The 70710-nt window shown below is 48.4% G+C and overlaps 1 protein-coding gene across 3 annotated transcripts; it reads left to right on the forward strand.

Moving 5' to 3' along the window:
• The first annotated feature begins 6758 nt into the window (after positions 1–6758).
• PLEKHD1 (pleckstrin homology and coiled-coil domain containing D1) lies at positions 6759–53535 on the forward strand. 3 transcript variants are annotated; one of them, XM_054447971.2, is made up of 13 exons: positions 6759–7155; positions 21962–22055; positions 22424–22513; positions 22718–22794; positions 23585–23676; positions 24675–24727; positions 44241–44335; positions 46204–46297; positions 47919–48097; positions 48672–48804; positions 49174–49318; positions 49768–49917; positions 50233–53535. In XM_054447971.2, exons 1-13 carry the CDS (start codon positions 7007–7009, stop codon positions 50400–50402), a joined length of 1521 nt encoding a protein of 506 aa, XP_054303946.1. In that variant the 5' UTR covers positions 6759–7006; the 3' UTR covers positions 50403–53535. The 3 variants fall into 3 exon arrangements, with proteins under 3 accessions (XP_054303946.1, XP_054303947.1, XP_063507807.1); XM_054447972.2 differs by lacking the exons at positions 44241–44335; positions 46204–46297 and having other exon boundaries at positions 6960–7155; positions 50233–53517; XM_063651737.1 differs by lacking the exons at positions 49174–49318; positions 49768–49917; positions 50233–53535 and adding an exon at positions 48917–49151 and having other exon boundaries at positions 6960–7155.
• Positions 53536–70710: the final 17175 nt, after the last annotated feature.

Here is a 70710-nt window from a genome sequence, read left to right on the forward strand (position 1 = left end):
CTAGGACTCTATATGGGGGTTCCTGCCCCACATTTCCCTTCTGCACTGCCCTAGCAGAAGTTCTCCATGAGGACCCTGCCCCTGCAGCAAACTTCTGCCTGGGCATCCAGGTGTTTCCATACATCCTCTGAAATGTAGGCAGAGGTTCCCAAACCTCAATTCTTGACTTCTCTGCACTGGCAGGCTAAATACCACATAGAAGTTGCCAATGCCTGAGGCTTGTGCCCTCTGAAGCCATGGCCCAAGCTCTACGTTGTCCCCTTTCAGCCCTGGCTGGAGTGGCTGGGATGCAGGGCACCAAGTCCCTAGGCTGCACACAGCATGGAGACCCTGGGCCCTGCCCATTAAACCACTTTTTCCTCCTAGGCCTCTGGGCCTGTGATGGGAGGGGCTGCTGTGAAGACCTCTGACATGCCCTGGAGACATTTTCCCCATTGTCTTGGGGATTAACATTTGGCTCCTAATTACTTATGCAAATCTTCATAGCTGGCTTGGATTTTCTTTTCTATCACATTATCAGGCTGCAAATTTTCTGAACTTTTATGTTCTGCTTCTTTTATAGAACTGAATGTCTTTAACAGCACCAAGTCACCTCTTGAATGCTTTGCTACTTAGAGATTTCTTCCACCAGATACCCTAAATCATCTCTCTCAAGTTCAAAGTTCCACAAATCTCTAAGGCAGGGGCAAAATGCTACCAGTTTCTTTGTTAAAACATAACAAGAGTCACCTTTGCTCTAGTTCCCAACAAGCTCCTCATCTCCATCTGAGACCACTTCAGCCTGGACCTTATTGTTCATATCACTATCAGCATTATTGCCAAAGCCATTCAACAAGTTTCGAGGAACTTCCAAACTTTCCCACGTTTTCCTGTCTTCTTCTGAGCCCTCCAAACTGTTCCAACCTCTGTCTGTTACCCAGTTCCAAAGTCACTTCCACATTTTTGGATAACCTTTCAGCAGTACCCTACTCTACTGGTGTGAACTTTTGAGTGTGGACAGGGCCAGGGACTAGACTGTGAAGGGTGTTTGTATTAGCCTGGTTTTATGCTGCTGATAAAGACATACCTGAAACTGGGCAATTTACAAAAGAAAGAGGTTTATTGGACTTACAGTTCCATGTGGCTGGGGAGGCTTCACAATCATGGTAGAAGGTGAAAGGCATGTCTCACATGGTGACAGATGAGAGAAGAGAGCTTGTGCAGGGACACTCCCCTTTTTAAAACCATCAGACCTTGTGAGACTTATTCACTATCATGAGAACAGTACTGGAAAGACCTTCCTCCATGATTCAACTACCTCCCACCAGTTCCCTCCCACAACACATGGGAATTCAATATAATATTTGGGTGGGGACACAGAAAAACCATATCAGTGTTAGAGCCAAAGTCAGGAGATAGGAGCTGGGGTCAAGGGAATGGGACCCAGCAGAGGGCTTTACACAAGAGACTTACAGGAGAAGCTTGGGGCCTTGAAAAGAGCATGCATGATGGTGGGGAGCTGGATTCTTTAAGGAGTTAGCTGTTGGTGGGAAGAGTCACCAGAAAACGGTATTGCACAGTCCTAGTGAGAAAGGTGAATATGAGCCAGGCCTGGTAGTGTGGACCTGTGGTCCCAGCTACTCAGAAGGCCAGAGCAGGAGGATCACTTGAGCCTAGGAGTTAGAGGCCAGCCTGGGCAACATAGGAAGACCCCATCTCTAAAAAAATAATAATAATAACAAAAAAAGTTGGACATGAAGCAAGTTGAGAATGGAATGAGGAGTGGAAGGAGGAGTTCCTTCAGAACACGAAAGCCCAGAGAAGCCCAGTGATTGTCTTTAGTTCATACAGCTGGTGGCAGAGCCTGGACTTAAACTTACATTAACACTAGAAGCAGGTGACCAATCTGCCATCTAGAGATTGCTTTCACATACGTTCCCAAACCCCCACCACACACACACACACACAACACACAGACTGTTTTATAGAGGAGGGGAAGCTGAGGACCCGAGAGGTCAGTCTCCATTTGGTTGGCAAATTGAAACAGGAAATGGCAACACCTGAACAGAGGCTACACAAGGACAAATCAATTCAGTAAGCATTTGCTGAGCACCCACTACATGCCCTGGACTATGTCTTCAAGGACTTCCGAGTTTGAAAGGGAAGAAAACACATACAGAAAAACTCCAAACAAGGCAGACAGACGTGTGTTAGAATGGGCAATGGGCAAAGATCCACAGGAAGCCAGAGGAGGGTATGGTTTCAGCTGAAGTTGGTGCCACAGCCTTGTGGAATCTAGGGTAGGAGCCTGAATGGTGGAATGAGGCTTGGAGGAGGGAAAGGGGTTCCACAGATGACACTTGATGCTGCAGCAGGGCCTGGCCTGGAGCTCAGGTCTTTCTGCCTCTTCTGCTTCTTGGCCTCTCAGGGATACTTGGGCTGGGCCCAGCTGACAGACAGATGCCGGTGCTGAAGCCAGAGTCACAGCATTCCTGGGTCCTTCACTTGGCACAAGCCTGGAAACAAGTATACACGACGTGGCCTGCCTGAGGGTGGGGTCAGGGACAGAGGGGCAGGGAGCTGAGGAGGTGGCACTATGGGAAGAGCCACTTTCGTCCAGGTTGCTGGGAGCTTTTGTGGCTCATGGTAGTCCAATCAGGATGTGACTCCAGGTGCCCTTTGTCACCATTTTCTATTAGTCAATGTTTCCTGCCCATTCCTGGTTTTAGTGGGCTAAGTAATACCCCCAGGTATAAGATTTTTTTTTCTTTTTTGAGACAGAGTCTCGCTTTTGTCTCCAGGGCTGGAGTGCAATGGCACAATCTTGGCTTACTGCAACCTCTGCCTCCCAGGCTCAAGCGATTCTCCTGCCTCAGCCTCCCGAATAGCTGGGACTACAGGCATGCACCACTATGCCTGGCTAATTTCTGTATTTTAAGCAGAGATGGGGTTTCGCCATGTTGGCCAGGCTGGTCTCAAACTCCTGACCTGAAGTGATCCACCCATCTTGGCCTCCCAGAATGCTGGAATTACAGGTGTGGGCCACCACGCCCATCCTGAAGTATAAGACTGAAGAGATAGATTCCCCACAGTATTCACAGATTTCCTTACCATGGGCTAGTCACTTAAAATGGCCAGCTAATATTTGTTTTATGGAAAAATGGTGACTATCACGTCTGCCTGCAGACTACGGATAAAAGCAATATTATAAAAATGTATGTTCAAGCCTGGGCAAGATAGTGAGACCTCATCTCTTAAAATAAATAAATAAATAAATAAATAGCAGGATGTGGTGGCGTGCATCTGTAGTCCCAGCTACTCAGGAGGCTGAGATGGGAGGATTACTTGAGCTCAGGAGGTCGAGGCTGCAGTGAGCTATGATCACGCCACTGTACTCCAGCCTGGGTGAGAGTGATACCCTGTCTCTAACAAAAAAAAAAGTATGTTCATTAGGAGTCTATCCCCGAGCACAGCTAAAATTCTGTAGCACTCGTAGAATTGCTTCATCAATTCTACAGGAAATTGAGCCATAGGTGAGTTGACAATTAAGAAAAATTCCTGAAAAGAGAGGAAAGACTTCCTAGACTGTACTTCACTTCACATGACAGTGTGTTGCAAGGTGAAGGGGAAGGGCTAAGGACTCAGACCAAACTTTAGCCTGTCACTTTCCCTCATTCAACACATATTTAGGACCTATATCATGTTCTGGGAAATTACTAGCTATGTGACTTAGGTAGACAACTCTCTTGTACTTTATTTTTCTCATCTGGAAAACTAAAAATAATATGTATATACCTCATAGGTCTATTGTAAAAATTAAATGAAATGTGTCTGTTGTAAATAATGTATTAGAACATCAGCTCTGTGTCTGAGCAGTGTAGGGCACTTAGGGATCCTGAGTTTTCACCCCTGACTGGTCTCACTTACTTCCTGGCAAGATTGGGCAGCCCTGACCCACTTGGTCTAGGACACTGGATTGGCACCTGGCTTGTTCTGTCTTCTGCAGAACTCAGCCAGGCATTCAGCACTCCTACCAGCTGGGGTGGAGAACAAACTGGAAGCAGAAACAGCTTCTCCCAAGGCTGACCTGGTGCAGTCTGGGCTGGTTAGTCAAGGGGAACAGAAACCACTCAACTATCTAGTGGTTGATCAAACTCCAGCTGTTTGCCTCAGAGCCTTCCTTCCACCCAGCCTTAACTGCTATTATCTGAGGTCTATTCATATGTCCTGTATGCAGAGGGAATAGGTGAAGATTGGTTGCTCTTTGTCATTGAAGAAACCTGTGCTCCACTTCTCTTATGGAAGGAATCAGCCTTCCCCAGGATTATCTGGGCTCACTGGGCCCTTCCGTGCAGGACTTCTTTTGAATGATTGCAGGTATCCTGCCTTTCTCTGGCCCCCATGGCTCACAAGCTCACCACTAGTCCTCATCACCAGCAGCCATAAGGTGCAACTGACCTGATTCAGCAGAAAAGAAATGAATATACTAAAAGGATATTGGGAGAGCCAGGGAGCCAGGCCTGAGGCAAAGCTTCCAGGAACCATACCTAAGACGTGCTGCAGAAGCTGTTGGATGAGAATGCTACAGTTGCCCCCGAGTTCTTGCTGCTGCTGTTTGTGCACTGCTAGGAGCTCACCTCCCCGTGACTGCTGTGGCACCCACCACACATGCTGCTGCCACCACATGAGCACACAGCTGTCACCCAAAGCACGTCAGATGCATGTGCCACCATGTTCCCTTGAAAAGTGCATGCCTGTGTATGCTTTTTCCTCATGTTTGTTACCTGCAACTCAAAGTCAGGGGCCCTTGACTGGTGAACTCCAGACCGCAGGCTCCTAACACAAGTTTTCTAGCTTTCATCTTAGAAAAGCAGGACACTTGTAATCCCAGCATTTTGGGAGGCCGAGGTGAGAAGATCACTTGTGGCCAGGAATTCAAGACCAGCCTGGGCAACATAGCGAGACTCCCATCTCTCTTAAAAAAAAAAAAAAAGAAAGAAAGAAAAGAAAAGCAGGGCTCCTAAAGTGGGAAGATTTCCAAGCATTAGACCATGTGTCAGAAATAGACAAAAAATATACAGAAAATGTCCACTTTGTACTCTGGCCTCGGGCTCTCATCAGCTTCCTAGTCCCACCTCCTCCCACCTGATGAACCCACGCCCCGGGCCCTGTGTTAAGGCTTGGCCTGAGATGTTCTGCATGGGGGCCTTAGCCGTGAGAGAAGTACAAGGAATTCAGATGGGCACCTCTGGGCAGTGAGCAACAAGGGGATGCTGCCTGAGCTTGGGAACCCCAGAGGGGGTTAAGGGAAGAGTACCAGGGTGATGATTAGCTACAGTCATAAAATGGGAGATCTAGGATGGCCTTGGGGAACAACTAGTGGGTGTCACACATCCAAATGCCTGCAGACAGGGGCCAGGCAGGTCAGACAATAGGGGATGATGGGGCCTGTGGGGATGCGCCTTTAGGCATTACATTCAAAAACTTAAGTCTACTGTGCAGAGGTGGTAAGAATGATACAAGTGGTTGTTGTTGGGAGGCTGATTGACTATAAAGGGGCATGAAGAAACTTTCTGCAGGTGATGGAAATGTTCTGTCTGTTGCTTTGGTTGGGGTTACATCTTATATACCTTCGTCAAAGAAATAACTTAGATCTGTGCGTTTTACCATGAAGTATACCTCAATTTAAAAACTGGGGGCAAATTCATAAAGCATTGTGGATCTGGCTCTCGGGCTAACCATTTGCAAACTTCTGTTGCAATCCGACTTCCAGAGGCGGCCTTGACTCCTCGTCCTGGAAAAGCGCGACTGCGGCGTGGTCTGGCGAGCAGCCGCTCACTGCGCGGTCTCCACGCCTGGCAGGTGGCGCGGGGCAGGCAGCTGTGCCAGCCTAGCATTTCCACCTGCCGGGAGGAGGCGGTCCCCTGGGGCCCGGCCGGCGTCTCCCAGGCCTGAAAATGAGCCGGTCACCCCAAACGCCAACTCCGAAAGGAGCGGAAGCGGATGGAACAGCTGGTCCCAGGGAGCGCGGGCCAGGCGCGCAGATAAATCACGGACACACACTGCACGGATAGCTCCAGACTGATGTTGAGTGCCAAATGCCGACACAGACACGGTCAGGTTCCAGGAAGAGAAATCCGATCCGATGCGCGCGAGGCGGCGGCGGCGGAGCACAGCGAAACCCACCTGAGGGGGAAGGGTGGGGGGGGGCACCGAACCTTGATGGAGCCCCTCCCCGTGCGGACACTTTGGGCACTTCCTGAAGTCCTACCTGGCCACCCGCCCGCTCCGGGCATCAGGCATCGCCACTTCACTGGGGAGAAAAGCCAGACCGCCGCAGTTCACGGAGCGATAGGAACTGCGGTGGAATTCCAGGCCCGAGTGTGTGACCCCACGCCCTAGCTCCGTCCTCTCCTCCACCCCAAGGCGAGCAGGTGTCTGCAGAAGTGCCTCCAACCCCATCGCAAAACGGACATGGGCCCGTCTCGATGTCGGCGCTGCTCGCCGAGAAGGGACCCCGGGGTGGTGTTGGGCGCGCGGGGCGGGAGCGGGGACGGGGACGCGCTGCGGCCAAGTCCCCGAGCCCTGCGACCCGCAGGGACCTTCCGGACGCACGGAGCCCGGCCCTCCAGCCGGCGCCCGCCCTGATTGGCGCCCGAGGCCGGCCTCCCGCCGACTCACCTGCCACTCCCAGCCAATCGGGGCCACCAGAATTGGGGCTGTCGCCGTGGAGGGGGGGCGAGGGGGGAGGAGATGCTGCCGGCCCGAGGCTGAGCCACCCTCCCCGCCGAGTTCCCGCCCGGCCCTCTGCAATCCCAAGCCCAAGCCGCCGGCTACGCGCCCCGCGCCCCCTTGGCGCCGCGTCCAGTGCCCAGCGCGCTTTGAATGCTGCAGCTCCGGGCCGGGCCGCTCCGCTTCTCTGCTCGCTGGGACGCTCTCCGACGGCTCCGCCCTCGCCCCTCGCCCCGCGTCCCTGCAGACCCCGGGGAGGTGGGGTCCGGGCCGGGCACAGCCCCGCTGAGGCAGGATGTTCACGTCCAAGTCCAACTCGGTGTCGCCCTCGCCGTCCCTGGAGCAGGCTGACTCGGAAGCCCTGGACATCAGCACCAAAGTGCAGCTCTACGGCGTGCTGTGGAAGCGGCCTTTCGGCAGGCCGTCGGCCAAGTGGTCCCGGCGGTGAGTGCGCCCCCGCGCCCCAAGGGGACAGCCGGGTAGAGAGCCTGGGCCTCGTTACCCTTCCTACCCCTTCCAGTCGCCGTCGTGCCTCTGCTTTCCTGTGTGACCTTGGCGTCACCCTGTTTCACTCTACACTGGCTCCCGCCGGAAAATGTGGACTTTAGTCTGGGCCAGGAGAATGGGGTTGGGACCCCTGCCCTGGGGCGGTGGCAAATTCTCTATGGAATGAACCTGACCCTCGAGTGGGAATGTTGGGTGTGGGCAGAAGAGACCGTGGTCGGGGTGGGATCCCAGCTGGGTCAGATCAGGCCAGACTGAGGCTAGAGAGAAACTCCATCTCTAGCCAAAGATGCCCCCCACCCCGGGACACCCGCTGGCAATTCCATCGTCTTCACAACCCCTCACCCAGGCCGCGAGGACCGGGCCTGAGTGTCTCCCTCCCGCCAACCACCCACGCTTAGACGGAGACGGACCTGGCCCTTCTGAAAGGCTCAGGCTAAGGAGGGAAGAAGGGCCAGGAAGGGTGCTTGTCCATGGGGAAGTGACCTTAGCAACCCCTCCAACTGTTCCTTGAAATCATTTTTTTAAAAGTGAGCACAGGGAAGAGAGATTCCAGTGCTTCAGGCGGAGGAGCTGGAAAGGAGGGAGGCAGCTGGAGTGAGGGAGGGGATAGATTGGTTCTGCCAAGGATTGATCCTTTGAAAGGAGTGGTGGAGAGAGACAGGGTAGTCCCAGCCATCCTTCAGCCCCAGCTGCCTGGTCCCCAATTCAGACGCGACTCCGCGGACATCGGTAGCCACTCTCCACTTACAAATTAGCCTGGGAGGTATTGAGGGAAGAGGGAGTTCACAGCCCTGGACTTGCAGGAAGCTCCCAACGGGCTGCAGGTGCTGTGGGCCATTTTCTGGACAGTTTCCACTCTCCAGTCAATTTCAGTTCTGAGATTCACTACTGGTATGGCCTGGAGAATGCAGACCCTGTCCAGCCCTTCCGCGGAGGTGTGACCCTTCCAGGAAACCAGGGGTATCCAGATGCCCCTTCCCCATCCCACACTATGAGTCTGCCCCTGAGCAGAGGGGGCCTTCAATGTTCCCAGGACCACAGATCATGTGGATGTGGTAGTGGTGGGTGCTGATGTTCTGTTCTGATGAATAATTTAATGTTTCTATAAGACCGCAGAACAAATGGAGCCATGGACAGTAGCTCACATTTTACATCTCTGGTTTCATATTGTTTTGTTACTTCTGACAGGTTTCTCTTTGGGATTTAATGGGATACAGGCTTCTTGAGTTCTTCCAAAGTTGAGCTTATCTCTGACCCCCTAAATGAAGGCTTGGAGCAACATGGAGAGTATTTGGGGAGCTTCCAGTATTGTGCTATGTGAGCTACAGCCCCCAGGGCCAGGAGAGCTGGGGTGGAAAGGCTGTGTGTAGATTCAAGCACAATTAGCAGAATATCTCCCCCCACCGCCCATCTTTCTTCTGCCTCAGCAGCTCCGGATAGTTAATCTTTCTTTTCTATTGGGTCTGGCTGCTGTTCTGGGTCCTGTCAACCAAGACTTCTCTTGCCAGACATTTTCACCTGACTGCATCCCTAGAAAATGCTAGGTGCCTGTGACCCCCAGGATATGTCCCCTGGTCCTCCCCTTCACCACTGCAGGTACATTGGGAACCTGGTCTCTGCACTCACAGTTGATTCCAGGGCTAGGAAGTGTCAGGAGTACAGGGCATAGGCCCCCAGCTAAAAGCACAGTGTCGGTGCCAAGGAGGCTTGGAGAGGTTTAGTGTCCCCCACCCAGAGACTCCATCTTCTACTCCATCCACTACCGTGGTCCCCAAAGCCACCCGAAACTATGCAATCAGAGTCTGAGCAGTATGTATGCTCTGCTAATACAGCTAAAAGTCAAGTCCTTTAGCCTCCTTCCAAGGAGATTGTTACCTGGGTTCCCTTCCTTTGTAGGAATTCTGGAGCTGCCACTGTGCAGAGACTACCTGGGGCTCAAGAAAGAACTAACATCCCACCTGCCCACTCTAGGCCTCTGTGTTCTCAGTTCTGGGAATACACAACACACACACACACACACACACACACACACACACACATGCTATTTAGTCTTGAGTCAGTGACTGAGCCAGCCAGAGAGGGCCTGGGTGTGGGGGAGAAAGATGCTCAGCTCAGCCCCCTCTCACTTCCCATTAGGGCCGCCTGGGCCCCAGCTTCCCATTTGTAAAGTAGAGTCTGTGGGCTCAGCTAATTAGCAGCCACAGGAAGACTTGGGGACAGAGCAGCTGAGGGCCACCACCGCAGAGCCTTGCCATTAGGGCGATCAATGCCCTGGCTGGAGCAGCTAAGGGGAGGGGGCCTGGAAAGGCTCAGCACTGCATTAATAAAGAATAGGCTGGATAGAACTGGCTGTGGCCAGCTGGGTTCTATAAAACCTTTTCCGCTCAGGGTCTGTCTTAGGACCTGTGCCTCCAGCTTCCACCACCCAAGCAGCCCTGCCTGCCTGGGGTAGGAAGGTGCCCTTGAGCTGAAGGGTCAACTTATTTCCTGGGGGCAACAAAAGGGGAAGGGAATCAAAAGCATTAATTAGCAGAGATCAGATAATCTGGGAGAGATGTCTAGAAGGGAAGGCTGTTGACTGTGTCCTCACCTTGGTCTGTGAGTGGAGATGGAAGTGCCAAGACCTGGCAAAGACCTGGGCAGTGCCAAGACAAAGAGGAAGGGGGTGGGAGGTCTCAGCCTCAGCCAGTGTCATGCTGTGAGGGCTTGGCCTAGGCTAATTCTTTCCTGAGATTGAATGCTTTTTCCAGCGTTCCATTCCCCCTCTCAAATCCCTCCTGAACACCTCCCAAGGCCAGAACCCCTGAGGAGGAGGACCTACCCACTTCCTTCCTGCAACGGGAGCATCTATACTCCTCCTCACCCCTCCTTCTCTCCAGGGGCAAGGTAGCCAGTAGGACCTGAACCCAGCTCCGCAGTTTACTCTTGCAGAGCATTGGTGGGTCCCTGACTCAGGGAGCTAAGATTCATGGTGTCCACCTGGTGCCAGTGGAGCCGTGGAGACAGTGGCCATGTGTCCCAAATCTCAGGCCACAATCTGTACAGTGTGTAAAGACTGTCTGTGCAGATGAGGGTCACCATGCCAAAAAGACTTGAGGAGACTTTCTTCCCACAGGGATTTGGAGCCCAGGGTTTTGACTTTGGTGCTCAGCACTGCTTCACAGAGGTGACACAAATGCCGAGCTTTCCCAGAGCAGAGAGAAGAGCCTATCATGTCAGATTCACGGCACTAGGCTCAGCCTCACCCTGGTGACACTGGGGTTTGGTCTCACTTTCTGGCACCCCTGGCATTCCCCTCAGCTGGCTGTGTGAGGTATCCCACAAGGGCAGTTGTAACATTTCTGCTGTGGAGGGTGCCTACAGGACCCCCTTTAAAAAATAAACTTCTATTCTTCAAAATTCTACCAGAGTGGCAACGTAGGGTGTGAGGAACAGTGACCAGGTGGCAGTTGAGGGGCTGGGATCTTCTGCTAATGTGTGTGGGAAGTTGGGGAGGGGACAGAGCAGAGGAGCTCTTTCAGCATTGATGAAGAAGAAGGACTTGGGGAGCAGTGTCTCTGCCTCCAGAAAAAAAAGTGACCAAATTACTTTCTTCTGAAGATTTCATAGTGTTTTTCACTCTCTAGCTCCTTGTCCCAGAGCTGTTCTCCCAAGCTCGCTGATAGGAAACCGAGGCACAGAGGCAGGGGGAAGGTGCTTTTTCTGACTCTCCTCAGATTCCTCCACCCATCACCCTCTTCCCTTTCTGTGCTGGTAGCATCCAGGTCACAATGAATCCTTGGGTTAGGGAGATGGGCACACTCTCTGGATCACCCAGCCATAAATGAAATGATACACATCAGGTCAGGCTTCACTGGGGTCATAGGCTTATTGACCCAAACCAGGTCTACCAAAGTTAAGTGAGTTAATTGTGCAAACAAGTGGCATTTCTTTCTCACCCACTCCCTGAGGAGCTGCCCTCAGCGGCTGTTGATGTCCTATTTGAAAATGAGTCTCACCTGTGTATGGGTCAGACCTCCAGCTTGCAGACAGTTCAGCTTCCTTATCCCCAAGACTTAAAAATAACAAAAAATTGCTTCTGAGAGCAGCTGTGGGTGTGGTAGAAAGTGAATCTAAGCCCGGGTGTGGTGGCTGGTAATTCCAGCACTTTAGGAGGCCAAGGTGGGTGGATCACTTGAGGTCAGGAGTTGGAGACCAGCCTGGACAACATGGCTAAACCCTGTCTCTATTAAAAATACAAAGATTAGCCAGACATGGTGGTGGGTGCCTGTAATCCCAGCTACTCAGGAGGCTGAGGCAGGAGAATCTCTTGAACCTAGGAGATGGAGGTTGCAATGAGCAGAGATTGAGCCACTGCACTCCAGCCTGAGGGACAGAGTGATACTCCATCTCAAAAAAAAAAAAAAGGAAAAAAAAGAAAGTGAATCTAAGCTTAGAGGCAGGTGCTCCAAGTTCCAGCCCCAGCTCTGCCAGTAACCAGCTGCATGATCCAGGCTGTGGCGTTTCACCCCACTGGCCAGCAGTGTCTCATCTATAGAGTGGGAGTGGGATGGGTCAAACTGTGTGCCACAGATGACCCCAGAGGTGCCTTGAGTCTACCACAAGGGAATGGGGAACAGGGGTACAGCTCCAAGACTCCCCACCCACTTCAAGCAATACCTCTGCGCTGTTATATATTTTTTTGTTTATTTGTTTGTTTGTTTGAGAGAGAGTCTCCTTCTGTCACCAAGGCTGGAGTGCAGTGTCGCAATCTTGGCTCACTGCAACTTCCGCCTCCCAGATTCAAGGAATTCTCATACCTCAGTCTCCCGATTAGCTGGGATCACAGGCATGTACCACCATGCCCGGCTAATTTTAGTATTTTTGAGTAGAGATGGGGTTTTGCCATGTTGGCTAGGCTGTTCTTAAACTCCTGACCTCAGGTGATCTGCCCGCCTCGGCCTCCCAAAGTGCTGGGTTTACAGGCATGAGCCACCTGTTGTATGTTTTACACCAGCAGTCCCCAACCTTTTTGGCACCAGGTGCCGTGACTGGTTTCATGGAAGACAATTTTTCCAAGGACGGGATGGGTGTGGGGGTGGTTTCATCAGGCATTAGATTCTCATAATGACTGTGCAACCTAGATCCCTTGCCGTGCACGGTTTACAAAAGAGTTGGTGCTCCTATGAGAATCTAATGCCGCCGCTGATCTGACAGGAGGCGGAGCTCAGGCGGTAATGCCAGCCACGGGGAGAAGCTGTAAAAACAGATGAAGCTTCACCTGCTCATCTTCTGCTGTGTGGCCCAGTTTCTAACAGGCCATGGACTCTGGTCCAGGGCCCAGGGGTTGAGGACCCCTGTTTTACAAATTACGTTTGTCTTACTGTTGTTGGAATACTTGTTCCAGGGGCACTAAGTTTTTTGAGCCCCCTTGGACTTGATAATCTCTCTGAACTCTAATGTGTCATGACTCATGCATTTCACAGATAGAATTCCTGCTGTTCTGCCATCTTAGACTGGATGCCAGATGAGAAGCACAGGCCAGGATGAGCATTTCCTGAGCATACCAGGCCACCCAGAATGGACACAAGGGACACATACTGGGGCTGTGTCATTTCTACCTTCCTTCTGCCATTTCTGAAAAGGACACTTCTGAGGGCAGTCCTTCTCCAGCTCCACCCCCTACATAGCCATTCTCAGTATCCAGGAGGCTCGGAGAGGAGGGAGACTGGCTGCTGGGCCTATTCTGGAAGTCTGTGCCTGGGGAAGAGGGGGAAGCCAGGCTGGATGTTCACCTTCCTGGGAAATGTAACTCATGTGTAACTCACACATCCACTGGGCTCTTGCTGCCCTCTTGAGAGTGAGATAAATTTGGTCCCAAGACCAAATCCCATATCTAAAGGAAGTCTAAAATCTGTACCACGGTTTCTGTTAATCCCTAAGAGGCTGTAAACTAGTTTCTTTGTTGATGGATTAATTTGCTGACCAATGTACACGGTCCTTGTTGCACAACCAGAGGTGGAACTCAGCTTTTATTCCTCAGTATTCCAGCCTTCCACACTGCTGCATAAACACAGCAGGTATTTATGAGTCTAGCAGCCTATCCTGAAGGGAAGCTGTGGCAAAGAGGAGGGCAGAGGAGGTATTTAAATTACAGAAGTGCAAACATCTTCAAATTGAGCGTTAGGTCCCTGGTAGGCACGCCACTTCGCTGTCACCAGAGATGGTGACATCACTCTCTCTCTTGACTGTTGGATCCCCCCAGGATCCTCTCTCCTCTGCACTCTGCCATCACTCCTCCTCCCTATTGTCCTACAGGATTTCCCCCAAATTTAAATTTCTTTCACTCTGTTAAGCAAAGCCCTTTCTAGCTCCTACTCCTAAACTCAGTGGCATTCGCATCTCCAAACATTAGGGAGCTCACCCGAGTGGACAGAAAGTGGATAGGCCTTCGTTTAACAGGACCTGCCCAACATAGAAGATACCTGTGGTTCTAGATAACATTTTCCTTGGCTCCAGACGGGCTTATCATGAGGCTGTGGTGACCGTCAAGCTCTGGTTGAGCCCTTGTTGCATTCAGAGCACTGGGGAGGGGTTCAGAAGATGGAGACAAAGCTAAAGCTTGAGAAAACCCTTCTTGGGTTCCCTAATTCATGTTGGATGGCACCTGTGCCATTCTGTGACCCAAGCTAGAGTCCTGGTCATTGTGTCATCCCAGTCCCTGCTCACCTTGCCCTTGTTTAACATTTCGATGAGCCTTGCTGATTTGTACCTCCCAATAACTTTAATTTTCCCTTTGTCTGGTTGTGGACTTCCCCATGGCTAAAACTACAATATGACCTTACAAGTGCCCTGTTTGAAACTTGCTGGCAGCTCCCCTTGTCTGCAGGAAGAAGTCCAGCATCTTCACAAGGACTACTCACTCTGCCCCGCTCTGTCCCTGCTCTCTGACCTTAACTCACTCCTTACTGCACCTCCCTTGCACCACTGCCCACCCTTTGCACTTTCTGCCAATAATACCAGAGATATTTTTATAACTTTGAACACACTATTCTTTGCCTATGCTGTTCCCTCTGTCTGGAATGGATCTCTCCCACTTCCATTTCCTCCCAAATTCCCAAGATACTCCTATTCATTCTTCAGAGCCCTGCTTAGTTGTCTGTCACATCTTGGGGAGCTCCCTTGGCTGGACCCCTAAACCATTGATTCCTCAAGGTCTTCACTCTTCCTGTACCTAACATAAACTTACAATGTTGCAATATATTCTGGCACATTACAGTGTTGCAGCCTACTCTCCTGGTGTGTTGTAAAGTTACAGTGTACTGTGGTATGCTACGATGTTGCAGAGTACTTCCCTGGTATGTTACAAAGTTAAAGCCTACCCTGGTGCTTTACAATGTTGTGGTGTATCCTCTTGATGCTTTACAACTATCCTAGCTCCCCCATTCCCAGCTATGTGATCTGGGGCACATTATTTAATTTCTCTATGCCCCAGTTTCCTCACCTACCTCATGTGAGGAGTTGAATGAGTTAGCACAATACTGTTACTAGAACAGTGTTTAGCACCTAGCACAAAGGAGGAGTTTGATAAACATTAGGTGTTTTGTTTTTGTTTTTTGGGGTCTTTTGAGACAGGGTCTGGCTTTGTGGCCCAGGCTGGAGGGTAGTGGCATGATCACGGCTCACTGTAGCGTTGACCTCCTGGTCTCAAGTAATACTCCTACCTCAGCCTCCCAAGTAGCTGGGACCACAGGCACAAGCTACCATACCCAGCTAATTTTTTAATTTTTTGTTGAGACAGTCTCCCTATGTTGCCCAGGCTGGTATGGACTCTTGGGCTCAAATGATCCTTCTGCCTTGGCCCCTCAAAGTACTGGGATTACAGGCCTGAGCCACCACACCCATCAAGCTTCAGGGCCCAGCATAGTACCTGGATGTACCAGGGGAATCATTCATGCTCTCTGACCTGAGCTGACCAACAGCTTGCAGTCACTCTGCAGAGATAGCAGAGATAAGCTCTAGGAAGAGAAACAATTCCAGTCACATGTAATGAGGAGGACCAGGCATTACAGAGCACAGCAGGTGAGAACTTGGGCTTTGTCAGCAGAGATAACTGTGTTCTGCGTTTGCCACTTGCTAGTTGCTTAATCTCTCTGTGCCTCAGTTTCCTCACTAGTGAAATAGAAAAAACAAGCCCCTTTACAACTATCCTAGCTCCGCCATTCCAAATTGTGTGATCTGGGGCATATTATTTAACTTCTCTTAGAGTTGTTATGAGAAATTTAAATAAGATAAAGTCAATAAAACACTTAGCATCAGGGCCTTTGCACCTGTAGCTCCTCTGCCAGAAACACCTTACCTGTCCTCAAAGATTACCTTCTTAACTAGACTCTCCCTGGCCACTCTCTTAGCAAGGTGAGTATCCTAGCATCTTGCGAATGCTCTGTACTCTGGAAATGGAAATACTATTCTTTACGATGGGAGAGAGAGACAGCCAGAGTTGACACAAGCCCCTTACCTCACCCAACGCTCTGGGCTTCACCCCAACACATGGGGACAGACAAAGGCCACAGCTGATGACCAAAGCTTCTCCCAGGACTGATGTTGGGTCTGGAAGGAGGGATGGGCTTCACACGGGGGGCAGGGGGAAGCAGCATATGCAGGGATAAGCCATGTGTTGGGAGGACAGGGAGCTGGCCAGCTGGGCTGGAGCCAAGAGCTCCCTCCAGTAGCAGCCTTATGAGAACAAATGGAAAAGGAGGTCGGAGGAGAATGCAGCTTATTATTACTGAGTCTGAACCCAATCATAACAAATAATAATTTTAATCATAAAGTAATCATTTATTAAATATTTACCACCATATTCTAAGTCTTTAGGGGAACATTATCCTGACAGCCCTATGAGATATAAGTATTATTATTATTATCCTCAAATTGCACGGTGGGGACCTGAGGCCTGAATATATTAGGTAATTTGCCCCAGTCACATTGCCAGTCAGTGGCAGAGCTCTAACATTGGCTACCCCAACCTTGAAACTTACAGCCTCTGGCCCATCTTTCCTGGCCAGGAGCTGGATGGAGCAACTCCTTAGGCAGTGGGTGTGGGAAGTAGGTGTAGGGACTATTGTCCATGGGTTCCAATCCCAGCTCCACCTCTGCCCTAGGAGTGTGGCTTTGCATACACTATTTCGCCTCTAAACCTCAGTTTCCTCATCTGTGAAATAAGAATAAAATGACCAACCATCCACGATTGTGACGTGGATCAAATACATGTGGAACCCTTAGCACAGGAGGCAATGCCTTAGAACAGCTGCAGAAAGGGCAGCCATCTCTAGCCCTTGGGCCATCTCTAGCCAGACCAACTGCGCAGGGCCCAGGAAGACATGGCCCCTGGCTTGCAGTCAGAATGAGAGTGTCAGGGAACAAGGGGACTTTGGAATAAGGGGTGGGAAGAGGAAGTGTTCCTCTGTGCAGGGCGCTGGGGTTCTGAGCCCCTGCCTGCTGAGAAGATGCTGAGAAGAGGCAGCTAAAATAGCAGGGCTGTCACTGAGACAGGTTTATAAGCAAGGCCAGACCTTTGGGTCCTAGAAATGTGCTTGCCAGGTGAGCCCTTCGTTGGGCCGAACTCATTCCTGCCTGCCAGGCCATCGTCCTCCTCCTCCAGGTCCATGCTAGCACCCCTCCCTTGACCCCCACCTCCACCCAAGCCAGCCTGTGGACAGCTGCAGCCAGGCTGGGTGTGGCATGTGTGATGTGTGGGCCCTTCACAATCCCTACTGAACTCTGGCCCTCACAGAGCAAAGACTACCCTGAACGTCTACCTTCCTTCCCCTGCCCCTCTACGCTCTCCTTCAGAAGCACGAGGAGAAGAAGGGATATGACATTAGGGAACACTTTCTGTGTGCCAGGCAAGTGCTGAGGACTTTACATGCCTCCATCCACTGGATCCTCTCTTGCCCCCTAACGATATGTAGCAATATCCCCTAACGAATCTCCCTGCCTTTACCCTGACAATCTGCCCTCAACACAGCAGGGATGAGCCTTTTGCAATGTAAGCCAGGTCACTCCTGCTCAAACCTTCCAGTGGCTGTCTCTCTTACTCAGAGAAAAAGCCAGCTTCTACCGACTAGTGCTGTGACCTTCAGCAAGTCATGCCTCCTCTCTGCTTCACTTCTGACCATGTAAAATGCAGGGAGCATTTCTCTCTTAGCATCATTGTGAGTGGTGTTAAGTGCATTAATAGCAGTAACTGCTTGGAATGAGGTGCGGTATGTGGAAAGTACTAAATAAATGTTAGCTTGATCATTATTGTCATTACCATAGCCATAGAGCCCTATGCAATTTGGCCCAACTGCTGCAACCTTGCAGTTCCCTCGAGAGCTAGGCACACTTCCCACCTCAGGGCCTTTGCACCTGCAGCTCCTCTACCGGAAACACCTTACCTCTCCTCGAAGATGACCTTCTTAACTGGCTGTCCCTGCCCACCCTCTTTAACGTGGACCCACGCCCACTCCCAATTCCCCCTAACCTGCTTTATTTTCCTCCATAGTATGTATCAGCATCTGGCACATGACATCTCTATGTCTCATTTATTCACCATCTGACACCCATTACATGCAAGTAGTGTAAGCTCTAAGGAGACAGGGATTTTTGTCTGTCTTGTTCACAACTGTATCTCCAACACCTAGAGCAGTGCTTGGCACACAGTGGCAACTCAGTAATTGTTGAATCAATGGAGGAATCTTTATAACAGCCCTAAGAGACAGTTATTTGTACCCCCATTTTATAGAGGAAGAAAGGGAGGCTTAGTAAGGCTGGGAGTTTGCCTGAGGCTGCAGCTTGAAGGATGGGGGTTGGTGGACCCCAGAGCCCTGTGCTCTCCTTGCCATGGGTCTAATAATCTTCTGCCCACCCACTTCCCAGCCCTGGCACAGTGCTTTGCCTTAAGTGGGAGGGGCTCCAGAAGTGGCAGAAAGGCATAAAGGTATTTATTTGTTTCAGTCAGCTTGGGCTACTATAACAAAATGCCATAGACTGGGTGGCTTAAACCCTGGAAGTGTATTTGGTCACAGTTCTGCAGGCTGAGAGTCTGAGATCGAGTTGCCAGCATGGTCAGGTTCTGATGAGGGCAGCTGTTCCTGGCTTGCAGATGGCCACCTTCTCAATATGTCCCCACATGGTGGAGGAAGAGGAAAAAGAGGTGAAAGAGGTTTCATTTATTTATTTTTGCAGCAGGGTCTTGATCTGTCACCCAGGCTGGAAGCTACCCTGGAGTGCAGTGGTGGTGTGATCACGGCTCACTGCAGCTTTGAACTCCTGGACTCAAGTGATCCTCTCACTCAGCCTCCTGAGTAGCTAGAACTATAGGCATGTACCACCATGCCCAGCTATTTTTTTTTTTTTTTTAATGTAGAGACAAGGCCTTGCTATGTTGCCCAGGCTGGTCTTGAACTCCTGGGCTCAAGTAATCCCCCTGCTTCAGCCTCCCAAAGTGTCGTGATTATAGATATGAGCCACTGTACCCAGCCAGGAAAGAGGGCTCTTCTTATAAGGCCACAGTCCTATTGGATTAGGGCCCTACCTTTATGACCTTCCTTAACATTAATTACCTCCTGAAGACCTTATCTCCAAATACAGTCACATGTGGGGTTAGGGCTTGAACATATGAATGTTGAGGAGACATATTGAGTCCACAGTAGTATTTCCAAAGCCATTGAGAGGAGGCAGCGGCCCTGGAGACAGTCGTGTGCTGCTTCCTGCAGTGACTGTATTCAGACCATGGAATGCAACACTCAGCCCTGTCCTGAGTCCTCCGCAGATTGGTGGGGTGATGAGCACAATCTCATTTGACCCTCAAAATAACCGCATAAGGTAGTTGTTACTATCCCCATTCTGTAGGTAGAGAAACTAAGGCTCAGAAAGGAGAGCTGACTTGCCCAAGGACCCCCAACCCCAGCCGGAAAATGTCAGGTCTCTCTGATGCCAAAGCCTATATGCTCTTAACTACTCTATGAAATTCCCTTGGAACAGCCAGGGGACACCCACCTGGGCCCATGGGACTGAAGTAGGATGGATCTGCCCTCCAGGAGGCTGATGCCCCACTGGGGCGAGATGCATACATGGGATGTGGCAGTGGGCCTAAGTGCCAAGTGCAGGCTTTGCTAGCAAGTGCAGAAGGAGCCCAGACATCAGTGTGGGCTGGGTGGGTCACCTAGGGTGGGAAGGGTCCCGCTGGCTGAAGAGCAAGAGGGAGGGCATTCCAGGCCAAGCCACACAATCTCCATGTGCAGGACCACGCACATGGAGGGGTCCACGTGCAGGGGACAGTGAGCTCGGCAGTTGCCTGGAGGACAGAGAGGCTGAAGGGCAGACATGGCAGGAAAACTGAGAGGCGGGCAGAGGTCAGGTGCTGGCAGGCCTGGAATTTCACTGAGGTTCTGCAGCAGGTGGTATTCATGTGCTCTTTCTGCAGTGGGGGCAGAAAGGCCTAGGAAGAGAGTTGGCATTAGTAGGGTATCAAACCTGAGCAGGGTCCACAGGGCTGTGTTTGTTATGTGGTCGGTCAGAGAGGGAAGGTTCAGGTAAAGAAAATGTGGCTGGGTACAGTGGCTCAGCTTGTAATCCCAGCACTTTGAGAGGCCGAGGCAGGAGGGTCACTTGAGGCCAAGAGTTCGAGGCCAGCCTGGGCAACATAGCAAGACCTTGTTTCTATTTTATTTTGTCTTATTTTATTTTATTTTATTTTAGACAGTCTTGCTCTGTCACCCAGGTTGGAGTGCAATTATGTGATCTCTGCTCACTGCAACCTCCTGGGTTCAAGCGATTCTCCTGCCACAGCCTCCCGAGTAGCTGGGATTACAGGTCTGAGCCACCACACCCGGCTGATTTTTGTATTTTTAGTATAGACAGAGTTTTACCATTTTCGCCAGGCTTGTCTCAAACTCCTGACTTCAAGTGATCCACCTGCCTCGGCCTCCCAAAGTGCTGGGATTACAGGTGTGAGCCATCACACCCAGCCTTCTATTTTTAAAAAAGAAAAGAAAATGGGTTGACATGAGGCTCACACCACAGCACAGAGCTGAGCTTCACTTCCCTCAGGTGGCAGCTGCCAGTAGTCCCAGGCCTGCCTCACCATAGCAGCTGTGGCCTTAGGAAAGATCACGTGGCTGGTAGGACCTTCAGAGATTCACTGATTTCGTCATGCTCACCAGCAAGCTTTCTTTTTCTTTGTCTCTTCTCTTCTCTTCTCTTCTCTTCTCTTCTCTTCTCTTCTCTTCTCTTCTCTTCTCTTCTCTTCTCTTCTCTTCTCTTCTCTTCTCTTCTCTTCTTTGAGATGGAGTCTCACTCGTGTTGCCCAGGCTGGAGTGCAGTGGCGTGATCTTGGCTCACTGCAACCTCTGCATCCTGGGTTCAAGTGATTCTCATGCCTCAGCCTCCTGAGTAGCTGGGATTACAGGTGTGTGCCACCACACCCAGCTAATTTCTGTATTTTTAGTAGAGATGGGGTTTCACCATGTTGACCAGGCTGGTCTCGATCTCCTGAACTCAAGTGATCCGCCCGCCTCAGCCTCCCAAAGTGCTGGGATTGATTACAGGTGTGAGCCACAGAACCCAGCCTCACCGGCAAGTTTTCAAGCCCCTCATAAGAGGGTCCATTCGACCAGTGGTGTGCTGGCAAATGCTTACACTAGGCTTTTGGGGGAGGGAGCTGAGGCAATTCTGTAGGATTTGACTTGCATGGTGCAAATACTCTCATCACAGCCACTATCGAGCTACCAACACCATGTGACCAAATGCAGGGCAGGGAAGAGATTGACATTGTGGGCTCTTATAAGCCCATCTGAGCTGGCTCCAACTCTCCCTGCATGTAAACTTTAAACTCTCATATATGCACACACACACACACACACACACTCACACCAACTTTCAGAATCACCACCACATTCTGCTCACACCCCATCACTACAACAGCACTTATTAGCAGGGGCCCTAGAGGAAGGAGCCAGCCACTCTGGGTGTCCCTGAGTCTCCGGGCTTTGAGTGCCAATCGGACCTTCCCCTAGAGGGTGCTTGGTGGCTCATCATAGCTCCAAACATGAGTCCTGGGAGAGCCCCTGGGGCAGGTCCAAATGCTCCACATGTTGACCTCGAGGTCTGGCCTCCCCAGCAGTCAAAAAGCACCAAAGTCACAGAGCCCTCAGTTACACCTGAGTCCCAGAAGGAGACTGGGGAGCAGCGTGAGACAAAGGGAAGAAGGAGACTGGGGAGCAGCCTGAGACAAAGGGAATGCCAGTGTCACACTGGGGTGTTCGGGGCTGCAGATTGCCAGCTTTCATGTTACTTGCCAAAGACCCATCTTAGCATCTTGCATCTTCTGGCCTTCCTTCTCCTCCTAGAGGAGACCCTAAGTGGCTGGAGGTGAGAGCTCAAGGGGCTGAAGGTGTCCAAGGGGAAGAACCACAGCTGTCCTCCTGTGCCGAGCCAGGGTGGTGGTTCAGGGGGACAGAGGCAGCCAGACCTGGAAGCCAGTAGTGGGGCTCCCGCTCCAGCTGGCCACCTGCGCAGGGGCCCAGCTGCCTGTGGGGAGGTCACTGGCCAGCTGAGGCCTTTGTGAGGGTGTGGAGCTTGAGTTGGTAAGGATGTCTGAGCTGGTGTCCCTGTGGGCTCCCATGTGAGTCCAGGGCCCCCAAGGGTGCTCTTGTTGTCCCAAAAAACCTCACCCCTTCTCTCCTGGTTGCCCTTCCTTCCCCATCACCCGCTGTAGGTTTTTCATCATCAAAGAGAGCTTTCTGCTTTACTACTCTGAGAGCGAAAAAAAGAGCTTTGAAACCAATAAATACTTCAATATACATCCTAAGGTGAGGCGGCCCCTCCCAGGGCCACAGCAGGGGAGGGCCCAGTGCGGGCATCAGGGCTTGCATCTTGTGAGGGGAGGGGACTGCGCTCTTGCTCTGGCCTAGCAGAGAGTCTGGAGAGCAAATCCTCTTGGGGCAAAAGACCCCCTGCCCCTGTCCTGGGCTGGACCCTCACCCTCCTGTGCCCCAGACCCTGCCCCAGCCCTTCCTCTTCTCTCTGAACGTCAGTTCTGGCCTCTGTCCCATGGCTCCAGGGTCTAGCTTCCATCCTGGGCCACTTGGCAGGACCTGGCTTTGTCCAGGGGCCCCCAGAACCCCTGAGTGACCCCAGTTGGGTGGGGTGGGGGCTGCCTGTTCTGGTTCTTTCTCAGGGCGTCATCCCTCTGGGGGGCTGCCTGGTGGAGCCCAAGGAAGAGCCTAGCATGCCCTATGCCATGAAGATCTCCCACCAGGACTTCCATGTGAGTAAAGCTCTTCCCTCAGCCTGGGCTCCGCAGGACCAGACCAGCCTCTCAGGCCTCTTCAGAACAAACACCCCATGTCCTGGCCTGGGAGAGGGACATCAGCACCCAGGGATGTGGGGTGGGTGACAAGGCAGAGCTGGGCCTCCATCACCCTCAGCGTGGCTGCCTCTCAGGCACACGCATGGCTCCTCTTCCTGGCAGGGGAACATCTTGCTTGCTGCTGAGTCGGAGTTTGAGCAGACCCAGTGGCTGGAGATGCTACAGGAGTCTGGGAAGGTGTAAGTGCTCACAGCCAGGAGGGCAGCTTGCAGATCCAGGACGGGGTGGGCGGGGCTGCCCCTGAACTCCCTGCCTCTCTGCTGGGATCCTGGTGGGCACAGGGCCAGGGCTGTGGGAGATGGCTAGGGTGGGTGAGAGGAGACAGGCCAGGTTTTAGAGCATCTGTGAGGGGTCCCCTGAGTGAGCTTGGAAAGTGTCTAGGTCACAGGTGGCAGGTGTGGGTACTATTTGTCTCCAACTCTTGGGAGTTGTATTTGATGCCTCTTGACACCCATCTCACCTCCCCAGGCCCATAATTAATTCTAGCAAGGACTAGAGCTGGTGCTTTGTAAATTAGGGTCAAGATCACAGAAATCTCCAGCCAACCTAGTCCATTTTTATGTAAACCACTGTCCTGACACCTGCCTAGTCAGGCTAGGTCATGCTTTTAGTTCAAAAAACAACACCGACTGTGTGCTCTGTGGCAGGCCTTGCGCTGGGTAGCGGACATTCAGTGACGTAAAAAAAGCCACCCAGGAAGCAATCTCCTCCCTGCTCTAAAAGTGCTGTTGGCCCAGCCCCCAGTGGCCCACTTTGCAGCCTGGGCCAGCCTCCAGCTACTGTAACTGATCCGTGCTGGTGACATGCCCAGAGCCATGGGTGCCAGAGTGAATGCAAGCTGAGATTCTGGAGGAGAAAGGGTGGGCGAGTACAAAACGTATGCCTTCTCTTTCCCCTCTACCCTTCCGTTTTAATGATTTTCTGTTTCTTCCCCTTCTCTCCTCTGTTCCATCTGCCCTCCCTCCCCAGGACCTGGAAGAATGCCCAGCTGGGAGAAGCCATGATCAAAAGCCTGGAGGCCCAGGGGCTGCAGTTGGCTAAGGAAAAGCAGGAGTATTTAGGTTGGCTGGAGGGGTGGTTCCCTAATGGTAGCAGCACTTGGGGACCAGGGGCTATAGCCAGGGGCTTGGTAAAGGACCCAATAGGGATGAGGGTCTCTCAGGTGGGGCTATGAGGGGACAGACCAGTTCGGCACCTGGAGGGCTTCCTGGTATAGTACGCATCCTTTTGGCCAGCATGACTGAAGGCAGGAGCGTCTGGTGGTTAAGAGCCTGGGCTCTGGATCCAGCTTCATCACTTGTCACCCATCTCAGCTATGTATATCTTTAGGCAGCTCAGCTCTCTAAGCCTCAATTTCCTCATCCTTAAAATCGAGTTAAAAATAGTCTCTAGCTTTTAGAGGATTGGGTTAAATGAGAAAATGTCTGTAAGTTCTTGAGCGAGACATGCAGTAAGGGCTCCATAAGTGGAGTTGATGTTGTTATCCTATCCTGGGTCCCCAGGGCCTGGCTTGTCCCCAGTACCCTTGCCCCAGGCCATTTTAAACCTTGCCACAGCGTTCCAGGCCTTGGGCCCCTGACTCGTTGGTAAACATGCACTGTTTGGGAGAGAAGATGAGACTGAGGGTTTGCCTTCAGCCTAGGACCCTCTCCCCTCTGTCTGCTTAGACACTTGGGGCCCCAGCACTGGCTCCCCTATGCCTGCTTCAGAACCTCCTAGGTTCTGCCCTCCCTACTAGCCAGACGTTAGTGCAGGTGGAAGGTGAGTGTGGGACTAGCCTAGGTGCAGCAGGCCTGGGGGGATGCAGAGACTCCGTTGAACTTCCAACAATGAGGCCCCTCATAACCCTAGGAAGAGAAAAAGCAGGATGATGATGGGGAAGGAGGGTGGCAGCTTCCATCACCAGGAGCTGGCCCACCCTCTGGCTGGCAGGGCTGCAGGCCCCTTCCTTGGGAGATGCTGGGGGTGACAGCGACCACCTTAGGCACCAGCTCCCTCAAGACCTCAGAGCACTTTCCTGATTGTGTGTGCATGTGTGTGTGTGTGCTTGTTTTGGCAGACAAACTGATGGAAGAGACCGAAGAACTCTGCCTTCAGAGGGAGCAGAGAGAGGTAAGTGCACACCAAGGGGCCCTCAGCAGCCGTGGTGTAATGGCTCACGTTTCTAGCATTAGGGAATGATGCAGGGGAGCTCGGTGCACAGAGGACTTGCTAGAAGATCAGATGGGGCAGGGCGGGGAGGCCAAATGGGATCACAGTGCTTGCTTGGGACTTGCTGTGGCTTGTTGTTAAGAAGTGTCTTTCTCCTTACCAACCCCTGGAAGTAAAGTGAAAAGGGTGGGTGATGACCTTCTAGAGAAAGAGCCATCCAAAATGTCATCAGCTGCATCAGTTGGTAATGAGCTGCTTGTCAATAATGTTCATGGGAGCTATAATGCCCTCTGTTATCCATAGAGGGCTATCTGGCACCTGAGGGTGATTGGGCTTGATGATCTCAGAAGTTCCTTCATTCTCTGAATGTCAAAAGTCCAGAACAGGCTAAGCACTGGCTTGAGGCAGCCTAGAGGGTAAAGGAGACTCTTGCCTTGTCTGAAGGTGGGGAGCCACCGAAGCCCTCTTCTTCATTTAGAATCTCTGTGCAGGCTGGGCGCAGTGGCTCATGCCTGTAATCCCAGCACTGTGGGAGGCCAAGGCGGGCGGATCACCTGAGGTCAGGAATTCAAGACCAGCCTGGCCAACATGGTGAAACCCCGTCTCTACTAAAAGTACAAAAATAAGCCGGGCATGGAAGTGCGTGCTTATAGTCCCAGCTTTTCGGGCAGCTGAGGCAGGAGAATCGCTTGAACCCAGGAGGCGGAGGTTGCAGTGAGCTGAGATTGTGCCATTGCATTTCAGCCTGGGCACAGAACGAGACTCCGTCTCAAAAAAAAAAAAAAAAAAAAAAAAAAAAAAAAAAAAAAAAAAATCTCAGTGCAGCACTGGGCCTTGCCTGTTCTGAGGAGTCATTACCACATCTGAAGGGCAGGGGGCGGTAGTGGTTAGTACCGGGGATTCTGGAGCCAAGCTGCCTGTGTTTGTATTTGACCTTCACTATTTCTAGCTTTGTGACCTCAAACAAGTTATTTAACTTCTCCAAATCTTCTTATCTGAAAAATGCAGATGATAATAGAATCCATCTTAGGGATGTTGTGAGGATTTAGTGAGATGTTACATATAAAGTGTTTGGCACATAGTACATGCTTAACGAATATCTGTGTTTGTTAGCATTATGATCGTATTATTAATATAGGCCCATGCTGCAGGTGAACTGTCTGAGGCCTGAAGTGGCAGAGTGGCTTGACCAGAGCAGCCTGCAGAGGGAGGGCCTGATTTAGTCCACTTCTCTTTGCCTAGTCACTTGTCCTTGTCCTCTCCCAGGCAAGTCAAAGAGCAGGGGCTATCAGCCTTGGCTCAGACCCTCTGACTTAACTCTTAGGAAGTCCTCAGTTTTCCCAGCCACCCCTCACTGGGCTCTGAAACAGGCCATATCATCAAAAAGCATCATGTCCCCTTTGCACCCCAAATATTCCCAGGGCCTGGCACAGCTCCTGGCCCAAGATGAGTTCTCGATAAATGTTTGTGGAATGAATTAGTAAATGAATGGGATTGATTTTTTGCAACTTTCCTTCTTGATTTTAATCCAACAGGACTATCCACCCTCATTTTTCTTCTTCTAAAATTGTATTGGTTATTGTTGCTCATTTATCCTCCCAGCTGGACTTCAGAATCATTTTGTTGATTAAAGAGAAAATAAAAAAAGAATGGGGATTTGCATTTGGATGGCATGGATTTGAGGATTGGCATCATAATGGCAACGAGTCTTCTTCCATCACCCAGAGTTGGTCCTCTGTGTCTCCAGGCTCTCCTCTAGGTCCTATGTTAGGGTTTTGGCATTTTCTGCATACAATTGTATACATTTCAAGAGAGGCTTATGTATTGTCAGCAAATTAAAAACAGGTGCCAAGGGATGGGATGGAGTGGCAGACACAGCCACTGGCAGGGAGAGGGACAGACTTATCCATCAGAGAGGCTAAATCTGGGGCAGCAGTTGGCAGGAGGAAAATTTAGACACTCTATCTAGGTCTTTAGCCAGGAAATTAGGACAGCGGAGACCCACTGCCCACAGGCCTCCCTTAATGCCATAGCACAAGGAAGGAAGGAGGGAGGCCTGTCAGCTGTGAACTCCCTGGCTTTCTGGTATAAAATGTGAATGAGACTCAGGCCCAGCTGGTACCCATCATGAAGGCTGTTCTGGGCAGGGAGAGAACTGTGCCTCAGTTCTCATTTTTTGTCAGCTGCATGCTCTAGATCTGGAATAGAGCTCAGGTTCTAGTCTTTGCCACTGAGTCATTCGGTCAAAGTTTCTTCTTCCTTAACTTTCTCAAGCATAGGATGGTTCCGCCTGTCTCCTGCACTTTTCCCATCTGCACTCAGGTCAGAGATTGTCTGGGTGTGCCTTGAGCCGCTGAGGCAATTGATGTAATGGCCCAGTGATAAGATGAAGGTTCTCATGCTGATTGCTGTGGTCTCTTTGAGACAGCCTGGCCTAAAGAAAGACTGAAGATATGGAACCAGGAGACCTGGATTGGAGTCTTAACTCTATCACTGACTGTGTGATATTAGGCAGGTCAGTTGCCCTCTCTGAGCTTCAATTTCCCCCCATCTGGGATGTCTGATTAGAGTTATGCTGGCTGCCGCCTACTTCTAGGGTTGCTGCGAGGCTCAATGAAGTAGAACATGGGGAAGGGATTTGTGAACTGGAAAGGCCCTTGTGCACTGTGTGATGTACAGTCCCGACATCCTCCATGCAGCAGAAAAGGCCTGGGACTCTGGGGGAATGAGCAGAGCGTGCAGGGGGAACCCTCCTGACTCATCTTCCCAGAGCCAGAAGTCCATGCCCTTCCCTGGGTTCCTGGTCTTTGGCTTCCTCTGGCCTTATCCCTCTCACCGCTGGAGGAGGGCAGCCTGCCTACCTTTCCCCTTCTGACTGAGCTGTGAGAGCTCAGCCATGCATATGAGCAGGTGCAGGGGAAAAATCCGAAATGCCCAGGGTAGGGCAGGGTTTCTGGCAAGGTTCTTGCCACCTGGAGTGCTCGCAGTCAGAGTACAGACTCTTAGAGTTGGTAAAAATGTGCCACTACAACTGAAGCTCTTTGTCAACCTTTCTGGTGGACATTGTTCCTGGTTCTGTGAAGAATGACTTACTACCTCCAGAGGTGTCCTTTGCATGATTTCTCAGTTATTTGAAAGCTCTTCCTTTCATTGAGCTGAAATGTGCCTTCTAGTGACTTTTTCTCACCTTTATACTCCTGCAACTTAAGTCAGACCCAAGATTCAGCAGAACACACGATATAGTAGAGAAAGGTTTGAATTGTGGCAGGGCTTAGCAGGCAACTCAGTCTATAATGGGGCTGCTACAAACACTCAAGCCATGCTGGGCTTCAGGAACAGAAAGTTCTGGCTGCTCCAGGTTTATAAGTGGTAACTTCCACTCTTATCAGCACTCTCAGGCTACACTTGGACACTAGCTTCCTTTAAGAAACATACAGGTGAAATGAAAAGTGGAAAAGAAATGAGCAAGGAAGTGAGAATTTCTCTTTCCTTAATAAACTTTATTTTTTGGAGCAGTTTAGATTCACAGCAAAACTACGCGGCAAATACAGAGATTTTCCACATAACACTTGTTCCCTGACAGGGTTCCCCACTGTCAATATCCAGCACCACAGTGATACATTTGTTACAATGAGTCAGCATTGACACCCTGTCACCCAAATTTCATAGCATACGTTAGGGTTCACTCTTGGTGTTGTTCATTCTATGGATTTTGGCAAACATATAACAACATGTATCCACCACTGTAGTATCATACACAATAGTTTCACTACCCTAAAAATGCTCTTTTCACTGCCCTAAAAATCCTGGCAACTGCAGTTTTTTGTTTTTTTGGTTTTTTTTAAGACAGAGTCTTGCCCTGTTGCCCATGCGGGAGTGCAGTGGCGCGATCACGGCTCACTGCAACCTCTGCCTCCTGGATTCAAGCGATTCTCCTGCCTCTGCCTCCCGAGTAGCTGGAACTACAGGCGTGTGCCACCATGCCTGGCTAATTTTTTGTATTTTTAGAAGAAACAGGGCTTCACCGTGTTAGCCAGGATGGTCTCAAACTCCTGACCTCGTGATCCCCCTGCCTCGGCCTCCCAAAGTGCGGGCTTACAGGCATGAGCCACCGCACCCAGCCACTGCTGATCTTTTTACTGTGTCCATAGTTTTGCCTTTTCCAGAATGTCATATAATTGGAGTCATATGGTATGTAGCTTTTTTAGATTGGCTTCTTTCACTTAGTAATGTGCATTCAGGTTTCCTCCGTGTCTTTTTATGGCTTGATAGCTCATTTCTTTTTAGTGCTGAATGATATTACATTATCCGCATGTCTTACAGTTTGTTTATCCATCTCCCTACTTAAGGACATCTTGGTTGCCTCCAAGTTTTGACAATTATGAATAAAATTGCTATAAACATCCATGTGCATGTTTTTGTGTGGACATAAATTTTCAGTTTATTTGGAAAAGTAATAAGGAGTGTGATTGTTGGATTGCATGGTGAAAATATGTTCAGTTTTGTAAGAAGTTGCCAAACTGTCTTCCAAAGTAGCTGTACCATTTTGTATTTGCAGTAGCAATGAATGAGAGTTCCTGTTGCTCCACATCCTTGCCAGCATTTGGTGTTGTCAGGGATTTGAATTTTGGCTATTTTATTTTTTATTTCAATTTTTAGTTTTTGAGACAGAGTCTTGCTCTGTTGCCCAGACTGGAGTGCAGTGAGTGCAGCTCACTGCAGCCTTGACTTCCTGGGTTTAAGAGATGAGTTCATGTCCTTTGTAGGGACATGGATGAAATTGGAAATCATCATTCTCAGCAAACTATCGCAAGGACAAAAAACCAAACACCGCATGTTCTCACTCATAGATGGGAATTGAACAATGAGAACACATGGACACAGGAAGGGGAACATCACACTCTGGGGACTGTTGTGGGGTGGAGGGAGAGGGGAGGATCGCATTAGGAGATATACCTAATGCTAAATGACGAGTTAATGGGTGCAGCACACCAGCATGGCACATGTATACATATGTAACTAACCTGCACATTGTGCACATGTACCCTAAAACTTAAAGTATAATAATAATAATTAAAAAAAAAAAAAAAAGAGATCCTCTCGCCTCAGCCTCCTGAGTAGCTGGGAACTACAGGCGCACTCCAGCACACTTGGCTAAATTTTTTTATTATTATTTTTATACAGACGGGGTCTCCTTATGTTGAACTCCTGAGATCAAGTGATCTCCCCTCTTGGCCTCCTAAAGTGCGGGGATTACAGGCACAGCCACTGTGCCTGGCTGATTTTGGCCATTTTCATGAGTTAGCTCATTGTTATTTTAATTTGCAATTACCTAATCATATATGATGTTGGACATCCATTTATATGTTTATTTGCCATCTTTAAAATTTTTATTTATTTTTTTAGGCCAGGCGTGGTGGCTCACGCCTGTAATCCCAGAACTTTGGGAAGCTGAGGCAGGCGGATCATGAGGTGAGGAGTTCGAGACCAGCCTGGCCAACATGGTGAAACGCTGTCTCTACTGAAAATACAAAAATTAGCCGGGCATGGTGGTGTGCTCCTGTAATCCCAGCTACTCGGGAGGCTGAGGCAGGAGAATTGCTTGAACCCGGGAGGCAGAGGTTACAGTGAGCCGAGATTGTGCCACAGCACTCCAGCCTGGGTGACAGAGCAAGACTCCATCTTAAAAAAAAAAAAAAATTATTTTTGAGTCAGGGTCCCACACTGTCATCCAGGCTGAGTGCAGTGGTGTGATCACAGTTAACTGCAGTCTCCCAGGCTAAAGTGATCCACCTGCCTCAGCCTCCCAAGTAGCTGGGACTACAGGCATGCACCACCATGCACGGCTAATTTTTTATTTTTTATTGTTGCCTGCCACGATCCCTGGTGGACTGAACAAAGGGGGGCAAACACGGGAATAAAAGACAAGAGACAAAAGAGTATATTTGGAAGAAGGGGTCGGGAGCACCTTGCGGACAAGTGCCCTGAGCTTTACACAGCCCTCCATATTTATTAGGCAAAAGAGATAGCAAAGTGGGGGTAATTATCGGGTAATTGTTAGTTGACTGTTGGTTCACAGCAGGCTTGGGAGACTGCATCCTTTGAGCAATAGGTGCTAGATTTCTCAACAGATAACTTCAAGGAGCCCAGCTCCAGGGAGTGATGGCCCTCAGCAAGCCTTTTGGTGGCAGGCGTGGTGTAAGTTTGCTCACATCCTACATTCATGATAAAAAGTTTACTGTTCGATCATACAGCCTCCAGTGGAATGCTGAGTTGGTCACGATCCCTTTGGCCTTTTCGGCTCCCAACATTTTATAGAGATGGGGTCTTGCTCTATTGCCCAGGCTGGTCTTGAATTCCTGAACACAAGTGATCCTCCCACTATGGCCTCCCAGAATGCTGGGATTACAGATGTGAGCCACTGTGCCTGGCCTGCCATCTTTATATCTTCTTTGCTAAGATGTCTGGGTCTTTTGCCCATTTTTTTTATTGTTGAGCTTTATGAGTTCTTTGTATATTTTGCATAACAGTCCTTTATTAGATGTGTCTGGGAATGTTATCTCCTAGTTTGTGACTTGTTTTCTCATTCTCTTGATGTCATTCACAGGGCATAAAATTTTAATTTTAATGAAATCCATCTTATCAATTTTTCCTTCAAAGATCATGCCTTTTGTGTTATGTCTAAAAAAGTCAGTACTGTAGATTTTCATCACCTTGATACAAATCTTTTTGTAGATATCACCTAGGTTGTCTCCTATGTTATCTTCTAGGAGTTTTATACTTTTGTGTTTTGCATTTAGCTCTATGATCCATTGTGATTTATTTTTTGTGAAAAGTGTTTAAGGTCTGTGTATAGATTCTTTTTTTTTCTTTTGCATGTGGCTGTCCAGTTGTTCAAGTACCATATGTTGAAAAGACTATCTTAGGCCGGGCACGGTGGCTCATGCCTGTAATCTCAGCACTTTGGGAGGTCGAGGTGGGTGGATCACCTGAGGTCAGGAGTTCGAAACCAGCCTAGCTAACATGGTGAAACCCTGCCTCTACTAAAAATATAAAAATTAGCCAGGCATGGTGGTGCATGCCTGTAATTCCAGCTACTCAGGAGGCTGAGGCAGGAGAATCACTTGAACCCGGGAGGCAGAGGTTGCAGTGAGCCAAGATCACACCACTGCACCCCAGCATGGGATACAGAGTGAGACTCCACCTCAAAAAAAAAAAAAAGACTATCTTTTGCAATACTATTGTACTGCCTTTGCTCCATTGTCAGAGTTGAATTGACTATATTTATGTTAGTATGTTTCCGAGCTCTCTATTCTGTTCTATTTATATGTTTATTTTTTCATCAATACCACAATGTCTTGATTGCTGTAGCTTTATAGTAAGTCTTAAAGTTGGGTAGTGTCAGTCTTTCAGTTTTCTCCTTCAATATCGAGTTGGCTATTATGGGTCTTTTGCCTCTCCATGTAAACTTTAGAATCAATTTGTCAGTTTCCACAAAACAACATGCTGGGATTTTAATTGAGATTGTATTGAATATATAGATCAAGTTGGGAAATGATATCTTGCAAATATTGAATCATCCTATTTATGAACATGGAATATCCCTTCATTTTAGTTCTTTGATATCTTTTATTACGTTTTGTAGTTTTCTACGTATAGATTTTGTACATTATTTTTAGATTTATACCTAAGTATTTCATTTTGGAGGGTGCTAATGTCAATGGTAATGTGTTGTTAAATTTCAAATTTCCACTGCACTCCAGCTGGGTGACAGAGCAAGACCCTATCTTCAAAAGAAAAAAAATCTCAAATTCCACCTTTTTATTGCCAGTATATAGGAAAATAATTGACTTTGTACATTAATCTTGTATCCTACAATCTTGCTACAATTGCTTATTAATTCCAGGAATTTTTTTGGTCAATTCTTCCAGATTTTCTATATAGACAATCATGTCATCTGTGAACAGAGACAGTATTATTTCTTTCTTTGTAATCTGTATACCTTCTATTTCCTTTTCTTGTCTGATTGCATTAGTTAGGACTTCCAGTACAATGTTGAGAAGCACTGGTGAGAAGGACATCCTCATCTTCTTCCTTTGTGATCTTATCACAGGCAAGCTTCTAGTTTCTCACCATTTAGTATGATGTTAGCTGTAGGTTTTTGTAGATGTTCTCTGTCACATTGAGGAAGTTCCCCTCTATTACTAGTTTGTTGAGAGTTTTCATCACCAATTGGTGTTGGATTTTGTCAAATGCTTTTACCATGTGATTTTTTTTCTCTTCTTTAGCCTGTTGATGTGAAGGATTATATTAATTGATTTTCAAATATTGAACCAGCCTTGTATACTTGGGAATAAATTCCACTTAGTTGTGATGTATTATTCGTTTGGATTTGGTTTTCTTTGTTTTGTTTGTTTGTTTGTTTTGAAACAGAGTTTCAGTCTTGTTGTCCAGGCTAGAGTTGCAGTAGTGCGATCTTGGCTCACTGTTACCTCTGCCTCCTGGGTTCAAGCGATTCTCCTGCCTCAGCCTCCCAAGTAGCTGGGATTACAGGTATATGCCACCATGCCCTGCTAATTTTGTATTTTTAGTAGAGATGGAGTTTCATCATGTTGGTCAGGCTGGTTTCAAACTCCTGACCTCAGATAATCCACCAGCCTCGGCCTCCCAAAGTGCTGGGATTACAGGCATGAGCCACCTCACCCAGACCGTTGTTGGATTTGATTTGTTAATATTTTGTTGAAAATTTTTGCATCTGTGTTCATGAAAGATATTGGTCTGTATTTTTCTTTTTCTCCTTTTCTTTTTTTTTATTTTTTTGAGACAGAGTCTTGCTCTATCACCCAGGCTGGAGTGCAGTGGCACCATCTCAACTCACTGCAACCTCCTCCTCCCAGGTTCAAGGGATCCTCATGCCTTAGTCTCCCAAGTAGCTGGGATTAAAGGTGTGCACCACCATACCTGGCTAATTTTTGTATTTTTTATTAGAGACATGGTTTTGCCATGTTGGTCAGGCTGGTCTCAAACTCCTGGCCTCAAGTGATCTGCCTGCCTTGGCCTCCCAAAGTGCTGGGATTACAGGTATGACCCACTGTGCCTGGCCAGTCTGTAGTTTTCTTATAATGTCTCTATTAGGTTTTGGTAAGGTTATTCTAGCCTCATCGAATGGATTAGGAAATATTCCCTTGGCTTCTATCTTGAGAAAAAAAGATTGTAGATAATTGGTATGGTTTCTTAAATGTTTGGTATAATTCATCAGTGAGCCCCTCTGGGCCTGGTGCTTTCTGTTTTGGAAGGGTATTAATTATTGATTCAATTTATTGAATAGATATAGGCCTATTCAAATTGTCTGTTTCTTCTTGTGTAAGTTTTGACAGATTGTATCTTTCAAGGAGTTGGTCCATTTCATCTGAGTTATCAAATTTATTGGCATAGAGTTATTCATCATAGTTCTTTATTATCCTTTTAATGTCTGTGGTATCTGTAGTTATGTTCCCTCTTTCGTTTCTGATATTAATAATTTCTGTCTCCTTTCTTTTTACTTAGCCTGGCTAGAGTCTTATGAATTTTATTTATCTTTTCAAAGAACTGGCTTTTGATTTTGTTGATTTTCTCTGTTGATTTCCTGTTTTCAGTTTCATTGATTTCTGCTCTATGTTTTATTTCTTTTTTTCTGCTTACCTTTGATTTAATTTTCTCTTTTTTTTTTCTAGTTTCCTAATGTGGAAGCTTAGATTATTGATTTTAGATATTTCTTCTTTTCTAATATATTAATTTGATGCTATGCATTTCTCTCAAAGCACTGCTTTTGTTACATTCCACAAATTTTGATGAGTAGTATTTTCATTTAGTTCAAAGTATCTTTAGATTTCTCTTGATATTTCTTCTTTGACACGTGTTATTTAGAAATGTGTTTTTTAATCTTCAAGTATTTTGTGGATTTTCCAGTTAACTTTCTGTTGTTGATTTCTAGCACAATTCCACTTTGGTTTAGGAGCAGACATTACATGATTTCTATTCTTTTATATTTGTGGTATGGGCACAGTGGTGCATGCCTGTAATCCCAGCACTTTGGGAAGCCAAGGCAGGAGGATTGCTTCAGGCCAGGAGTTTCTGGCAAGCCTGGGCAACACAGCAAGACCCAATCTCTACCAAAAAAAAAAAAAAAAAAAGAGAGAGAGAAAGAAAAAAGAAAAAAATTCACCAGGGATAGTGGCATATGCCTGTAGTCTTCTCCACTCAGGAGGTTGAGGCAGGAGGATTACTTGAACCCAGGAGTTACAATGAGCTATGACTGTACCACTGCACTTCAGCCTGGGTGACAGCAAGACCCTGGGCATGGTGGTGCATGCCTGTAATCCTAGCTACTCAGGAGGCTGAGGCAGGAGAACCACTTGAACCCAGGAGGAGGAGGTTGCAGTGAGCCAAGATGGCACCACTGTACTCCAGCCTGGGTGGCAGAGGAAGACTCCATCTCAAAAATAAAATAAAATAAATAAAAATAAAAATAAAAGAGTTGAATTGAGTAAACGAAAGATTCGCGAATCAGGCAGCCCTCAGAATCACAGCAGATTGACAGAGACTCCAGAGGTGCCTGTGATCAGAACAAATTTATAGACAAAAAAGGTAAAGTGACATACAGGAATCGGAAGTGAGGTACAGAAGCAGCAAGATTGGTTACAGCTTGGTGTTTGCCTTATTTGAACGCAGTTTGGACATTCAGCAGTCTATGAGTGGCTGAGGTGTGGCAGCTGGGATTGGCTAACGCTCAGCTATTGTTACAGGTGCATACTATTAAGTTAGGTTTTCAATTTTGTCTATTAAGCTAGGTTACAGTTCGTCTATAAGGACTCAAATATAAAAGTATGGAGTCCTTCTCAGGCCATATTTATTTTGCTTTAACACACTTATTCACTCTCCAATGCTCTTCCTTTCCTTATGTAGATATGAGTTTCTGACCTATATCATTTTCCTTCTCCCTGAGGACTTCTTTTAACATTTCTTGCAAGGCAGGTCTACTGGCAACAAATTCCCTCTATTTTTGTTTGTCTGAGAAAGTATTTCTCCTTCACTTTTGAAGGACGATTTTACAGGGTACAGAATTCTAAGTTGGTGTTTTATTCTCTCAATACTTTAAATATTTCACTCCATTCTTTTCTTGCTTTCATGGTTTCTGAGAAGCCAGATGTAATTCTTATCTTCTTTCTTCAATAGGTAATTTTTTCTTCTTCTGGCTTCTTAAGATATTTTTCTTCATCTTTGATTTTTTGAAGTTTAAATATGAAATTTCTAGGTATGGTTTGTTTAGGGCATTTATTCACTTGGTGTTCTCTTAGCTTCCTGGATCTGTGGTTTGATGTCTGCATTAATATGGGAAAACTCTCAGTCGTTGCTTCAAATATTGCTTCTAGTCCTTCTTCTGATTATTCTCGTTATACATTTTGCACCTTTTGCAGTTGTCGTACAGTTCTTGGTTATTCTGTTCTGGGTTTTCTTTTTTTTTTTTCATCCTTTTTTCTCTTTGCTTTTCAGTTTTGGAAATTTCTATTGTCATAGCCTCAAGCTCAGAGATTTTTTTCCTTGGCCATGTCCAGTCTCACAATGATCCCATCATAGGCATTCTTCATTCTTTTACAGTGTTTGTGATCTCTTGCAATTTCTTTTTTATTCCTAGAATTTTCATCTCTCTACTCATATTATCCATCTGTTCTTGCATGTTGTCTACTTTTGTCATTAAAGCTCTTAACATATTAATCATAGTTTGTGTTTAAATTCCTGGTCTGATCATTTCAGCATTCCTGCCATATCTGATCTGGTTCTGGTGCTTGCTCTATCTCTTCAAATTGTGTTTTTCTGCCTTCTAGTATGCCTCGTGATTTTTTTGTTGAATGCCCTTTATTTTTTCCCTGGCCATGATGTATTGGGTAAAAGGAGTTGTGGTGAATAGACCTTTAGTGATGTGGTGGTCTTAGCCTTTTGGTGAGTTGTGCCCTTGGACTGTGAACTTCATAAGTGCTTCTCAGTGCTTTCCCCCACCTTAGGTAGAACAGCATGGGTACAGTGGGCTGGAATTTGGTATTTCCCTTCCCGCAAGTAGGTTACACTCTGATAAAACAGGTTAGGCTCTGGATAGTTTATGGCAGGCTTTGTAAAGAAGAACAGAATGGGCTCAGGCACAGTGTAATCCCAGCAATTTGAAAAGCCAAGGTGGGTGGATCACCTGAGGTCAGGAGTTCAAGACCAGCCTGGGCGACATGGCAAAATCCCATCTCTACTAAAAATACAAAAATTAGCTTGGTGTGGTGGTGCATGCCTGTAGTCCCAGCTATATGGAAGGCTGAGGCAGAAGAATCCCTTGAACCCGGGAGGCAGAGGTTGCAGTGAGCCAAGATCACACCACTGCACTCCAGCCTGGGTGACAGAGCGAGACTCTGTCTCAACAAACAAACAAACAAACAAACAAACAAACAAAAAACAGAATGCTGTGTTGCATTTCCAAATGGCTGCTTTCCCCTTATATTCACTGAGAACCCGGGAGAGCTCCTGGAGTTATAACTCACAGAAGTGAGGAGGCCTCCCTAAGATTGGCACCCCCTGGAGTTTTAACTCTTCAAACTGAACCTCCAGCAATTTGTCAATTGCAGTTCAGGTTTTCCTACCCCAGTACTGGTTCCCATGGAGGTTTCTGCTGGTAGTTTCTGCCTCATTAGTGTGACTCTCTGTATCTGTGTCTTAGGCCATTCTTGCATTGCTATAAAGAAATACCTGAGACTGAGTAATTTATAAAGAAAGGTTTGATTGGCTCATGGTTCTGCAGGCTTTACAGGAAGCATGGTGCTGGCATCTGCACAGCTTCTAGGGAGGCCTCAGGAAGCTTACAATCGTGGCAGATGGTGAAGGGGGAGCAGACATGTCACATGACCAGAGCAGAGCAAGAGAGAGAGCATGGGGCGGGGGAAGTGCCACACACTTTAAACAACCAGCTCTCATGTGTACTCAGAGCAAGAGCTCACTTATCACCAAGGGGATGACCCAAGCTATTTATGAAGGATCTGCACCCATAATCCAAATACCTCCCACCAAGCCCCACCTCCAAGATTAGGGATTACATTTCAACATGAGATTTGGGCAGGAACAAATGTCCAAGCTATATTAATCTGCCTGTCTTTTCAATTTTGGGAATAGAGCTTTGCTTTATGACCTCACTTCTCTAACGATGTAAGAAGATTTGCTGATTTTTCAGTTTGTTTGGTTTTTAACTTTATTTTATTTGGAGACCGGGTCTCACTATGTTGCCCAGGATGGTCTCAAACTCCTGGGCTCAAGTGATCCACCTTGTGGATTACAGGAGTGAGCCACTGTGTCCGGCCTTGTTCAGCTTTTTACTTATTAGAATAAAGCGACAACTTCTAAATTCCTTACATGCTGAACTGGACACTGAAGTTCTTCAGTTCTCTTTCTTTTTCCTCCTTAATATGTAACTTTTCCTCTAATTGTAGAAATCACGCTCTTTGTAGAAAACTTGTAAAACATGAATAAGAAAATAAAATTTATCCGTAATCCCATAATTGACAGACAACTGTCATCAAACTTTTTGGTGCTTTTCATTTTAGCCTTTTTTTCTCTATATACTATTCTTACATATGGTATATTTTAAATATAATTATGAGCATATTGGATATTCAGTTTTATGGACTGCCTTTTCATTATACTTTTCATTATACCTTCATTAACATTATACATTTTTCATGTCCTTCAACATTCTTTGAAAACATCAATTTTAATAGCAATGTACTGATTCATTGTATGTGATGTTTTATTTAAATAATCTTCTATTTTTGATCCTTCTTCCTGACCAAGAAGAAGCAATGAAAGTTTTGAGCAGGGAGTAAGGAAAAAGGGTGGGTATCATGATTTGATTTCCATTTTTAGTGGAGAGGGGTGTCTCCCTCTATCACACAGGCTGGAGTGCAATGACACGATCTCAGCTCACTGCAGCCTCGACCTCCTGGGCTCAAGTGATCCTCTCGCCTCAGCCTTCCAAGTAGCTGAGACCACAGGTGCACACTACCATGCCCAGCTATTTTTTTTGTTTTTTTTGTAGAGATGGGGTTTCACCATATTACCCGGGCTGGCCTCGAACTCCTGAGCTCAGGCGATCCGCCTGCCTTGGCCTCCCAAAGTGCTGGGATTACAGTGATTTCTATTTTAAATAGTGATGTTGGCTGCAATATGGAGAAAAGGATGAAGGGGGGCCAGAAAGAGTGCAAAGAGCCCAGGTGGGAGGCCACTGCATTAGTCCAGGCAAGACCTAATAGAAGTGTGAACCAGAGCAGGGCAGTGAGATGAAGAGAAGTTGCCTGGCAGGTTCTAGAGTGGGTGTTGGGGTGGGGGGCAATACGAACTGGACTTGAGGGTGGAGTGGGAAAGAGTAGAGTGGGGAAGGATGAGGTGAAGCATGAATCCCAAGTTTCTCACCTGCATAAGAAGTGGAAGGTGGTGCATTCCCTGAGACAGGGTGCACTGGAAGATCACAAGCTCTGGTGGGGAAGATCATGAATTTGTTCTTGGACATGTGTTTATGACATCTTTGGATATCTGGCTGGAGATGTGAAGCCAACAGTTGGATATAAGAGGATGGAGCTCAACCAAGAGTAGGGACTACAGGTATCAACATAGGAGTCGTTTGCACATAAATGGCATATGAAGCAGGGAGGGGTGGGGTAGTGGGAGTGGTCTAGATTGCCTTGGATCTAGCGCAGACAGAGAGAGGGCAGGGGCAGCACTCTCTGAACTGAGGCAGTACTCCATGGTAGGGCTGTTGGGAGGATTGCATACAAACTGCTTGCAACATAGGAAGTGCTTAATAAATGATAGCCACCGTCAGCCCATCCAGCTTCCCTCCTGTCATGTTCACTCTCACTCTGGGCCCAACCATGTGGGCCAATCTCGGTTCTTTCAGGGCAGGAGATTTCCACAGGGCCTTTGTACCTACCTTTCCTTCTGCCTGGAATGCTCCTTCTTTTTCCTTCTATTGATTCCTCTTCATCTGTCAGCTAAAGAATCACCAGATCTCCCCCAACCTCACACCACATACCTGCCTCACGCCCATCAGGGTAGCTCTACATAGAACCATGTCCCTGTCCTGCATATCATGTATCTTGGTTTGTAATGCTGCTCTAATGTGTCTGATTATTTTGCTAATATTTGATGTTTGCATCTGATCTACAATCCTGGTCAGATTTTATTTATTTATTTACTTATTTGAGACAGGGCATCACTTTGTCGCCCAGGCTGGAGTGCAGTGATGTGATCTCAGCTCACTGCAACCTCTGTCCCCCGGACTCAAGGGATCCTCCTGCCTCAGCCCCTCAAGTAGCTGGAACTACTACGGGCTTGTACCACCATACCTGGCTAATTTTTTGTATTTTTATTTTTAGTAGAGATGGGGTTTGCCATGTTGGCCAGGCTGCTCTTGAACTCCTGAGCTCAAGCAATCCTCCCACCTCGGCCTCCCATAGTGCTAGGATTACAGGCATGAGTCACCTCTCCCGGCCCTGATTTTATTAATAGTTGCACTAGACGGTGAGCTCCCTGAGAGTAAGGATACATCTGTTTTTGCTTATCTTCATGTCCTCAGTGCATAGCTTGGCAGATGCTTGAACCATGTTAGACAATAAATATGTGTGGCATGAATGAATAGAACTATAAGAAAAAATCTCACAGAGGTTTTTACTGGAATTGCATTGAGCTCATAAATTAATTGGAAAGAATCTTTACTGTATTAAGTCTTCCTAACCAGGAGTCTATGTCACTGCATTCTTTTCAAGAATACAATTAGTTTTACTGAGGATGAGAAATCATGCCCTGTGGAGTGTGGTGAACAGGAATTATTTGGCTTGGAGGAGAGGAGACTTGAGGACAGAATTGCTCTTTTAAATACTTGAAGAGAAAAGAGGTTAGTGTTGTTTTACGGCCTCAAGGGGGATAAGCCGGACCCACTGAAGGATTATGAGGAAGGCAGCTTTAGGCTTAAGTGGAGCTGGTGGTGGAAATGGGGTGCCTCTTCCCCTAGGTGTGCTTGAGCAGCCCAGAGTGGCTGGGCTTTGGTTGCTGTCCTTGGCTTTGCCTGTGTTTTGTTTTGCTAAGAGCTGTTCCCTAGCTCTTATTTTGGTGACAGGGACATGCAGGCTTCCTAACTGAGGAGAGGGGCTTCAGGAGAGAGTATAGCTGAGACAGAGAGAAAGGCCCAGGAAGCCAGGCAGCTGCTGAAGGGAGAAAAAATTTGGGCAAGAGACAGAGATGGCTTATGAGATTTTGGAGGGGAATTTTGCTCCATAAATGAAATAGAACGCTCTCATTGAAGCCCCACAAAACTTTCAGCAAAAATCTTCATTATTCATAAATGCTTTTGTATTTGTAGCTGTCAGGGAGTGGCAGTGCTGAGCATAGCAGAGGGTTGAGCCTGTAAGGAAAAGGCTTTTATCAGGGTTGTTCAGGAGTGAAATGGGCTGTCATGAGAGCCAGTCAAGCAAAGCTTGGACCACCTCTTGGCAGGAAAACCAAGCAGGAGATTGAAGCATCTGATGGAGACTTTAATTGCCTTTAAAGTTCCTTTGACCCTGGAGGGTTCTGATTCGTGGGTGCCTGTTTCTCTGGCCCTTTCACAGAGCAATAAATGCTGTACGGACTCAGGTAGAAAAGCACCTTATTGCATATATCTGGGACTACTGGGAAAAGAAGGGGATTCCAGTCATTCCAAGCCAAATGATTGTCTTGCCGTATTATTTTCAGGTGGATCAGATTCACTTTCTGCTTCTCAGAGGCATAGCTGGGATCTGCTGGCGTCACGAGGCATTTAAATGCCAGGGAGGGAAGGAATGGGTTTTAATCATTGACCCTCCCCCCATTTTCAACTACAAAAAGATATCCCAGCGTAATATTAAGTAACGGGAAATATTTGTAAGTTGGAGTGTTAGAGAAAGGCACTTTCCAGGGATGGGGTGGAACCTCCAGGTGGGTCCAGGGTGATCATTTCTGAAGCAGCAGAGGCCTCAGACCCGTAAGAGCTGGGCACCTGGCCGTGCACGGTGGCTCACACCTATAATCCCAGCACTTTGGGAGGCCAAGGTGGGTGGATCACCTAAGATCAGGAGTTCAAGACCAGCCTGGCCAACATGGTGGAACCCCAACTCTACTAAAAATGCAAAAATTAGCCAGGTGTGGTGGTGTGCGCCCGTAATCCCAGCTACTTGGGAGACTGAGACAGGATAATTGCTTGAACCAGGGAGGCGGAAGTTGCAGTGAACCGAGATCATGCCACTGCACTCCAGCCTGGGTGACAGAGTTAGACTCTGTCTCAAAAAAAAAAAAAAAAAAAAAAAAAAGAACTGGGCACCTTTGTTATTTTTCTGGTGTAAGCCCAGGGGTGCTTACAGCTCGTAATTTCCCCAAGCCTCTAAACGGCTCTGCCCCAGCAGGCAGAGCCCACTGAGGAGAGGGAATATGTGAGGTTTGTCAAATCTGAGGCTATAAAGGGGTTTATCATCATAAGCAATATCCAATATCGTGTGTTAGCTACTGAGAATGAATAAAATAGGGAGTTTCAAACTTTTCTGAAGCTCCCAACTCTTATTTCATCAAAGAGGGGTTGGGGTCTATAAGAAGAAAATTTTATTGGGAGGCCAAGGCAGGCAGATCACCTGAGGTCAGGAGTTCTAGACCAGCCTGGCCAACATGGTGAAACCTCATCTCTACTAAAAATACAAAAATTAGCCGGGTGTGGTGGTGAGTGCCTATAATCCCAGCTACTCAGGAGGCTGGGGCAGGAGAATTGCTTGAATCTGGGAGGCAGAGGTTGCAGTGAGCCGAGATTGTGCTATTGCACTCCAGCCTGGGCAATAGTGAGACTCCGTCTCAAAAGAAAAAAAGAATAAAATTTTAATTATATTTATATTATGTCTATATATGGTATCTCGTATATAGGCACTGGTTGCCATGGCAGGCGGAAGGGAATGTAGCACATCTCACATCGCCTCTTGAAGGCAACTGCCTGGAAGTAACACACTTCTGCTCTCATTCCATTGGCTTTAGCTAGTCCCACGGACCCACTCACCTTTACCAGGTGCACTGTGGCCATGCGGTGTGCCCAGGAGGAGCATCAGAATGCCAGTGAGAGCTGGGCTTGGTGGCTCGAGCCTGTGGTCCCAGCTACTCAGGAGGCTGAGGCAGGAGGATGGTTTCAGCTTGGGAGTTCAAGGCTGCAGTGAGCTATGATCGTGCCACTGCATGAGTGCCACTCTGCCTGAGTGACAGAGACTCCATCTCTAAACATAATAATATTAATAATAATACCAGGGAGCAGCAAGCAGTCTTGGTGGTGACAACATTTGGCAAAAACTGAGGTCAGTTTGTAACCAGTGATCCATGCCCAAAGTGCCAATAACGATTAGAAGGGAAAGATATAGCAACTCTTTGGGTAAGTAGTTTAGAGATGGAGGTCGTAGGGTTTGAACGCAGGCTCCTTCCTCTGCCTCATATTTTATTCCTTCTTTGCATCTCCTCAAAGTCCCTGGCAACTTCTCCATATAGACAGCCTCCCTCCCCAGTGGGGTTTCCATTAAACTTGGGAACAAAGCCCCCAGGTGAAAATGAGAGTGGAACTTGGAGGTGGAAGATGAGAAAGGAAGTGAATGTGGAAATAATATCCTCCCACAGTGTAAAATGTGGAGGAACAAAGCAGTTGTCACAAAAATGCTTTAAGCCAAATTATGTGAAATATGCCCCCCAATGCCACCTGCCACTGAACCCCAGGAAAATAGGACTCCTGGAGGACACATACTTGCTGGGAAAATACTTGGGCTTCTTGGGATTCCTGAAGGGGCAAGTCTGATCCCCTGGGGCCTGTCCTGCACTTTCTAGTTCTCCTCCACTTTGGGGCCGGAGCAGAGGGAAGCTGAAGCCACCTGGAGTCATTGCTTCCCAGATACCTCGAGAAAAAGAGTCCTTATTCTCTGACTTTTGGGTTGGGGATCGCTTTTCCTTGCCACTTCTAACAGACATCACTCCAGGGATCTCGAATGGAAATACACACTCATCACTCTTTCCTCCGGGTGTGAGGGACAGCCAGCCTCTGCCTGATGGTGGCAGTGACTGGAGCTGCCCTGCAGAGTAGACATTTAGAATTATAGTTTCCTCCAGCCACAAGGAGTAATGTTGGGACTGTTCCTAAACCCAGTCTTCAGCATGCAAAATGTGTTTTCAGTGGGCTCAGTTCATCATGGATTTTGGGTTTGTCAGGACTACATGTCAATGAGTGGGGCCAGCGGGCCTTAGAACTTAATTCCCGGTCTGGTGCAGCACATGACCCAGGCTGTGCTAAATCCCAGAGGGTCCCTTGGGATAGAGTGGGGGATCCTGATCTCAGGGGTCCTTTGCTGCCTGTGACTCTTCTGTTCCTTTCTGGTCTCTTCAGGAGCTTGAGCGCCTTAACCAGGTGCTGGAGGCCGAGAAGCAGCAGTTCGAGGAGGTGGTGCAGGAGCTGAGAATGGAGCAGGAGCAGATCAAGAGGTGGTGGTGGTGCCTGGGAATTGGGGGTGCCACTGTTAGGGCATGCAGAGCCCACCTTCCCCGTCAGATCTGAGGAGGCCTCCACCTCGGAGATGCTATCTTCCCAAGGCTCCAGGCTTGGGTCTATCCCAGTTTGAGTCTGTCCTCCAAGGCTCCAGGTTTGAGTGTTCCCAGAAGAATCTGTAGACTCCCCTGCCCCAGATAAATGGGGTCATTTCTACCCACTAGAGCATAAGGCATTGGAGCATCCCTGCAAGCCACAAACTCCCCTGCCTTCATGAAACCCTCTCTCACCCAGGGCCAGACAGGACACACTGGCCTAGAGGTGCTTGCTGTTGGCCAAGACCCTCAACATTCGCTGTCTTTCCTGCATAGTCCTTTTTGGGAATGTGTCATTTGAGATCTTTAGTACCATGTATTGTTTGTAAACCTAGTTGTACATTATAATCATCTACTGAATTATAATCTTTCGAAGGTAGAGCCTAGAAATCTCTCTCTATATATATACACGTATATATCTATATATGTGTATATATGTATATATAAAAATGTTTGTTTGTTTGTTTGTTTTTGAGACAGAGTCTCACTCTGTCACCCAGGCTGGAGTGCAGTGGCACGATCTCGGCTCACTGCAGCCCCGCCTGCTGGGTTCAAGTGATTCTTGTGCCTCAGCCTCCTGAGTAGCTGGGATTACAGACATGTGCCACCATGCTTGGCTAATTTTTGTAATTTTAGTAGAGACAGGGTTTTGCCATGCTGGCCAGACTGGTCGCCAACACCTGACCTCAACGATCCTCCCACCTTGGCCTCCCAAAGTGTTGGGATTACAGGCATGAGCCACCGCACCGGGGCTAGAAATCTATATATTTTTTTAAAACACCCCAGGTGATTCTGAGGCAGCCTCCAGGAATGTGGAGACTACTGCTGTGGGTGGGGGTGGTCATCATCATCATCCTCATCCTCATCATTATCATCACCACACATGATCAGTGATAGCCCAGAAACTGTTTTCTTACAACAACCTTATCCAAGAGTGTCAATTAACTATGTATTTTGAGGAGGGAAAAACCCAGAGGATCTTACTAAGTAAATAGCCAAGCACCTACTCAGCTTCCAGAATGTTGCCAGGTACTAAAAGGAATAGAAGACAAGTCCACTCCCTTGAAGAGTGGACGTATGATCTGGTTGGGGAAACCAGACTCATACCCAGGAAACATTAGTGTAATAATATGTAATCAGGTGCTAGAAGGCATGGTGCAGATTTCCTGTGAGATTGGAATCTCACAGATTACGAGATTTGAGACAGATGCATGATGCTTGTGGGCTTGAATACAGGGCTGAGTGAGATGGGCCTTGAAAAGTGAGTAGGATTTGGAAAATTGGGCAGGAGAAGGGAAAGACTTTCCAAGTAGGATGAGGGGACACTAGTGTAAAAGCCTAAGGTGACTGAAGCTTGTGAAGAAGGCAGCAAGGAGCTTGTTACTAACCCAGAGAGGGGCCTTAGCCATGTTCTATGTCAGAATGACCATGGGTTCTAGCAAGTGCTGTCCAGAGAAGACAGGATGAGGCTGGGGCCCCTTTGTTTCTCCAGTGTTTCCCTCTGCCTGTGGGGTGGCCCTAGGTTTATTCCAGGTGACAGATGCATGTGTACCTGGAGCAAGTGACTCCAACACCATGTGGCCAGGACTTCCTTTCAGCTCCAGGCCCCTACTGCTGCTGTCAGGGCCCATCTGTGCAGAGGGGCTGGCCATTCAAGAGCCCTCCTGAGCCCCATCAGGAAGTGAAGCAAAAGCATTTCTATGTGCAGAGGTGATTGGTGAGGGGTGGGGAGAGTAGGCACTGCCACACCCAGCCCTCTGTCCCCACAGGGAGCTGGAACTGACTGCAAGATGCCTTAAGGGTGTAGAACAAGAGAAAAAGGAACTGAGGCACCTCACGGAGTCCTTGCAGCAGACACTGGAGGTGAGGGGCTGCTGGTGGGTTAGTTGACCAGGTGGCAGGCTGGTTGGTTGGACCACATGACACTGTTTTTTCCAGCAGTGTTTCCCCAGGGGGTGATCTGTAAGAGAAATGGGCATGGAGGGGTGCTGATCTAAAGGGTCTCTTCTCTATGGATCATTGAAAACTCTGGCCGAGGCATGAGGCCCAAAGCAAGAAGTGTCTGTTCTCAGACCCAAAAGGACAAATTCAGGCTTGTCCTTGCTATTACCATGGCCTCAGGAAATCCATCTCCAGTGCTTATATTTTTATACCAGATAGAGGATTGGTTAAGGTGGGCAGTGGAGCTACCCACCGCTTCCTTCTTGTGTCTTGTTTGCTTAGCTGCTCCCGAGTGACATTGAACATAAAGGGAAATCAACTGCCACGTCACCATCATCTGATACCACAGAAACTGAGATGGGTTGGGGAGGTGACAAGCCTCAAGGACAAAGTACAAACTCCTTAGCATGGCAAGCAAGTGAAAACTCTGGTCCTGGTCTCCCCTTCCCTCTCACCTCACTCTTCCCTTCGCTGCTCCTCCATGCCCTGCACAAAGACTCCCAACCCCTGCTCCAAATCACAGAGCTCAGGTACCCCAAGGAAGCAAGCTCTTTCATGCTCCATACCTTTGCCCACACTGTTCCTTCTACACAGTGTATCATTTCCACCTTTTCTCTGCTTGGAGAACTTCTATTCACCCTTCTAAGTCTCAGCTCAAATATCTCCTCAGTCAAGCTTCTCTGTTTTTCAAGGCAGGTATCTACTCTGAGCTCTTGGCTCCCATGGCATTTTGTACATATTTTATGGGACTTAACATGCTAGGTGTGTTTTCCAAACTGTGAATTTCAGTAGACTGTGTCTTCATGGTCTCTCCAAGCCCGTCCCCTGAAGTGGGCCTGGCACATATGGTGTATGGCCCATACCTGTGCTGTATCCATGAATTATCACCAAGGCTGCAAAGGTTTCTTGTCTCCCTTGACTGACTGGAGCCTTGGAGCTTGTGGGGCCTTTATTCATTTATCTTTCCCTGTTTCACATCATGGGAGGTGGTTCCCATGGATATTTTCAACTCTGCTTCTGTGTAATGCCATTTAGTACAAGATCCCAGTCTGATAAATGGAGAGGACATCTTTTTTTTATTTGGGGTGGCGGGGGAGTGGGGGACAGGTTCTAGCTGTGTTGCCAAGGCTGGAATGCAGTGGTGCAATCATAGCTCACTGCAGCCTCGCTCTGTTTGTGAGAGCATCTAAATCTGTTCTTGGGCTGGTTCCTGTTGGGTGTTTTTCACATAAGCCCACTATGTCTCCTCATTCACCCCTGGAGGAACCAGGACCCCAGAAGCTCATGTGACCGTGTTCTAGCAGGTGCCGTCTCCACTGGAAGGCACTTTGGGTTCCTTTATGACTCTTGATGGAGGAGTAACCTTGCCCTGTTGTGGGAGAGATCTGGGCCTTTTAGCTCTGGAGAAGAATGAAGATATTTCAGCGGCCATAGGAGACTGAGAGAGGAGTGGGTTACTGCCCCGAACGGAAAAGCAGGTGAGGGCAGCCATATTGGAGAACCTAAATTGGGCTTTTCTTTTCCTTCCCTCCCTCCATGCTAGGAACTCTCCATAGAGAAGAAGAAAACCCTGGAAATGCTGGAGGAGAACGAGAACCACCTGCAGACACTGGCCAATCAGAGTGAGCAGCCCCCTCCCAGCGGGGGCCTCCATAGCAACCTCCGGCAGATCGAGGAGAAGATGCAGCAGCTCTTAGAGGAGAAGCTCCTGGCAGAGAAGCGGTGAGGGAGCCCCAACCCCTGAGGACACCATCGGCTTTGGGGTCTGGAGACTTTCCTCGAACTGGACACCTGGACTCTTGGGTTCAACTTGGCACTGACCAAGTAGGGCTCACTCACTTGCTTTTGCCTAGGACTCCATTTCCCCACCAGTAAAGTGGGAAGAGAACTTTCATTACCCAAAGCTGGCTTGATAATTATCTCGTGCAATGGTGTGAACCATGCAGAGTTATTAGGTCCTTGTCACCATGCTTTGTGACAGGCTGGGCAAGTTTTTAAGCCCCCTTTTACAAACGAGGAAATGGAGCCTCAGAGGGGTTATATGACTTTTCTGAGGTCACAGAACAAGCAAGCTCTGGACCCAGGACTCCAGTCTTCTGACTCTAAACCTAGGGCTCCCAGCACTGACCACACCATCCATCTCATCCCCTGGGTGCCTGGGACCACAAAGTTCAGGGGCTCATGAAGCCTGGGATTCAAGGTTTCTCCAACCCAGGTCTCTAAGAGGAGCTGTCCATCCATTGGCAATCCCATTTGGTGAGTGAGCATTGAGTAAGTGCCTCTTCTGTCCCCGCAGGATGAAGGAGAACGAGGAGCGCTCACGGGCCCTGGAGGAGGAGCGTGAGTTCTACTCCAGCCAGTCCCAGGCACTGCAGAACTCGCTGCAGGAGCTGACGGCAGAGAAGCAGCAGGCTGAGCGGGAGCTCAAGGTGCGACCTGGCCTGCTGGGGGCAGCTGGTGCCAGGGCCCTTCCCCTTCCCTGGAAACTCCCTTCCCACCCCTGCACTTTACTGGGTAGCTGCATGAATTATCTCTTGTCAGTCTGACCAGACAGCCAGGCATGGGGGATGCAGCCACCACGAGGGGAAGCAGCAAGTCTGTTGCATCATTGACAGACACCTGCTGGGTGCAGGTGCCAAATCCAGTCCACCTGGTTCAAAGGGTAAGACTCAGAAGCAGGATGTGATAACTCCCATCCACGCCCATTGAGCCAGGAGTGACCAAGGAAGGCTTCCGGCGAAGATGGCAGCTACTTCCAGGACCTGACTTCCTTCTCATTTCCCTCTCCTCAACCTCAGGCTGAAGTGAAGGTCCGCATGGACCTGGAGAGGCGTCTCCGGGAGGCAGAGGGGGCCTTGCGAAGCCTGGAACAGGGGCTGAATTCCAAGGTGCGGAATAAGGAGAAGGAGGAGAGGATGCGGGCTGATGTGAGCCATCTGAAAAGTAAGCCCTGCCTCTAGGCCCCGGCCCCCAACTTTGGCACTCAGCCCCAGATGGGATCCCGGCCCTGTAGAGCCAGGAAACCCACACAGGGTCTGCTATGCATGAGGTGCTCCCTGGATATTGAAGGGTTTCTTCTCCAGTTACCTGCCTGCAGGCATCTCAGCACCACTGCTTTCTTGCAGCTGTTGGATCTGTGGTGAGGGGAAAGCCAGGAGCTTCTTCCATTTATCAAAAGCTCAGAGCTCTGTTCTCAGCAGACCTGCCCTGAGATGGCTGCAGATTGTGGTTTGAAAGGCAAAGAAAGTCCCCTTCAGCAGGTGGCCCTGGAATCTCAAGGGATGGGGTCAAAATATTTCCCACTCAATCTCACCAGGATCCTTGAGAGGGGAGGGACTGGCTGGGGGTAAGGATGCAGTTGAGCCACACCCTTCCTGGCCCTGCCACCACAGGGTTCTTTGAGGAGTGCATCCGGAATGCCGAGCTGGAGGCCAAGATGCCCGTGATCATGAAGAACTCCGTGTACATCCATAAGGCAGCCACTCGCCGCATCAAGAGCTGCCGCTTCCACCGACGCCGGTCCAGCACCTCCTGGAATGACAGTGAGTGTGGCTGTCTGCGTGCCCTGGTGGGATGGTGACAAGGCAGGAAGGGGGCAACATGGGGAGCCAGAAGGGTTGGCTCACCTCTGAGGCTGGATAGTGTGGCCTTGAACCTGGCCCCACCATCCTTGGGCAAACAGGTGAATTCCCAGGGCCCTGGGTTTCTCAAAGGATGTGGAAGCCCGTGTGTGGGAAGGGGCTGGAAGAAGCTTGGCACACATAAGGGAGTGAGGGGGTGGCATGAGGCTGGGGACAGGGCCAGGCCTTCCTGGAGGGAGCACTGTTCACAGGCCTGTTGGGCTCCTGTTTCCCCAGTGAAGCCGTCCCAGTCCTTCATGACCTCCCAGCTGGATGCCAACAACATGGAGGAGCTAAAGGAGGTGGCCAAGCGGCTCAGCAGGGACCAGCGCTTCCGGGAATCCATCTACCACATCATGGTCACCCAGCCTGGAGCCCCCTCGGCGCTCTCACGGGGTGGAAAGTGATGGGCGCTCCTCCCCTGCTTCCCAAGTCTCCCCTGGATGGGCGGGGGAGGGGAAGGGGTGGCAGAGGGAGGCCTCACTCTACCAGCTCCTGGCCTCTCTGATCTGGAGCCTACGTCTCCCCTGGGCCAGAGCTCCACTTGGGGGCCAACCTTGCCCTCAAAGGACATGGACGCTGCCTTCCTCATCCTCACCCCACATCCCACCTTTGGGTCCACACCAGGGCCATGCAGGCCTGAGCTGGGTGCTGGTTGTCATGGTGAGGTGAGGACAGGACCTGGTTGTATGTGGAGATTTGTGTCTGTTAGGGAGTGGGGTGGGGAGGTGCTGTCTACCACTGTGCCGTCAGGCAGGGCCTGCCCCACTGAGGAAGATGGCAGCCCTCCCTGGTGCCCACTGGACCTCTCTGGGACTCTGCTGCCCTGCCCCTGGTCCTCATGTAGAAAGGCCTCGCCTCCCCACCTTGACATTCCCTTTTCCCCGGGATTTCCTAACCCTCCCTTTGCTTCTGACACTGAGCAAAATGTCCCTCAGCTGAGGCCCCTCATTTACACCACATCATGGTGTAGGGAGGAAAGGGGCCTAGGACAGCAGCTTCTGGGCTCCTGACATACCACACACCCGCCACAGTGCTGCTTTTCCTGAGCTCAGGCCCTGGCTGCGGGGCCACCCACTGATTCCCCTCCCGCTCTGGTGAGCTCACTCACAGCCTCGGTACCCTGCGAGGGTTGAATGATGGCGCCATGTCCCTCCTGCCTGTGCACCTAGGGTCCTGGCTGGGAGCTGGGGACAGCAGTGATGCTGGGAACTCCCCCAGAGGACACGTAACAAGCTCAGGAGTGGGCTGGGCACAGTGGCTCACGCCTGTAATCCCAGCACTTTGAGAGGCCCAGGCGGGAGGATTACTTGAAGTCAGGAGTTTGAGACCAGCCTGGCCAATATGGCAAAACCCTGTCTCTACAAAAAATAAAAAAATAAAATAAATAGCTGGGCATGGTGGTGCATGCCTGTAGTCCCAGCTACTTGGGAGACTGAAATGAGGGGACTGATTGAGCCTGGGAGGTTGAGGCTGCAGTGAGCTGAGATTGTGCCACTGCACTCCAGCCAGGGTGACAGGGCAAGACCCTGCCTCAAACAAACACAAGCAAAACAAGCTCAGGAGTGAAGGAAAGTCACTCTGGTTCCAGCATTATGTACTCCCGGTTGGGCAGGGAGGCAGTGTTCCTGCTGGTCGAAAGATCACAGATGTCTCCTTCCCAGCTGCCCCTGCTTCAGTCACCTTGCTGCCTCCTCTCCCTGCAGAGATTTCAGCCTGTGAAACAATGTGATCATGAACTCCGGCAGATGGGGACCCTGGGCCTGTGATGAGGCCAGTGGTCATTGGTTGGCTCAGTGTCACTGGGAGTGAAGCTGAAACGCCAATCTGCAGCTTCTGTGGAAGACCACCACCCTCCAGGGGGCTGAGGGGTGTGTCTGTCCCTCACTCATGGACAGACAGACTGCCCAGCCCCTCTCCCTGCAGGCCCACCCTCCAAAGCTACCTGAGGCTATTGGTCTCCAGAAAAGGGGTCCATCTGGGATCAGGGTGCTCTTGGACACTGTTGGCATTAAAGGTGCTCATTCTTTGCTGCTTGGAAAACCAAGAGGTTCTGAGAGATAGACAGATGGCTTCGGGGCAAGTCCCAGCAAAAGGTGCAAGAACCTGGGAGCCCACAACCTATTCTGTGGGAAGAGGAGCATTGTTGCCTCTAAGAACACATGCACATCTGCTGCTAGGCTGGCCAAGCCCAGGCCAGGCTGCCCTGCTCTTTGCCCAGTGCTTCCTGCCAAAACTAATCTCAGTGGTTCCTTTCAGTGATGGGTGGACTTTGGTGGCTTCATACCATCTCTGCAGAATCTAGCTGGGGAGAGGGCTGAGTCAGTTTGTAATAAATGCATTTGACACGGCTGAGCCTAAATGTAAAACTTTAAACATGTATAACATGCATAAACCTGGAACTTGTTTCTCTAACACATATGAATGATGAACTTTGAATTGAAGGGGAATATTTATAAAACCAAGATTACTGTTTCCTTTTTTAAAAAGAATTAATCATGGCTTGCTTTTAGAGAGATCTTTCATAAATTTTCAAATGCATTTGTTTTTCTTGGGCAAGCTATTAACCAGACAGGAAAGCGCTAGTCTTCGTTTGCTTTGTACTGCTATAACAGAATACCTGAGACTGGGTAATTTATAAGGAACAGAAATGTACTGGCTCACAGATATGGTGGCTAAGATGTCCAATATCAAGGTGCTGGCATCTAGCAAGGACCTTCTTGTTGCATCATCCCACGGTTGAAAGGCAAAGAGAGGGTGAGAGAGCAAGAGGGGCCAAACTTATTCTTTTGTAACAAACCCACCCCCTTGATAATGACATTAATCTTTTCATAAGGGAGAGTCTTCATGGCCAAATCACCTCTTAAAGGTCCCACCTCTTGTGAATCACCTGAGGTCAGGAGTTTGAGACCAGCCTGGCCAATATGGCGAAACCGCGCCTCTACTAAAGATACAAAAATTAGCTGGGTGTGGCGGTGGGTGCCTGTAATCCCAGCTACTCAGGAGGCTGAGACAGGAGAATCACTTGAACCTGGGAGGTGGAGGTTGCCGTGAGCCGAGATTGTGCTATTGTACTCCAGCCTGGGCAACATGAGTGAAACTCTGTCTCAAAAAAAAAAAAAGGTCCCCCCTCTTAATATTGTTACAATGGCAATCAAGTTTCTTTTTTTAATCCTGCAAACTACTGGGATGGTAATTACATTTCAGTGTGAGTTTGGGAGGGAACAAACATTCAAACTGTAGCAGTGCTTTTCCATGCGCATTTACCAATCAATACTTCCTCCTATTCTCACCCTATATTTTCCATGCCTCAGGCAAGTCTGAATTATCTTCAGCCAACTGAACAATCCATAAGTGTTTATTTGTTAAAAGCTCACTATGTACCTAGCACTGTAAATAGAAAAATAGCAACATCTCTATATCAAAATACGTAGGAGTGGAAATTACTTAGTGGAAATATGTTGATGTAATTTTTTTTTTAATTTTTAAAAACAAAACTCTTATTCCTTGGCCAATTAAATGCATTTCCTGCAGTATCTATTTAAGTATGTGGTGTGGTCATTGCTGGAGAGATGTTGCTCCCTGCAGGCCAAATGTAGAATTATGGAATCTGCTTGTCGTGTCTCTAATACATACTCCTGCACATGCTTCTCTACATTTGAGGAAGTGCTCCCCACTGCTGCACCTCCTAATTAATTGAAAAATCTGTGTTCCAGCCCTGAGGTCCCGGCTGTCCCTGTGTAACAAGGACTATCAGCTAGATTTTCTTCTGATTTTAGCACAGACTAAAGGAACAGAACTGACTGTGCCAGTGGGAATAGCCTCAAGGAGACAAAGGATGCCTAGGTTTTTTGTTTGGTGAGTTTTTCCTGTTTGTTTTGTTTTCCTGTTTGTTTTTGTTTTTAAGAGACAGGGTCTCACTCTGTTGCCCAGGCTGGGGTGCAGTGGTGGGATCATGGCTCACTATAACCTCAAACTCCTGGGCTCAAGTGATCCTCCCACCTCAGCCTCCTGAGTAGCTGGGACTACAGACACGTACCATGATGCCCAGCCAGGATACCTAGCTTTATGGCCTGCTAGTTTCAGTATCCCTGCTGGAAACTGACAGTTTTACCTGCTCTGATGTGGAGAAGTGTATGCTTTTGTTTAGTAATCATATAAAGGAGAGCCAGAAATGAGTGAGAAATGGTAATGACTGGATTCTCCTCCTGTTCGGTTTGTGTGCTTTTCCACCAATGATGTTAATGGATGAAGCAAGAGATCTGTGAAACACTTGGGTTCTGACGCATTCCTCAGCTCCCAGTCCTTGCAAAGGATGCACTCCCTCTATTCATCTGGAAGGATGTAATTCTTGCCCCCAACCCACTCCAAGCCCACCCAGCTCAGCATAGTCTGAGCAGCCTGTGTTTGGAGTCCACAATGAATGATGATAGTGGAACAAAACTTGCTCAAGTCTCAGGGAGCCAGTCCAGGTGTGTCAGATTTTATCCAATAGGAAGGTAAATAAACCCACTGGGCAAAATAGTCCTGGAGCCCTCAGATAAAGTCCAGCAGTCCCTATGGAACTGTGTGCTTCTGCAATCAGTCATGTTAACGCTTCTCAGACCCCCAGGCCTTGCAAGGTCTCTCCAAAGTCAGAAACTCTGTAGCTTTGACTCTTGGAGAAAAAGCTGCTGATTTCTCTTATCTCACTCCGCCCCTGGCAAACAGGAGTGGAGGGATGTCTTTTGCAAGGCTTTAGGAGAGATTACAATGGTTGTTTTAACCTCTTGAAAGAGAGCCACTCCCAGACACACAAAGCAACTGGGAGAAACTGGTTATTCAAACTTCCGAGTGGGTGTGGAAGGTTGTGGTGTCAACATCCCCAGGTTCAGTTCTCCTGACTCGGCACATCCCATCTCCCGTTCCCTTCCCTGCACATGGGCTTCCACTCATGGCTAATAGCTCTTCTGACCCAGAAATGAACTTCACCACTCCATCTTACTGGGTTAAAAGTGTTCATGGGAAATATAGGAAACACTCTAAGTCCAGGAGTCCTGGGGGGTGGGGGCCTCAATAACCAAATCCCTTGTGGTGAACTTTACCTGTCACTGTCAACTCTGAGTTTGCCTCTGGCTGAGACTTGACAGTCAGGCAGGGAAGTTGGGGTGAGTCAGAGTTGCTCACAAGGGCTCAACAGCAGGGGCTCCAGGAGACATCCAGGCAGTTGCAGAGCCAGCTGCATTTGGGGGCTCATGCTCTCTTTGCACTCTACCACCCTTCCCCTGGAGGATCTGACACCTGCCTCTGGGTTGAGAGTCCCATTATGAACAGACTCAGCCTCCCCTTGTAATCCTGGCAAAAGCTGTGGCTGGTGGGCCTTGGAGTGTCCACAAAGAGAGCCTTCCCCCTTGCAGAGCAGTGACTCCAGTGGCAAGACGAGACCAAGGGGAAGAAGTTGTTGTGCACTGTCTGCTGCTGTGGGTACGTGAGAAGGCTCTGCTTTGCCACTTGCTGGCTCCTGTGGCTTTTGAAAAGTCAGTATTTAAAATGTTTACTGTATTTATGCATTTTTAGTAAGCGGGAGAGAAATCCCTTCAATCTTACAGGCTGCTCAGAGCCCTTGCGGTTCTTAAGTTCTATGATTGGGACCTTGCATCCCTGAAATCAACAGAAAATTGGCTGCCACTGCTACCAGCGATCGAGGACATACAAGATGTCAGGTTCTGGCTCAGGTAGCACTCAATGCCATGCCATCCTTAGAACTGTCTATGAAAATATATTTTTGCTTTGAGATGAGAACAGGAAAGATAACTAATTTATCACCTCAAGGAAAAGGTAACTGTGACTAATCATAGTTACTTGGAAGGCTTTTCTTGTAAAGAAAAGATGCCTATTGTCATGTTCACCCTGCATCTGAGACCATCAGTCAGCATCACTTCTTTCCATCCCTGAGAGAGAGGGTTTGCTCTGTCACCCAGGCTGGAGTGCACTAGTGTAATCATAACTCACTGTAGCCTCCTGGGCTTGAGCAATCCTCCTGCCTCAGCCTCCTAAGTTGTAGGATTACCAGTGTGAGCCACCATGCCACTTCTTTCCATCTTCATTCAACGCGTATTTATTGTGATTCTATTGCATGAAGTCAAGTGTCTACCACATGCTTATCTCTTTCACTTACTTGTCCTCAAGGTTCATCCATGTTGTAGCGTATGTCAGAATCTCTTTCCTTTTTAAAGTTGGATAATGTCCTATCAGTTTTCAGGAGAAAACCTGATTGAAATCTCATTCTTCTGACAAATTGTTGGCCAATGGGGAGGGCCCTGGATGTCTTAAAGGACAAGAGAGTCACAGCCAAAGGAAATTGGATCCCTACCCTTTCCTTTTCCAGGTTTCTGCCTCCCCACTGTGGCCTGGTGTTAGGGATACTTTGGTGTTCACGTCTATCTTCTTCCCAGCAGATGGCAGCATGCTCCGAGCTGGCTTGCAAATTCCAATGGGAAAGTGGGCTGAGGCTCTGGGAGAAGGCGGGGGTGGAGGGGTTTTGGTGACAATCTGCTGAGGTTTTGCACTATTGGTATTGAGTCTCACCCTTGTTCTCCCTTTAAGATATGAAACAAATGACTCTGCTTTGTCCATCACTTACTGAGTCCATTATATACCATGCATTTTCACATTGACTTCTCTTTTCTGTATTCACATATCTTTCCTTGATTTACAGAAAAAAATGGAACCCACATAGTTTGGGGGACTTGGCCAAGGTCACACAGATTGTAACTGGAAGTTCAGCTTGTATCTGAGCTCAAGGGCAGTGCTTTTTCTAGCATCCCCTAAAAAAATGTAAAAATTTAAAGTGACATTCTTCCATTGCCTCATTCATTCATTCAGTCATTCATTCAGTAAATATATTGAGCTCATCTACATTCTAGGTCCCAAGGATCTTCACTCAGAGATTTTCTATCATGAGTTCTTAAGTGATTAACTCAGCTGTTTGGTAACTGCTGGTCTCCTAAGAATTCTTCTTTTCTGGAAGTCTGGTTAGTCCAATGTAACAAGTTCAGAGTTTCTCAACCTAAGGACTTTGCAAAGTAACAGGTCTTTTCTTTTCTTCATTTATTTTTAGAGACAGGGTCTTGCTCTGTGGCCCAGGCTGGAGTACAGTGGTGAGATCATAGCTCACTGCAGCCTCAAACTCCTGGGGTCAAGTGATCCTCCCATCTCAGTTTCCCATGTAGCTGATACTACAGGCATGTCCCACTATGCCCAACTAATTTTATTTTTTGTAGAAGTGGGGTCTTGGTATGTTGTCCAGGCTGGTCTCAAACTCCTGGCTCCAAGTGATCCTCCTGCCTCAGCCTCTCAAAGTGCTGGGATCATATGCATGAACTACTGCGACTGGCCAACAGGCCTAGTTTCTTGATGCCTTCAACCACTTCCAAGCTGGCACTCTCTTGATTTTCTCTTTCCTTTGCCCTTTATCCACTCTTCCCACATCAAGTGTCCTCTAGAAGAGAAGTAACCTCTTAGAGGAGGCAGCCAGTGGGAAGCCTCTGGGCTGGGGATCTGAAGGCCTGGGTGATCCTGAAGAGCCAACAATTAATCCAAGACATCCAACCTCCCCTTTGTAAAATGAGGGTGTGCAATTAGATGTTCTCAAAACCCTCCTCCAATCCTGGTATAGATTATATAAAATTTCTACCTTATGGATGTTTTTTGGGAAGAATGTTACATTTGCAGGAAATGAATATCAGCACATTTTTGAAAAATCATTTTTGTTTTTGGAGTGAATAGCACTTCTACCTTGACACATTACTAAATGCCATCCCCATTTCTCCCCTGTGACCGCCTGCCTTCATCCACTGGAAGGCTGCTTCCTGCACGTGGCTGTCTAGAGCAGGGCACCTGCCATCCAGGTCACTGGAGCAGATACTGTGGGTCAACTTCAGTGGTCTCTAAAAAGGGGCATGGGCACCCTGGGGACACACATGATGGCCCCTTTTGTCCATGGAGAATAAACAGGTAGAACTTTTTCTTGAAGGGTTTTCTTCTCTAAAATAATTAAAAGAAAATGAAGTCTTCCTTAGTTTCAATACATATATTGACACTGGCACCCTCACTTACCCTGGATGCCAGGGATGGTATGTCATGATCACATGAGGGTTTCTGAGTGCCACAATTTGGAGGAGGAAGTGACAATGACACTCTCCCGTGTCACATTCAGGGTATTGTGGTGCATTGTAGTTTACATCTTGTGAAATGAGTATACAGATTACATATCTAGTTTTAACAAGTTAACTCTCACAGACTGCATACATGGCTCTAAACATTTCCTGCAAAGAAGCTGCAAATCATACTATTAGCGCAAATACAAGCATACAACAAGGAAAAGAAGTGCTGACATTTTCCCCGCCCCTGTAAGAGCCGTGTTAACTCTATTACAATAGGTAGGAACAAATATGATCTAATCAGACCTAACAAGGAGTTGGCCCCCTACATTTGAAATAATTAAGAAAACTTGGGAAGGTATTCAGCTGCAAGTAACAGAAAGCCCAACCATGGCAACTTATACAAACTCCTGACCACATGTGATCTACCTGCCTCAGCGTCCCAAAGTGCTGAGATTACAGGCATGTTTATACAAACAGAGGTTTATTTTTCTCATGTATCTAGAGATCTGAAAGCAGGCAGCTGATGATATTGCTAAATCACATAAAGAAATGAGGGCCAGCTTCTCTGCCATTCTCTTGGCCTTTCTCTCACAGTTGCAAGATGTTCAGCCATCACATCAGCACCGAAGGTAGGAAGAAGGCAGGAAGGAAATAAAAGGCAATGTCTGCACCTTTGACCTATTTTTCATGAAAACTCCCCAAAGCACCTCAAAAACTTTTGCATATATTTTGTTGGCCAGAGCTGGATCACATGGCCACCTCCAGTTGCAAAAGAGGCTGAGAGTGACTATTTGGCTTTCCAGTCTTTGTGGCAGTGGTAGCAAGAGAGAAGGGAGTTAGGAGTATCTGCTAAATTAGCCAACCATTAGTGTTTGCCACAAAAGTGCTTAAGTATGAATTTACATTCACTCATCATTAATGATGTACTTCATAAAAAGTGAATATTGAGGCTATGTGTCATGACTCATGCCTGTAATCCCAGCACTTTGGGAGGGCGAGGCTCACTTGAGACCAGGAGTTCAAGACCAGCCTGGACAACAGTTCAAGACCAGCCTGGACAACATAGTGAGACTCCATTTCTACAAAAAAAAAAAAAAAAAAAAGCAACTATTGAGCCTTGAGATATTTTCTCTGACAATATAATACATGTATAAGGGGAGTGATGCTGAAAACAGTTTTACTGTACAATAAAACACTTGGATAGCATTACCCTAACACTTGAAATTCATTCACTTCTTCCTTAAGAACAAAATCCCGGTTCACCCCTACGGGAAAGGTGAACTTTTTTTCAAGCTCGAGGATAAATCCTGATTAGTTTAATCCAATCATGGCAATTTCACTTCTCTACCAGAGATTTCATTAGGAGTGGGCATGCGACCCAGGCTGGCCACTGAAATGAGAAGCCCACTGGAGGACTTCTGGGACAGATTTTCTCTCCTTAAAAAAGAGTCATGGGGCAGATACAATCCTTTTGTCTCTACTGGATATTTTATGTCTGAATATGACACTAGAACTAAGACAGCCAACTTGGGACCATGAGGGCAACTGGCTTGAGGACCAAGCCAGCACGTCTGGGATGGCCAAGCAGAAAAATGGCAAGAAGGCGTGGTCCTTACTGAATTGTAGAGTCACTGAATTAACTAACACTGTATCTGCCCAATTTCAGGGCTCCTTGTGATATGAACTAACTTACCTTTCCTTACAGTTTAGGTCATTTTGTTTTGTTTTTGTTTTTTGAGACAAGGTCTCACTCTGTCACCCAGGCTTGAATGCAGTGGCACAATTAGGGCTCACTGCAGCTTCGACCTCCCAGGCTCAGGCGATCCTCCCACTTCAGACTCCTGAGTAGCTGGGACTATAGGTGTATGCCACTACACCGGGCCAATGTTTTGTAACTTTTTGCCATGTCACCCAGGCTGGTCTTGAACTCCTGGACCCAAGTGATCCTCCCACCTTGGCCTCCCAAAGTGCTGGGATTATAGGCATGTACCACTGCGCCCAGCCAGTTTAGGCCATTTCGATTGGGTTTTCTGTTCATTTGCAAACGAGAACAATCTAACCAGGCTGGGCCTGGTGGTTCATGCCTATAATCCCAGTACTTTGGGGGGCCAAGGAGGGAGGATCACTTGAGCCTAGGAGTTCAAGTCCAGTCTGGACAATATAGCAACACCCTCATCTTAAAAACAACAACAAACAAAAGAACAGTCTAACCAACACAGTCACTTTAGCTTTATCAGAACTGTATGATCCTCAAAGTCTGAAAGCCTTTTCCCAAGGAAGTCAACGCATTTTCCAGTCACCGAAAGGGAACTGGAATTTATCTACTTATTCATTCAACAAATATTTATTGAGAACCTACAACATATTTTTAACAATTTTGTGATGCTTCCCCGCTGCCCTCACAACTTAAAAATCTCTGAAGTTGGGCTGTATCTTAAATTCTTGGCGTCTTGCAATTGCTGTTGGCCATGCTGCAGTCTTGATGAGGTTATCATTCCCTGTGCAACCATCAAAAATTCCAGCATTGGCTGGGAGCAGTGGCTCACGCCTGGAATCCCAGCACTATGGGAGGCTGAGGCGGGTGGATCACTTTGGGTCAGGAGTTTGAGACCAGCCTGGCCAACATGATGAAACTCTGTCTCTACCAAAAATACAAAAATTAGTTGGGTGTGGTGGTGTGCTCCTGTAATCCCAGCTACTTGAGAGGCTGAGGCACAAGGATCACTTGAGCCCAGGAGGCGGAAGTTGCAGTGAGCCAAGATTGCGCCACCACACTCCAGCCTGGGCGACAGACCAAGACGTGGTCTCAAAAAAAAAAAAAAAAAAAAAAAATTCAGCGTCAGAACTTGCAGAATGTGTGTCAATAGCCTGGAGGAAAAAATCCACAAACAATCATGAAGCATGCTCTTAGCTCATAAGAATCAAATGGTGGTGTGGGGGAAGTGGTGAATTCAACATGTTTGGCAGCATTCGTGATTATAGGAGTCAACAGCAAGCTAACTTCACAAAATTGTGAAGCTGTTTTTTTTGTTATTGTTGTTGTTTTGAGACAAAGCCTCACTCTGTTGCCCAGGCTGGAGTGTAGTGGTACAAACTTGGTTCACTACAACCTCCCCCTCCCTGTTTTGAGCGATTCTCATGCCTCAGCCTCCTGAGTTGCTGGGATTACAGGCACCCACTACCAAGCCCGGTTAATTTTTTTTTTTTAATTTTTAATAGAGACGGGGTTCACCTTGGCCAGGCTGGTCTCGAGCTCCTGACCTCAGGTGATTTGCCGGCCTCAGCCTCCTAAAGTGCTGAGATTACAGGCATGAGCCACCATGCCCGGCCATGAAGCTGGTTTTAAGAACCCAGAACATATGACCCACCCTGAGTTCTTTTATGGATTCTTTTGAGAAACGTTTCATCACCAACACTCTTGATGCCACAGAGAATGACAGTGTGCGAAAAAAGATGGTCATTTTCAAGTCTGAGTCAAAAACAGAGGAGTCAGATTTGGAATGAGAAGAAATTCTAGAAATATCTTAGCCAACTTCTTTCACTTCTCTTTACTGTTTTATTATGCACAAAAGTGATTTATAATAGAAATCTATGATGAACTGAATCTATAAAAGCTTTTCTCAATAAGTACAAAATAAAAATTGTAAGTGAAAGGAGAGTGTCATAGTTCAATTGGCAGTATTCCACTTTTTTGTTGGCACCTAAAATGATGATGTGCCTGGTACTTGCTGGTGTCGTAAGTTGGGTGACATGTACTATGTGCCAAGCACTGCTCTGGTCCTAGATGCAGCAGTAGAGACAATAGAGACAAAAACTCTGGTTGTTTGTGAAGTTGACTGTGCAGAGCCCTTTATTACTTATTTTATTTTTTTGGAGACAGGGTTTCCCTCTGTCACCCAGCCTGCAGTGCAGTGACATGATGATAGCTCACTGTAGCCTTGATCTCTTGGGCTCAAACAATCCTCCTATCTCAGCCTCCCATGTAGCTGGGATCACAGGTGCCCACCACCACACCTGGCTATTTTTTTTTTTTTTTGAGACGGAGTCTTGCTGTGTCGCCTAGGTTGGAGTGCAGTAGTGCAATCTTGGCTCACTGCAACCTCCGCCTCCTGGGTTCAAGCGATTCTCCTGCCTCAGCCTCCAATGTAGCTGGGTTTACAGGCATGTGCCACCACGCCCAGCTAATTTTTTGTATTTTTAATAGAGATCGGGTTTCGCCATGTTGGTCAGGCTGGTCTTGAACTCCTGACCTTAGGTGATCCACCCATCTCGGCCTCTGAAAGTGCTGGGATTACAGGTCTGAGCCACCTCGCCCCACCATTTTTTTAATTTTTAGTAGAGACAAGGTCTCACTATGTTGCTCATGCTGGTCTCGAACTCCTAAGCTCAAGCAATCCTCCTGTCTGGGCCTCCCAAAGTGCTGAGATTACAGGCATGAGCCACCGCACCTGGCCCAGAGTCCTTTATATGTCATTTGAGGACCTATATGATAGCTACTTTTCCATCATCAACTGGTGGCTTCCAAGGTTGGCCTGGGGGCATATTCTCCAGTCACCCATAAGGATTCCCCCTTTCCATTGTGCCTGGAAGTGGCTCAGAGCACCTTTGTTTTCATGTAATTGGCTGAAACGTGGTCACATGGCCCCATGTGCTTGCAGGGGGAGTCTGGGAGGTGTAGTTTGAGTGTCTAGGAAAAAGGGTGTTGATGAATATTATTGTGGATGAGCAGTCGATGGTCTGTGCTACATACTGTAAGCAGCACTGTGCAGGCGGAGGAGAGTCCCAGCAGCCTAGGGCCTCTCCAAGAAAAGAAAACAAAAATCCCAACTTGCCTGTCCTGCCACAATCTCTTGAGATGCTGTCCTGAATATCAGGCACACCACCAAGTAGGAAGATGTTCATGACTAGTGAACATTATTAACAGACCTGGTGACCCATAGGGCTAATGAGGTTAGTGGAGCCTGCGGTGCTTATTCTAAATAATGAACCTTTCTACTCGAGATATTTTTGGGCAGAGGAGATTTTCCAGGAGTGCCCAGAAACCCCATCATTTAGCACTGCTGATTCCACCCACTCTGCCTGCTCAGAGAGACTGGAGGTGGCTAGGTGGCTTTCTCAGTACAGTTTGTGCTAGTAACTCTAGATACAAGGCTACAGCCTCCAGGATGCAGAACACAGCCATGGTGCAGAGGCACTGGAAGCCCTGTGTATGACTTTGGGCATTACCAATTACAAGCTATGACTTTGGCAAATTACTTAATATTTCTGAGCATTGGAGCCCTCATTTATAAATGTACATTTCTCAAATGTAAACGTGGTTTAATACTTGCCCTTATTACCCCACACATTGTTGAGAGGATGCAGAGCTGAAGTAGGGGAGACCTTTGTGAACCATCAAGCTTTATATAAACATACATTGTGACGATGAGAGCAGTGTCCGCACTTAGGAGGGGCTGCACGAATCCTTGAATGAGTGATGGTGGTCTTGCTCATGCTCACTGCATCTGATTTGACCTTTGTAAGCCCCTTGTTTGAAAGCCTTGCCCCCTCCTTCCAAGCCCCTTTGGATGTGTGCATACACACGCACACGTACACTCACAGTGGAGCTTGTCCGTTTGGCATTAAGCATAATGCCTGTAAGTCAGAGCTGAGGAGCTGAGGCCTAACGCCCGTGGAGCACCCTCAGGACAGGGAGGAAAGCTGGGGGTCGTGGTTGCCCTCTCCCCCATGTGGCGGCTGAATGCATTTTTCACTTGAAGTTCCAGGAGAAGCCCACTAGTAGGAGCTGTGCTGCAGCATGCCGCTTTGTCCCCATCCTTAGGACAGCTCTGTGGGCTGGTCCCTCTCTGCCTCTCCACTTCTCCTCACCATGAACCATTCGGCCACTCCTTGAGTCCCGTGACATATTCCTGACATTAAGCTGTCTCTTCTTGCTCCCCTAACAGCTCCTAGAGAGAAGAGACACCGTAAACATGATGCGTTCTCTCCATTTCAAAGCTATGAAAACTAAGGCATAGAGAGGAGAAGCGATTTCTTCAGATGGGGCCAAAGAGGTGGATGGGAACTAACTGAGAAGAATCCACTTGGAAATAGGACACTTTGGGGGTTTGCCATGTTAGCTAGGCTGTTCTCAAACTCCTGACCTCAATCTAGTGGCATCCAAAGCTGGGAAGGACTCTGAATCACGATATTAGCCATAATAGCCAGGGCCTCAGCCTAGAACTGGAGACTGGCTGCCACAGGGATGGCTGCTGTCTCTGCTTGCCTCTAGTTCTTTGTGTGATGGTGGCTTTGCTCTCTCCCACTGCAAACACCTGGACAAGAACACAGCCACTGGCAGTCCCAGTGTGGCTGCTAGGGAGAATACCTGCCGAGGACAGATGCGGAGGTGTGGGTGTGTATGAGGTGCAACCTGCCAGGATGAACTGTTGCATCACAGGGTGAGTCATGTTGAGGAACAGTGGCAGTGGCAGGACCACATCCTTTCTGGGCTCCAGCTGCCGCTTCCTCAAGGCTGGGTCAGCAATGGTTGTCATGGCAACAGCCTGATGGGAAGGTCTCAAGGAAAACGCTGAGGCTGGAGTATTTTGAATCGTATTTGCCTGTCAATGAGTCCCTCTCTTGCTAAGAACCAAAGAAAGAAAAGCCCGACTATGTGGGTCCATCTCACTCTGAGTAGGGAGGTCAGTAGAAGTACCTTGTGGTGTCAAGTTTGGGTTTCCCTCCCTCCCCTGAGGTTTCAGGGGGCAGGCTGGCACTAGCTTTGCCTGTTACCTGTTAACAAAGATGTATGTGCCTGCACTTAACGTTTCTTCTCAAGGCATGAGGAAAAGCACACTGCCGTGAGGTACCTGGGATAAGTGTAGCCCCCTCTCCTAAGTGGTCTCCTTGCAGCCAGATTCTCCTCCAGCTGCTGCCCAAGTGATCTTTCAAACAAGTGAATCCCATCAGCTTGCTTCCCTGCTTAAATCCTTCAGTGGCTCCAGATTCCTGGCCAAATAAAGTTCAGTACCTGAGCTTGACAGTCCTCCTCCTTATCTTGCCTTCTCTGGACTCTGTGTTGCTGTCACTGTCCTCTGCTCACACTCCCTGCAAATCTCTATTCCCAGAGAGCTTCCTGCCTCTGGGTCTTTGTGCACATTGTGTGTTTGGAATGTCTTCCTGCTTCCACCAGAGAACCTTGTCTCCTTTAAATAAAATGTGTGACTCTCAGATGAGAATAGTGCCAGCCAAGTGACCTTGTCTCCAGTCTCCTGAGCCCTTTGCGTGCCTGAGGCCACAGCCAGGCCTGCTCAGCCCTTCTGTCCATCCCCTGGATGGACTTCCCCTTTAAAGATTAGCAGCTCTAAGATAAATTAAAACCCCTCTCCTTGCTTCCTTTTGCCTCTTTGAGAAGGATTCATTCCTTCATCCGACAAAGATTTAATGAATGGCCATTATGCACCAAGAACTTACTGTTCCAGGCACTTGGATACATTAGCGAACCAAACAAATCCCTGCCCTCATGAAGCTTATGTTCTGGCAGGAGAGATGGACAATACACAATGTATGTGAGAAAAAATATCATATAATATATCTAAAGGCATTAAGAGCTATGGTAAATAGAAAAGGTAGAGCAAGGAAGGGAGTTTGGGAGCCCTAGGAAGAAGGGTGGGACAGGTGGCAATAGCGTATAGAGTGGCAGGATCAGCCTTGTCTTAGTCAGCTAGAGCTGCCATAACGAATGCCCCAGGCTGGGTGGCGTAAGCAGCGGAAACATTTCTCACGGTTCTGGAGGCTGGACATCCAAGATCAAGGTGCTGTCGAGGCAGGTTTCATCCTGACTTGCATCTTCTCCCGGCTTGCAGGTGGCTGCCATCTCGCTGTGTGCTCACATGCCCATTTCTTTGTGCTGGCTTATGCAGAGCACTGCAGTGTCTCTTCCTCTTCTATGAGGATACCAGCTCTATGGGATGAGGCCCCACCCCATGACCTCTCTTAACCCTAATTACCTCTTGTAAGCCCTATCTCCAAACATCATCACATTCGGGGTTGGGCTCTTAAACCAAAAAGAACTTGAAACAGGTCTCAATCAATTTTTTTTTTTTTTTTTTTTTTTATGAGACAGAGTCTCACTCTGTCCCCTAGGCTGGAATGCAGTGGCATCATCTCGGCTCACTGCAACCTCCACCTCCTGGGTTCAAGCAATTCTCGTGGCTCAGCACCCCAAGTAGCTGGGATTGCAGGCGTGCACCACCACACCGGCTAATTTTTGGTATTTTCTTTTTTTTCTGAGATGGATTCTTGCTTTGTCGCCCAGGCTGGAGTGCAGTGGCGCAATCTCAGCTCACTGTAACCTCTGCCTCCCAGGTTCAAGTGATTCTCCTACCTCAGCCCCCTGAGTAGCTGGGATTACATGTGCCCACCACCATTCCTGGCTAATTTTTGTATTTTTAGTAGAGACAGTGTTTCACCATGTTGGCCAGGCTGGTCTCAAACTCCTGACCTCAAATGATCTGCCCGCCTCAGCATCCCTAAGCGCTGGGATTATAGGCGTGAGCCACCGTGCCCAGACTTCTTTTGAGTCTTTGATGAGCCTTTCACTGAATACATAATTTACATGAGGCGCGGGGGCGGAGGGGTGGTAGAGGAATAGTCCCTATGCCATATCTAGCTCAGTGAATCTGCATTTTTACATCAGAGGAAGCAATCAGATATGCATGTGTCTCAAGTGAGCAGAGGGATGACTTCAGAGTTCTGTCATTTGTCCCAGCCTGTGAAGACAGGTTATCCATTCACATTTTCCGGGTAAAATTGAGCAGATCCATTTCAGGGTAAAAATCTTGGGGCCCTAGAATTTCCTAATGAGGAAATTGTGAGGGAGGTATGTAGCTTTTTTATCTTTGTAACTATCTTATTATTTAGGAATAAAATGGGAGGCAGATTTGCATGATGCAGTTCTCAGCTTGACTTTTCCCTTTGACGTGGTGATTTGGGGGGTCTTGAGATTTGCTTTCCTTTCACAGCCTTCAACATAGGAATTTGGAGGGCAGACACAATTCAGTCCATACCAAGCCTCATTAAGAAGGTGAGATTTGAGCATAGAATTAAAGGAGGTGAGAATTAGAATATCTGGGAAGAGCACTCCAGGCAGTGGTGTGGCTACAGCAAAGATCTTGGGGCAGGAATGTGCCTGGCATGTTGGAGGAACAGCAAAGAGTCCACTGTGGCTGCAGTGGGCAGAGCAAGGAGGACAATAGTGAGAGGTGAGGTTAGAAAAGCGATGGGACTCGGTCCTGTAGGGCCTTGTAGACCATGTAAGGCCTTTGGCTTTTCCTCCGAGAGAAATGGGAGCCATCACAAGGGGGGCTGACCAGAGGGACCACATGATCGGCCTTATGTTCTAAATGACCACCCAGTACTGTATTGAGACTAGGACATAGGGGTAAAGGTAGGAAACAGAAGGACCTGCTAGGAAACTTCTACAGAAATCCAGATAAAGAATGATGGTGGCTGAGACCACAGTGATAAGAATGGTGGCAGTGAGATGTCAGATTCTGTACATATGTGGAAGGTAATGTCCACAGAATTTCATAACAAATTGGATAAGGAGTGTGAAAGGAAGAGAGGAGTGAAAAATGACTCTTAAGATTCTGGCAGGGAAGAATGGAGTTGCCGTCAGTTGAGATGAGGAAGGCTGCCAGTAGAGCAGGTAGCGGTGAAAAGATCAGCTGCCTCAGTTTTGGACATGTTGAGTTTGAGATGTCTGCTAGACATCCAGGCGGATATATCAGGTAGGTAACTAGGTATATAAGCCTGGTTTGGAGAGAGACCCGGGATGCAGATAGAAGTTTGGGAGTCATCCCATGCCGATGGTATTTAAACTATGAGAGCAGATGAGATCATCAAGGGAGTGAGAGAGGAGCCAGGACAGTGGTCTAACCCTGGTGTATCCCAAGAAGATCAGCTGCCATGGAGATTGAGAACAAGGCTGATTTGCTCAAAACCAGGGTGCCCAAGGAATGACAAAAGGGAGATGGATAATATAGACCAGGTACCGTGGGTCACCAGAGACAAGTTTCTGCTCTCCATGTTGTTGACCTCCTTGCAAGGCCACATTTCCCAGCCTCTGCCCTAAGACTATCCTGCTGTGGCCCAGAGGTTCTCAATGCTAATTCGTGGCCTTTTAAAAAAATAAGCATAAGGCCCGGTGCGGTGGCTCACGCCTGTAATCCCAGCACTTTGGGAGGCTGAAGCGGGTGGATCACGAGGTCAGGAGTTCAAGACCAGCCTGGCCAAGATGGTGAAACCCCGTCTCTACTAAAAATACAAAAAATTAGCCGGGCGTGGTGCATGCGCCTATAATTCCTGCTACTCCAGACGCTGAGGCAGAGAATTGCTTAAACCTGGAGGGCGGGGGTTGCAGGGGGCCGAGATCACGCCACTGCACTCCAGCCTGAGCAACACAGCGAGACTCTGTCTCTAAATAAGTAAATAAATAAATAAGCATAAAAATGTGAGATTAGAGCTAAAAGATCTGACTCTGATCATTCACGCCTGCGAGGTTTCCCTCCCTACGGCTCAGTTCCGATGCACTCCTGGGGGGAGGGGAGGTGCTTTGCCTGGCCGCCCCTTCTCCTGGAATCCTGTCTCGGCCGCTTCCCCCACCCCTGTTCCCGGGCTTGTCTCAACCCCACCCAGTGGCTGCTGCTGTCTGCGCCCGAGGACCTCATCTCCTCTCAGAGGCTGGCTCCCCGCGCCCCGCATCCCACGCTGGGACACGAGTGTGGCCTTGCCAGGGTGGGCGGGACACGGCCTCCTTCCTTCACATCCAACGCAGGTGAGGCTCAGCACTCATTGTCTCACTGGCAGCAGAGACAAAGCTTTGGAGGCTCCACGGGATAATCAATAGCGAGAACGCTCCCAGGGACCTCCGGAAAGAGACACCATTGGTTGCAGGCCTCCAGGTTCTCGTCTGCCTGGTGAGTGAGGTGGCACGCAGCGTCAGTCCTCTGCAGGAATTTGTGCTGGGGTAAAGGCGCGCTTCGTGCAGACTGCGGAACTGGAGGCCGAGGGCTGGGGTCCCTGGGCCGCGGGCGGGTTCCGCGTGCCCCTCCCTCGCCGCACCGCGCGGTTCCGCCAGGGGGCGCCAGGCACCGGCCCCCGTTCTCTGGGCTCCCTGCGCAGGTCCAGCTGTGCTCCAAGATTATCTTTCCTTCTATAGCTCACTAGATCTTCTTATGCTCACAGGGGTGCCATCCCTCACTCCAGAGCCATCCTCAGAATTTAAAAGCAGAATTAGAAAAATCCTTGCTCCACCAGCCTGGGCAACATAAGGAGATCCTGTCTCTACAAAAAATGAAATGCAGTCCCAGCTACTCAGGAGGCTGAGGTAGGAGGATCACTGGAGCCCAGGAGTTCGAGGCTACAGTGAGCTATGATCGAGCTGTTGCACTCCAGCCTGGGCCACAGAGCGAGACCCGCCTCTAAAACAATAATAATAGTGAAAAATTTTAAAAATAAATAAAAAAGAAAAATCCTCACTCTTTAGCTATTGAATTTTGTGGCGGTGATTTCTTCGGAAACTGCCTCTTCCCACCCCCACTCCACCCACACACAGGCTGAGCTACATCAGTACAGAGCCTGGCACTCCGGATGCTGGCGGAATTGATTCACTAGCATGAGCAGGAAGGTCCATTTGAAGAGATCACTCCAAAACAGCGGTTCACGACAAGGTGGGAGTGGAAGGGAATGTTCTCCTGGGAGTGGGTGGGGGTGGGGTTTCAGCATGTGGACCTGGTACAGCAGCGTTTGAAAATACCTTCAGTATTCTAATATAATTTAAAATAATAATTAGCTGGGTGTGGTGACTCGCGCCTGTAATCCTAGCTGCTAGGGAGGCTGAGGTGGGAGGATTCCTTGAGCCCTAGAGTTCGAGACTAGCCTGGACAGCATAGCAAACCCCTGTCTCATATAAATAATAATAATAATAATAAAAATGATTATTATTCAATGTTTTTGTCATTCAAACCACAGGTAGTAAAGCTTGACAGAATTTTTGTGGGTGGGACGTGAGCTAAAAATGTTGAGAACCAGGACCTAGCAGATTGTCTGCTATAAGTTCCCTGGCTGTGGAGGATGGAGCCTCCCCTGAAGAGCAGTATTGGTCCTTGGGACAGTGGCCGCAGTCCAGCCCATCACAGAAGGGAATTGTGCTCCCTGGGGCTGGAAGCTGGGGTCTGGGGTGGCGGGAGGTGGGGAGGAACTTGGAGATTCGGCTCACTGTCAGTCTTGTTAAGGAGGCTGATGTCTAAAGTGGGAACCACACCAGGTAAGCTGTGTTCTAAACTGCTCCTTGTTTTCTTGGCAGAATGGTTCATGCAGGACAGAAAAAGGAGAGACAAAAGACTGTCAGGAGAGTGACTGTTTGGTCCAAATGAGGACTCAGGACCCCCAGTGGACCCAGAGAAAAAGACACTTTGGGTGAGAAGGGTGTGGGAGGTGATCACTATGCACTTATGCTGGAGCAAAATGACACCAGGGGAGGTTGACCAGCACCCTCTGGGTTCATTCTTTTCATAAGGAAGACTTC

Source organism: Pongo pygmaeus, chromosome 15, assembly GCF_028885625.2.
Source record: "Pongo pygmaeus isolate AG05252 chromosome 15, NHGRI_mPonPyg2-v2.0_pri, whole genome shotgun sequence".
Classification (NCBI taxonomy): Eukaryota; Metazoa; Chordata; class Mammalia; order Primates; family Hominidae; genus Pongo; species Pongo pygmaeus.

Excerpts from the sequence above, each read along its gene's own strand:
- PLEKHD1 (XM_054447971.2), top strand. The coding sequence starts at position 7,007 with ATGTTCACGTCCAAGTCCAACTCGGTGTCGCCCTCGCCGTCCCTGGAG. Across the intron at positions 7,156-21,961 it reads TCGGCCAAGTGGTCCCGGCG|GTTTTTCATCATCAAAGAGA; the intron begins GTGAGTGCGCCC and ends CACCCGCTGTAG. Across the intron at positions 49,319-49,767 it reads TGATGTGAGCCATCTGAAAA|GGTTCTTTGAGGAGTGCATC; the intron begins GTAAGCCCTGCC and ends CTGCCACCACAG.